Source organism: Pinus tabuliformis, chromosome 6 (assembly GCF_031772625.1).
Source record: "Pinus tabuliformis cultivar Carrire ecotype Pingquan chromosome 6, CPIR1, whole genome shotgun sequence".
In the NCBI taxonomy this organism is placed as follows: Eukaryota; Viridiplantae; Streptophyta; class Pinopsida; order Pinales; family Pinaceae; genus Pinus; species Pinus tabuliformis.
In genome coordinates, this window is record NC_142292.1 from 428898568 (window position 1) to 428970656 (window position 72089).

General features: G+C 35.3%; 1 protein-coding gene across 1 annotated transcript; it reads right to left on the bottom strand.

Moving 5' to 3' along the window:
* Positions 1–21992: 21992 nt before the first annotated feature.
* LOC149259141 (uncharacterized) lies at positions 21993–23283 on the bottom strand. The gene is made up of 3 exons (XM_089453397.1): positions 23079–23283; positions 22881–22991; positions 21993–22802 (listed from the first exon to the last, which is right to left on the bottom strand). Exons 1-3 carry the CDS (start codon positions 23172–23174, stop codon positions 21993–21995), a joined length of 1017 nt encoding a protein of 338 aa, XP_089309523.1. The 5' UTR covers positions 23175–23283.
* Positions 23284–72089: the final 48806 nt, after the last annotated feature.

Sequence of the window (72089 nt, forward strand, 5' to 3'; positions counted from 1 at the left end):
TAATACAGGAAAGGTCAACTCTAAAATTCTAGAAACAACGAAAAATTGACTTTCCAACATATGTCCTACAATATGGAATTCACTAAATGTTATAATTGTTAGACAAGAGCTAAGTACAACAACAGTTACATCTCTAAGGTATCCAGCAAAGACATTTAGTAAAAAGTCTTGACTTCAAGATCCCGAGTTAGCAATTCAAAAAATCTTTAAAACATAAATTTCTTACATATAGGATGGGCATCTTTTCAAAGTCCATTGTCAAAGGTAGAAATAGTGAGTCACCATCAAACCTGTATGCCATATGTTATTATGCAATCCATGACACTACCACATTTATCCTCCTCATATAGGTTATTTTTAGTTCATCCTTGGATATCTTATGTGAATCTTACTTTGCAAAATTCTCTATGCAATGAAATGAATGCACATTTGCTATAAAAAATAGGCAAATACAGAAAAAAAGAAGTAGAAGTAGAGATACAATGCACCACAATTTATGCCATTGCCTCATGGGCCACCCAATATCAGTAGAAACAGAGATGAAAGTTTGCTACATTCGTTCTTAGCAATCACATCATATAAACATAAAATCAAGACTTTGTGAACAATCTAAAGTGTCCAAACTTGCCTTGATTTATGTACCGTATAAGTTAGAGAAATAAAATGTGTCCTACCAATAAAATTGTAGAGGAGAGAAAATAAAGCTTTCTCCATACCTTCAAAAGGAAAACAATGAAAATGCACTTTTAGAACCTAGAATAATCTTAAACAATGAGAAATGGCTTAGGCTCTTCTTTTTAGTATGCTCTTCTCCCATCGCCTTTGGTTATAATATCTTTAAAAGCTCCACCACTGGGTATCATAGGCAAGACATGCTCCTGGTGTGGCACAATGGCATCCAATAAATATGGCTCGGGGTATCGAGCATTTGTAAAATGGCCTCCTTGACATCTGCTTTCTTTGTTACCTTAGCTGCTGGTATATTGCATGCATCTTCCATCTTCAAAAGATTGAGGAAAATCTCAGATTCAACAGATGGATCCCCGAGGTAAGTATGTGCTCTGTTTGCTTTGTAAAAGTGATCTTCCCATTGGACCACCATGCCCAAGTGTTGATTGTTCAATATCATCATCTTAACAGGCAGGTTTTCTACCCTGATGGTGGCCAATTCTTGCACATCCATCATAAAACTGACATCTCCATCTATATCAACAACAATAGCCCCTGGATTGGCCACGGCAGCTCCCAAGTGCTGCAGGCAAACCAAATCCCATAACCATGAGACCCCCTGATGTCAGCCACAGTCGAGGTCTCTCATATTGGAACCATTGGGCTGCCCACATCTGGTGTTGGCCCACTCCAGTACTGATTATAGCATTACCATCAGTTAATTCACATAGCAGTTGAATGGAAAACTGGGGAGGAATGGCATCCTCAAAATCTTGGAAACTCAAAGGCCATCTTCTTTTATGTTCTCGTAAGTCCCCATTCCACTCGGAAAACTCCAGCCTATCATATCATTCTTGCAATTGTAAATCACGAAAGAAAAAACGTAATATATTTTCCTGTGTAATCCCAAGGTTGTTCCGTAAATCATGAAAGCTACGTTGGAAGTTAAATTTAATGAAATTTGTAAATCACGAAAGCTGCGTTGGATATTAAATTTTATATACAATATATGAAAATTAAAATTACATACTTTACTGGGATGTTCATGAAAATGTAAGTTTGTTACATGTACATATTTCCATTGTAGCCCATCCTCAAGTAGAACAAAAGAAGATTTGCAATGCCATTTAATTCTAAAAACATCCATGAAACAAGGAAATTTACTCCGGATAAGATAATTTTCACATTAAAATCAATAATAATAAGGTTTATGATTATTCTTTATAATCAGTCGAGATATTTAATTCACTTTTTTACAACAGATAGCCTAATTATTAACCTTTCTACTTCTGAAAGCAGTAATAATAAGGTTTATGATTATTCTTCATAATCACCCGAGATATTTAATTAACTTTTTTACAACATACAGCCTAATTATTATCCTTTCTGCTTCTAATCATCACCATTTAGCGAAACAACTCAAATATCAATTTTCCACTCACTGCCCTGCACTCTTTATAATTGGCCACATTTGTGATGAGGAGTATGAGGGTTATTTCAGTTTAGCTTACAGGTTGAATAATCGGTTAATGTGGTTGCTGCAATTTAATCAAACCAAAATATGCACCTCCTTTGGCTTTGCTCAGTAGAGAAGCGTTATTTCCTTGTTCAACAACCTTTCCATTCTCAATGACTACTATACTGTCAGCATTCTGAATTGTGCTCAAACGATGAGGTACAACCATGCTGGTTCTTCCTACCATGACTCCATCCAGTGCTTCTTGAACAACTTTCTCTGAATGACTATCCAAAGCACTCGTTGCCTCGTCCAACAGCAAGACGCTTGGATTCTTTATAATTACCCTTGCTATTGCTATTCTCTGTTTCTGCCCCCCCAGACAACTGAGTTCCCCTGTTGCCGGTGTAGGTCTCATATCCATCCCTCATGCCACTGAAACATTAACAATGCATGGAATTTAACAAGAAGTCTGGCAAGTTGTTCATATAGGACTTATTTATTTATAACTTAAAAGAAAAAGATAACCTGCATTGAATTCAGTAAGAATATTTATAATAACCACTAATTTTTAGGTTTAAGAAACTTGGTTAATAAAACATGAAGTTTAAGATAGGATTCATGAAGTGTCCCATGGAAATTATGTTTTGTAAGTTCAAAAAAGTTTGTGAAACAACTTAAACATCATGAAAAAAGAAACAACCTATACATCATGCAAAAATAAAACATCGTGGTTGGAAAACAAATTTTGCAATGGCTGAAAAACAAATTGAATAGTGGTCAGGGGATTTATTTCAGTCTACTTACGAAATGAAATCGTGGGCATTGGCAGCCTTTGCAGCCTCTACTATCTCAGTTTTTGTTGCACTCTCTTTAATGTAAGCAAAGTTCCCTCTGATGCTGCCTGCAAATAGAGTGGGCCCTTGTGAGCTTAACTTGGCAAATGAGAAGAAAACCCAAAACCTAGAGCTTGGAATAACATGCCCAATTTGACATACACTAAGCCCTAATTTAAGTATAAGTCGACAAAGTGATCATTCGTCAAACCTGGGATCTATTCAGATGAAAATTCCACAAAACAAATGTGGTCAGACAAAATCTACAACTTGATATAACAAAATCTTTCCCAGTTGAAAATAACAAGAGCATTGTACATACATTAAACCTTAAATTGACGACATCATTCAACACATTGTCACCTTACCCAGATCAAAATTTCACTTAAGTAACCTAGAGAGAGTTTTCTCAGGCAAAAACTGCAACTTAATATAACAAAAGCATGGGCAACAAACCTTAAAACCCTAGTTTAGCAATGAAATTCAGGGACTGATCATTCGTCAAATTCGTTTTTACCCAGATGAAAACAAGTGTGCTCAGAAAAAAAAATAATAATAATAATAATAATAATAATAATAATAATAAAAATAATAATAATAAATAAATAAATAAATAAATAAAATAAAATAAAATAAAATAAAATAGAATAAATAAATAAATAAAATTGCACTTCATACAACACAAGCGTGGCGAGATGAAAGCAACAAGGAACAAGCCTAAACCCTGATGAAAAAAGCAATTGAAGAGAACTATTATTCGTTAAATTCAGATTTTTCCAGATGAAAAATTCACAGAAAAAAGTGTACCTGGTCAAATTTGACAAACTAAAACTTTGGTATTCAATTAATTGACGAGAATTGAGGATCGATTAATTTGCTGCCTTGTAATAGAGGGCTTTCCAGGCATTAGAGTTTGCTCAGACAAAAAATGCAATGTAATATGACAAAAGCATGGGCAATTGAAAAATTGAAGGGCATTTAAACAAACCATAAAACCCTAGTTTAGAAAAATAATTCAGGTTCTGGTCATTCGTCGAATAAGTTTTTACCCAGATGAAAATTCCAAGAAACAAGTCTGCTCAGAAAAAAAAATTGCACCTTCATATAACCAAAGTGTGGCGAGGTGAAAGGAACAAGGGCATTTAAACAAGCCCCACACCATGATGAAAAGCGCAATTGAACAGAACTATTATTCGTTAAATTGGGCTTTGCCAGATAAAAAATTCACAGAAAAACTGTACTCGGTCAAATATGAAAAACTAAATCTTTGGGATTCAATTAATTAACAAAAATTGAGGATCGACTAATTTTCTACCTTGTGATCGAGGGCTTTCCAGGCATTATCGTCGTTGGCCGCCCGGCGCATGGAAGAATTCGTCATGGAGAGACGGCACAAGCTCGGATAATCCAAATAACTGAGAGCATGCGTTGTTATTTCGGGAACCAATTGCTCCATCATCGACGCTCCTGGAGGGTGTTGTGATAACCTCTCAACCCGCTCGTCGTTAACCAAATTGGTGGTCCAAGCATTAAACGAATCAAATGCCTTGCAAAAGCACAAACAGCTGCAGGCTAATAACATTTTTTAAGGTTTTTTAATGTTTTAAAACATTTTTTATTAAATTAGACGGTTGATTTTTGTTCAATCGTCTAAAAAAATATCTAACGACTACGATTAGGACAGAAAAGCATTTGGGGGAGTTCATTTCAGAGGGAAACGCCTTACGGCGTAATTATTATACAGAATGTAATGTAAATTATAAAATTACTAATATATTCACGCAACCACCCATATTCCAATGTTAACCTAACCATTCATATCGCTTTGAAATTAAAAAAATTGTCATCGATCCATATACCCTTTGACATTAAAAAATATTGTGATCGGTCCATATACCCTTTGACAATAAAAAGCATTGTTATCACTCTATATACCCACTCATAATTAAAAAAGAAATTAAAAAAAGTGTCATTGGTCCATATACCTTTTGACAATAAAAAGCATTGTTATCACTCTATATACCCACTCATAATTAAAAAAAATGGTTATTTATTTATTTATATATATATTTCTTTTCACTGGTGTATATTTTTGTTTCATTTTATTTATTTTTTCATTAATTATTTTTAATTTAGTTTATTTTATTTCGATTAATTATTGTATTTATCAAATGATTTTGTTTTGATTAGGGTCTTGACTTATTTTTATAATTTTTTTTTTTTTTTTTTTTAAGTTTAACTTTAATGTTTTTTTTATTTTATTTTATTTTTTTAATATTATTTCTCAAAAACTAGTTGTTTAATATAGCGGTTACTTATTAATATTTGTTTTTAATAAATTAATAAACTAATATCATAATTTAAATATTATTTTTCAAAAACTAGTAATATTTGGTTTTAATAAATTAATTTAAATATTATTTTTCAAAAAGTAGCTATTTAATATGGTCGTTACTTATTAATATTTTTTAATAAATTAATAAACTAATATCATTATTTAAATATTATTTTTCAAAAACTAGCCATTTAATATAGCGGTTACCTATTGATATTTTTAATAAATTATTAAAATGATATCATTATTTAAATATTTTTTTTTTGAAAACTAGTCGTTTAATATATCTGTTACTTAATAATATGTGTTTTTAATATATTAATAAATTAATATCATAATTTAAATATTATTGTTCAAATATAGTCATTACTTGAAATTATGTCTCTACATTGCTCTCCATTTAAGCCTTTGTCATGGTTTGCCTCTTCATTTGGTCATGACGATGAACCACACTTGTTGGTTTGAAACGCGTCGGCCAAAAATTTCTCTTATGTGATTTCTACCGAAAAACTTTGCTTAATAAAAGAAATTGTTATTGGTCCATGAATGAGGTGTATGGAGTAAAGGTAAACAAGTATATATAATATATTTGATAATGAAAACAAATACCTAACATTGGAAATTAAAACTATTTTACTAGTATTTGTTTAAATCAAATATTTTTCATGCATAGGAGTTCATTCGATGGAGGTTATATACACAAAGGCACTTCAGTTTTTTCCGACCACTACTGTTTCATTTTAGGGTGGTTCCTTCTCTATCAAAGTATCAAAATTCCCAGACAAACGTCAAATATATATGTAATACACTTAATAAAATAAGAAAAAACAAAAACACTCAATCATCAATGTTGCCAACATTATAGAAACATTTTTATATTTCACGATCCACGCCAACAATTTAAAACATATTTTATTATTCAACATTTCCAGCCTGTCATACTCTATCTTTTCGAACCCACTCCACTTCCATGTACTTTGCTCAAAGTCGACGTAGTCCATCCTCTTTTCCACCACTTCCCATTGATTTTGTGATTCTTTCTGCTCTCCTTTAAAAATTTCTCTTAACCCGAAAATGTTTTTTTAAATGCCAATTTTTTGCCCAAAGTTGCTGATTTTGGTCTGGCCAAAATATAGGACAGAGAGGAAAGTATTAGAGAACAAAAAATGCAGAACTGAACACAAAACACACACACAAATTGAATTTAAAAGTTCTCAATTATGGTTGTCGATGGCTTCTTCATGACACTACTTGAAGTCTCCAGAAGACTTGAGATCATCTCTCGAACTATTGAGAAGACTCCCTACCTAACATAGTTAATGCAAAAGGTTGGTGGTTGGAATTAATCTTTATCGAACACCCCCCTTAATTCCAACACACAAAGTATCTTATAACACAATACATAAGACACAAAAATACTCTTAATTGACATGTTTGTTGGTCTAAGTCTCAGCTAGCCTTACAACATAATCTCGGTTTTCTACAACATATGACTTACTTCTACAAAACTCAAATTTTTCCTTTCCAAGAGATTTAGTGAATATGTCAGCTACATTCTCATTTGTATTACAATATATTAGGGCAATTTCTTATGATTGGACCTTTTCTCTTTCAAAATGATATTGTGTGTCTATATGATTTGACCTTGCATGACATACGGGATTGTTCCCCAGTTTGATGGTTCTTTGATTATCACATCTAATCACTGTAGGTTCTTGTTGACCTTCACCAACATCATAAAGTATTCTTCTAAGCCATATAGCTTCACAGGTGGCACTACATAATGCTTTATACTCTGCTTCAACTGATGAAAAGGAAATTGTTCCTTGTTTCTTATTGCTCCATGATACAACTCCTGATCCTATATTAAAGACATATCGATTGGTCGATTTCCTGTCATCTAGATTTCTGGCCTAGTCACAATCAGAATGACATATCAATTCAACATTACAATCATTAGTATATTCAATACCAAAATATATAGTTCCCTTTAAATATCGAATGGCTTTGATGAGGCTTAGCCATGAATTGACTAAGTATGCTTACTGCATAAGCAATGTATGGTCTAGTGGTAATGAGATAATTCAGACTTCCCACTAATTGTTGATACAATGTTCCATTCACATCTTTTGTTCCATCATCACTTATCAATTCGATAATTTGTTCCAATGGAGTACTTATCGCTTTACATCCATTCATACGAAATCTATTTAGTACTTCATTTGTATATTTTGTGTGATTAAATTTCTTCCATCATCTCTCCATACTTCAAGACCTAGACAATAGTGCATCTGACCAATATCCTTAACACAAATTCCTGTGATAACTTCGTTTGTATATCTTTAATCAATTTATCAGCACTCCCTGTTATTATTATATCATCAACATATATAGAGAGTATTACTATATCTCCATTTCTATATGTCTTGATATATAAATTAGGATCATTTTTTCTTTTGTTAAATCCTTGCTGAAAGAATAATTTGTCGATTTTCTCATACTAAGATATGCCTTGTTTTAGTCCATATAAGGCCTTTTTTAACTTGCACACAAGAAGTTCTGGTCCCTTCTTTACAAATCCTTCTGATTGAACAAGATAAATCTCCTCCTTTAAGTCCCCATTTAGAAAAGATAACTTCACATCTAATTGATGTAGCTTCCAATCATATTTACTATCCAATGCTATCATTATTCTGATTGTATTCATTTTTGCAACTGGAGCAAAGATACCTTCATAATCTATACCTTCTTTTTTTGAATAACCTTTTGCAACCAATATTTCCTTATAGTTGTCTATGTTACCATCTGCATTAATTTTTTTCCTGTACAACCTTTTTCATCCTATAGGAACTTTATTTTTAGGTAGTTCTGTTAAAAATTGTTTGTCCAATGCTACTTTATCAGCAGAAACTGATGACAACAATGGTTGGTTTACACATTTTGGTGCATCAACACACATGTCATGCAAAAGAGATAGGTTGGATACTTATCATGAGGTTAATAATGGTGGACACATCTATTTAGGAGATAATAGATCACATGAAATTAAAGGATATGATGATATAAGAGTTTTGATGCCTAATGGACAAGAAAATAAATTCAAAATGTAGTGTATGTTATAAGATTAAATAAGAACTTAATTTCAATCTCTACTATTATTGATCAGCATTTAAAAGTTGAATTTTTGAAATCACATTGTTTGGTAAAGGATGTGCAGGACAACTACAAGGTTGTTGCAAAAGGAATGAGAGTTGGAGGATTATACAAGTTGGATGTAATGAAGAATGGGTATCAAGCTTTGGCATCAACAGGCATGTCAAATATAGAGCTTTGGCATCAGAGGTATGGACACTTAAATAATAATGACCTAATGTTACTACAAAAGAAATTGATGGTAGAAGGTCTTCCAAATATTAAGGGTGAACAATTTGAATGTGAAGGTTGTGCACTAGGAAAACCGCATAGGGAAGAATTTCTTGTGCATGAAAATATAATAAAACATGAAATACTTGAACTAGTGCATACTAACGTATGTCGTCCAATGCAAACTAAGTCACTTGGTGGAGCATATTACTTTCCTATATTTGTTGATGATAGCACTAGATACACCTTGGTGTACTTTATAAAAAACAAAAGTGATGTGTTTGAATACTTTAAAGAATTCAAGAGTATGGCTTAAAAGGAAAAAAAATAGCATTAAAATTTTTCGATCAAATAAAGGTGGTGGGTACACTTCAGGATATTTTATCAAATATTGCAAACAAAATGCAATTATGCAACAATTTACAGTATAACATACACCTCAACAAAACGGAGTAGCTGAGAAATATAATAGAACTTTAGTTGAATATGCTCGTAGTATGTTAAAAAGTAAATGACATTCCATTATTTTTTTGTTGAAGCCATTAATACAGTTGTATATCTTAAAAATAGAAGCCCTACTAAGTATTTTGAGCACAAAACACAATTTGAAGCATTTTATGGGTTTAAACCTAAATTTAGTCATTTAAGGATATTTGGATGCAAGGCCTTTGCTCATATCCCTAAAGAGGATGGGAGAAAGTTGGATGTGAAAGCCATCAAATGCATTTTTTTGTATATTGTATTGATCAAAAAGCATATAAAATGTATGATCCAAGTACTCACAAGGTCTTTGCAAGTAGATATGTTATATTTCATGAGCATGCAGATAAACAAATAGAAGAAGATGAACATAATGTATGATAGCTTTAAGGAAGAAGAAGAAGTTTTGGAATCAAATCAAGCTCAAGAAAGTATGGACATTCCAAAAGACATGTCAATGAGTCAAAGTCCACAAATATGTGATGAAGGCACTCCACGGAGAAGAAGAAGAGGAGAAGGTACTCCACAGTGTAATGAACCTCTACGAAGGTCAACATGACAGATTCAAACCCCTATCAGGTATAAAGAGTATGCTCTAGTGTCTCAAGTAATGACTGTTTTTTAGCCTTTAAATTATGAACTATCTAAAAATCATAAAGATTGGATGGAAGCTATGAAAGAAGAATATGACTCTATAATGAAAAATGAAACTTGGGAAAGTCATGACTAATTGCTTCATCTCTATCAACATAATTTCCTGAATGCCTTCTTTGTTTAAATTGATCAGACCTTCTTTTCATGCAATTCTTAGCAAAATGACTAGGTTTTCCATAGTAATAACACACATCATCCCTACATTATTTGGAATTTGTCCTTGGTAAAGGTGTACCTTGAAATGATTTTACCTGTGGGTCTTTTCCTTTATTTTTCTCCCACTATTTTCCTTTAAATAACTGAGCTTCCTTTTAGCCATCAATGCTAAATATCAATTTGGAGATTTATGTTTCAGACTCCTTCTCCACTCTTCTTCCTGCATAAATACACCTGCCAACTCATCAAAAGTAGGAGCCTTTTGTCTAGCTAAAAGACCAGTGATAAACATTTGATATTCATCAAGCATTCCATTTAATGTCATAGTAACCAAGTCTGTACTAGATATTGTTTCACCAATGTCACCTAATTTATCCTTTAGATCCTTAATTCTAGAAACAAAATCATTGACACTTTCATTTTCTTCCATCTTAATTGAAAGAAGCTTAATATTTAAATACAATATTCGATTTTTATTCTTCGGCTCATGCAAACTTTTGAGAGTGTCCCATGTCTCCTTCGATCTTTTGCACTCTCTAATGTGAGGAATAAAATTGTCGTTAACGGATATCCACAAAAGCACCTTCACTTTGCTTTCTCATCGCTCTCAATCTTGAATTGTAGCATCTATGGCTTTAGGGGACACTGGCTTGACTTCAGCTCTAGACACAATCGTCCATATGTTGTAGCCTTCCATTAAAGTATGCAACTTAAATTTCCAATCTACATAATTTTCACCATCTAGCTTGTTAGAGTCAGATAAATAAGATTTCTCCAATGATTTAGCCATTGTCAATAAGATTATGAATCATCAAGTACCAACCACAAAGTTATTAATTTTTCACAACTTCAATAATTAATTTTCGCACTCGTTAATCACAAATAATAACACCTCAAGCACAAGCCATAGAATTTTATTAAGCTTCACAACTCAAATATCATTAGACAATATGACTTCCTCTTTCCTTCTTCTTCTTTTTTAACTTCTTTTTTTCTTTATTTCAATTCTCCCTTCTTCTTTTTTTAATTTGTTTATTTTTAAGCACAAAAAATAAAACTCGAAATTCACCACTCCACAATCTTGATGACTACACTACTCAACTATCATTTGAAAACTTCATAAAAAAATATAATGTTGATTAAAATAAACCCACTCACTCACATACAACCACCACAAATTACTTTAATTCAGACTTGGAGCTCTTAATTCCACATGTATCACTTAACTTGAGCCACCACAAATTACATTAAATCAAAATTGCAAATTTTAACTATTTTTTTTCACTTACTCAATGTGTTTATATTCATAAAAAAAAACTATAGGGAGCAGCAAGTCATATTCAACCACAAAGTGAGGAAAAAAAAATTATTTTGTTCACCACTCTAGAAATACTACCCCAACTACAAAGTTAGAAAAATGTTTTGTTCACCACGCAACAGATAAAAAAAAATCTTATACCAAACGCTCACCCCACTAGCTTGTCCTGGGGCTACGACATCTCCTTAGAAATCTTCCACTCAGTTTCTCTAGTAGGAGACGGCTCCCTCCAATGAGCCTCACAGCCAGTCCTCTGCACCAACACACTCTTACGCACATACAGAGGGACTGCAAGTTCACAACAACAAAAAATCACGCACAGAATCACACAGAGAGATGCAGTTACCTTAGTCTTTCACCTGCTTCACTCTTACGCACATACAGAGGGACTGCAAGTTCACAACAACAAAAAACCATGCACAGAATCACACAGAGGGATGCAATTACCTTAGTCTTTCACCTACTTCAAATAGATTGCTTTTGTCCTGCAACACGGAAATAACAGGAAAAAATATCTGGAACAAATTTCTCACGTTTTCACTTTTGTTGCACATAGGAAAGAACTCACATGCTCACACTCAACTTCTGGCCAATACACCCTCCACTAGAAGTGTAATGTGTTGCACACACACTCTGCAACACTTCGCAATAGCACACTCTCAATTCTCAACACAACAGTCTCTCACAAGCTGACACAGAGACCTCACTCTCTCAGTGCTAAACGAGGCTCCCATACCATATCAGATAACACAAAATGCAAAAACAAAAACAAAAAAAAAAACACACACACAGCTTGAATTTCACATTGCCAATGTATGATTTTATACAAGGTGATGAAGGTTCTCAATTCTAGTTGTCGGTGGCTTCTTTCAGGACGCTATATGATGTCTCTAGAAAACTCGAGACCATCTCCTCAACTATCGAGAAGACTCCCTACCTAACGTAGTTAATGCGGAAGGTTGGTGGTTGGAATTACTCTTTATCCAAAAGAAAGTCATGTCTCTATCGGTAATAGAGGAACAATAGGTTACTCTGCTCCATAATTATGGCCAAGAATGTATGGAGTTGTCACTGATAGATCTGGCGTGTATAAATATGGTATGTTAATTATGGATATGGTGAGCAGAAGGAAGAAAATAGACTGTGTATCATGATACTAGCTAAGGCCAATTCTTCTATTCAAATTGGGCTTTTAATCAAGTGGAAAAGGGTGAATTTGGATATTTAAGAAAAGGGAACATATCAGATGAAGACCTAGGCATAGCCAAAAGTTTAAGTTTAGTTGGACTCTGGTGCATTCATTTCATGGCTTCTCAGCATCCTTCAATGAACAAACTTGTCAAAAATTTGTCAAAATGTTAGAAGGAGATGTTGACATTACAACTCCTCCATTCTCATTTCCTATTGACACGCATTTGCAACGACCTTCTTCTCACCAATCTTCTTCATCTTTTGTTGTTGCTTCATCTTGTGCTTCTTCATCTTATGTTTCTTCTTCATCTTGTTCTTTGGAGATTCAAATGATGGATCCAACCAATAGTCAGACCGTTAAAACCTCCAGGTAATTTAATATACAACATAGCAGAGCAGAAAAAAATATAGCCGAAGACAAAGTCCAGTGAAGTTTTCAACTGATTCTATTAAGCATGGTGTTATGATCTTGGTTAATTAGATTCAAACATTTTTTTAAATGTGTATAAGATTAAATAGTTTTATTCTTTAATTGTTTCTCAATAATTTAGTGATGGGAATATCCCTCCACTAGATTTTAATAACTGTTGGCGTAACCCTTCACAAGCTTTTAACAACATCACAATCCTCTTCGCGTATTTTATAAACTCGCCTTTCAATTCAAATTGGCTGCTATACTCAGGTGGTTGGCATATTTTATTATTTGTAACCCATGTCTATAAATATCCAACATGTTCTAATAAGCTTGATTGAAATGTATACATTTTATGCTTATATATATTAGTGTTTAATTATTTTTTTCTAGGAAAGGCTTCAATTTTTTGGATTTATATATTTGAAAATTGATTTCGTATAAAAAATAATACCTTTTCAAATCCTCATCATTCTATTTGTAAAAACTTCATATTTTTGTGTATGTTTTTATGAAAGTCTCGTATAAATTTTTATATGATTTTAGTTTAATTTTCTCGATTATTTCATTTTTATATTAAATATATATATATATATATATATTTTAAGTACTTGGTGTGAATTTTGTCAAATATTCAAAGAATCAATCTTTATTAAACAACTGAGCAACTTACAGGTGTAAAATGCCACCTGTAAGACTGTCTCTGCAATACATGCTATGTCCCTCATACATTGCATGCGAAATATATATAACAATCACACATTTAGGGAAGTTGAACTGAATCCTATAAATCATGAAAAAAATCCTAATCTAGGGTTTAGTTTGAACAATTTCTACATTAATCTCAACACTCCCCCTTAATGGAGAAAATGATTCACAGATATACCTAACACTTCCCTAAACAAATCAAATTTGATTCGACCAAGAGGTTTGGCAAAAATATCAGCAGCATTGTCACAACTATTACAATACTCAATATGGATTTCTTTTGACTGAACTTTCTCCCTGACAAAATGAAACTGTGTATCAATAAGATTTTTGTTCTTATGAAATACTGGATTATTTGCAAGTTCGATGGAGCTTTGGTTGTCGCATTTGATCACTGTTGCAACCTTTTGTTCTTCTCCAGCATCAAGGAGAAGTCTCCTCAACCAAACTGCTTCACATGTCGCTGCACACATAGCTTGATATTCAGCATCCGCAGAAGACAAGGATATTGTGTTCTGCTTTTTTCTACTCCATGTAATGACCCCGGATCCAATGTTGAATGCATATCTTGTTATGGATCGTCTGCCATCTACATTTCCAGCCCAATCAGAGTCTGAAAACCCTATCAATCTAACATCACACGAATCAGTATAAACAATACCAAAATCTAAGTTCCCTAGAGATACCTTAAAAGACCTTTAGCTACAACCCGATGGCTCTCAAGAGGCTTTGACATAAATTGGCTCAATGCACTGACTACATAAGCCAAATCAGGCCTAGTTGTAGTCAAGTAGATTAGACTCCCAACCAGTTGTCTATACAACGTCACATCTGCCTCCTTAGATCCATCATCATTCTGAAGTTTTAAGTTCTGTTGTAAAGGTACTATTGCAGCTTTTCACTGATCCATTCTGAACTTTTCCAGTAAGCTCCTTACATACTTACTTTGTGACAAAAAAGTTTGTCCAAAATTCCTCCAGACTTCCAAACCCAAACAATAGTGTAGTTCTCCAAGGTCTTTCATCTCAAAAACTTGTGACATCTACTCTTTGATTTCTTTAATGAGATCATCAGCATTCCCTGTAATGATTAGATCATCTACATATAAAGAAATCAAAACAATCCTCCCCTCTTTATCAAACACGGTATAAAGATTAGGGTCATTTTTTCTTCTTTTATAACCATGCTACAAGAAAAATGAATCAATTTTGTCATACCATGACTTGAGTGCCTGTTTTAATCCATACATTGCTTTCTTCAACCTACAAACTATATGTTCTTCCCCCTATTTGACAAACCCCTTCAGGTTGCACTAAGTAGACTTCTTCTTTTAAGTCCCCATTTAAAAATGCAGATTTAACATCTAACTGGTGAATCATCCAATGGTGTTTGGTAGGTAAAGCAATTATCATTCTGAGTGTGTTAATTTTAGCTACAGGAGAAAATGTTTCATCATAATCTATGCCTTCTTGTTGTAAATACCCCTTTACAACCAGCCTTCTTTATACTTATCTATGCTCCCATCTGCTTTAAATTTAGGTTTATACAACCATTTGCCTCCTATGGATTGTTTGCCGTTAGTATTTTAACTAAATCCCAAGTTTTTTTATGATAATTGATTCATATTCCTCTTCCATAGCAGCCCTCCATTCACTATATTGACTAGCTTCTTTATAACTAGAGGGTTCAACAACATTCATCATACTAGTTATAAAAGCATTTTCCCTATATCTTGTTGGCAACTGAGCTTTCCTACCTGATCTCCTGAGTGGTGGGGTAGCTTCAAACCTTGTCTGATCATCATTTTCTGGACTTGGCTTGACAGCTACATCATCTTCTTTCCCTTCCTACTGCTGCTGCATCTGCTGCTGCTCATTGTTGTCACCTGATTCATCACCTCCTTCTTCCACCAACAAGGACACGTGCCATTCTTCCTTGGCACTATCATGGCTTCCATCATTAACCTACTCATGAAACACTACATCTCTTCTCTCAAACACTGTATGAGTAGAGGGATTAAAAAATTTTGTACAATACCCAACAAAATATATTTGATGGCTTTTGAGTCAAGTTTCTTTCTATCGTCCTTTGGGATATGAGCAAAGGCTTTGTTTCCAAAAACCCTCAAATTCTTAACTGCGGGCTTATAACCAAATAAAGCTTCAAAATGAGTTTCAAAATCTAAACTTCTTGTTGGAGTCCTATTCTTTAGATATATTACAGTATTAATCGCTTCACCCCAGAAGATGTTAGAAAGATTCTTACCTTTCAACATACTGCAAGCACACTCCATAAGGGTTTTGTTCTTCCTCTCTACAACCCCGTTTTGTTGAGGAGTGTGGGGTACTATAAACTGTTGTTGTATCACAAAAATATATAAAAGAAATATAAACGTGTTATAATTCAGCCTATTTGAGGGGGGAACCTCCTATACATTACACAAATTAATAATTTTTGGATGATACAAATGACAATACCTCCTTTTTATATATAGGAGTCTCACAGACGACATAACAATAATAATGTAAGGGCACAATAATAACAATAATGGGCTTCTATGGGGCACAATAATAACAATATGGGGACTACATGGGCACAACAATATAATAAGGGGGTTGTAGTAATAACAATAAGGGGTTACACTAGTAGTATATGGACCTAACATGCCCCTCTCCTTCAAAAAGTGTTGTCCTCAACACTTGAGTAGTTCTTGATGCTTCTGTATAAAATTATTGTCCTCCCATGTGGAATCTTCAGGGGCTAAGTTCTTCCACTTTATGAGATACTCTGAGATTGATCGATTTCGTAGTTGTCGGGTTCTTATTTCTATGACTGCTCTAGGCTCCAATATGATTTTTCCTTCCTCGTCAAGTTTTGGCAATATTGTTTGAACTGGGATCTTCTGCAACTTTTGAATGAGTGGCCACACTTCTTCATCCTTATTCCATTCATCCCTTGCTTCATTTATCCAATCTGGTTGGATAATATAAATAGCACAAAACAATTCTTCAACATCCTCATCCTTTCTCGAGAGAGCATGTGCAACAACATTTTGCTTCCATTTTTTGTAGATGATTTCAAAGTCATAACCCAACATAGTTGTGACCCATTTTTTCTGTTCTTCTAAAGATAATATTTGTTCTAAAAAGTATTCAAGACTATCATGATCTATTTTTACCTTCAAGTGTCTTCCCATTATGTAAGGTCTCCATTTCTTAAGTGCATGTAGTATTGCCAACATTTCCTTCTCATAAATAGCTTGCTTGAGATGTAGCCACAAAAATACCCAATCACCTACATCAAAACTTCTTTCATTGCAATGTTGATCTACCCATTGTTTCATTCGATTCTGCACCAAAGTGGCGTTATCCTTTAAAAGTTGGAGAACTTGTTGTTGTCCTTTAAAAGTTGGAGAACTTGCTGTTGATGCTCGATGTCATCTTTCACTGCCTCAATCTTTTTCTTCTTGATATGTACTTCTATATTGATAGTTTGAGGAGTCGTAATTTAAGAAAGATTCTTCGGCGAAAATCACATGGAATATCATTTGTCGACGCGTTTCGAACCAACCAGTGTGGTTCATCGTCAGGACAAGATATGGTTGAATTCATTTCTTGATGCTCGATGTGATCTTTCACTTCTTGAACATTTTTCTTCTTGATATGTCCTTCTATCTTGATAATTTGAGGAGTGGTAATTCCAGCCAATACATTACAAGATATGGTCAGATTCATTTCTTCTTTCTCGATGTGATCTTTCACTTCTTGAACCTTTTTCTTCTTGATATGTCCTTTTATCTTGCGAGTTTGAGGAGTGGTAATTCTTGGCAATGCTTTACAAGATATGGTCAGATTCATTCTTCTTTCTATGGGGTTTGTTCCTAGTGTATAACCTCTTCTTTTGATGTTTCTTGACCTTTTTCTTCCTCTTCTTCATAATCTATGTAAAATAATTTCTTCTCAGTACACTTGTGACCTTTAGTGTATTTGCTATCACAATTGTAACAAATCCCTTTTTCTCTTTTTTCTTCCAATTTTTTTCGTGTAAACCTTGTAGGGTGTGGAAGGCTAGGAGAAAAAACACTTCCATAATTATAGTCATGAGTGGTGGGATTCCTTGTTTCCATAATTTCACTTTCAATTGTTCTTGCAAACCTGAATGCCTTCTCCAATGAATCAGGTTCCCAAAGACGAACCTCATGTTGAATGTTATCCTTTAAAGTCCCTATGAAGAAATCAATCCTTTTCTTCTCTGGAATATCATTTACCCTTATATTCAATTTTTGAAATTCCTCAATGTTCTCTTCCATTGAACCCTTTTGTTTGAGATTTAACAATTGGCTAAATAAGGTGTTACTCTTTGTATCCTCATAATGTGCTATCATTTCTTCCATGAAAGTTGACCAAGTGAGAAGTGCTTTGCGAGAACAAAGCCCTTTATACCACAAAAATTGATTTGGTTCTAAATATAAAGATGCAATATGTACCCTTTGTAACAGTTGAACCTCATGTAGGTCAAAATATTGCTCCATCTCTAGTATCCAATTTACCAGATCCTGACCATCAAACTTCCTCATATCGCCTTTACTTGATTTTAGGAACTTGATATTGAAACGACTGTAACTCGGTAATTTCAGATCTCTAAGTTCTGAAATTGTATCATGCAATAGCCCTCTGAGTCCTATTTCTAACCCTGCAAGTCTAATCAGAATTTGATTCTCCAGGAAAGACTTACCCCCAATCTCCTAAGATGACCTGATTTTATAATGTTTCAATAAAGAAAACTTGTACGACATGCAACGTGTCACTGTTTTAACCTTTGGACCTGAAAAATATACACAGAAAACTACAGTCTGTACTCTTTTTGTAGCTTCTTACAAAATTTCAATTTGTTTCTCAGAGAGAAAGTTATGATGATTTTCCCAAGGTGACCTGTTTGGAATGTAATTCGCGGGTCTGCAAAAACCCTAACTTCCTCAGATTATATCTCCGAAAATATAGCAAGACAGGCTCTGAAATTTGGAGCCGAGATTCAAAATGATTTCTTCTAAAATGGGTTTTGTTGTTAACTTAAGCTTCGCAGAAAAAACGTTATAGCGAGAATTCCACGATGACCTATTTGGAGCAGCGAAACCTTAGATCCAAAGCTCGGATACTAAATGTTATGAAACCATCTCACAAAAAGATAGAAAAGAAAGATCAACACCTTATAATTTAGCCTCTTCGAGGGGGAAGCCTCCTATACATTACACAAAATGAACAATTCTTGGATGATACAAATGACAAGACATCCTTTCTATATATAGGAGTCTAAGGGATCATAATATAATCAGAGCCGACATAACAATAATAATGTAAGGGCACAATAATAAAAATAGTGGGCTTCTATGAGGCACAATAATAACAATATGGGGACTACATGGGCACAACAATATAATAAGGGGGTTGTACTAATAATAATAAGGGGTTACAATAGTAGTATAGGGACCTAACAATTTGAGTACAGAAGCTTTCTTGTATTGTCCCCTTTGATCCGAGTGGAGAATCCTGATGCATTTACCTGTTTGTTTTTCAACCATACTTCTGAACTCCTTCAAGTATTCAAAAGTGTTGCTCTTCTTCCTAAGGAAATACACCCAAGTAAATCTAGTACACTCATCAATAAATAATAAAAAATAGTATGCACCGCCTAACGATCTTATTTGCATAGGCCTGAATATATCTGTGCGTACCAACTCCAGTATATCTCTCTTCTTTCTATTAGGATTCACAGGAAATTCATCTCTGTGCAACTTTCCTAGTGCACATGCATCACAATCAATATGAGCAGATTTTAAAACAGGAAGACCTTCGACCATACCTCTTTTCTGTAAAAGCAACAAATCATTGAAGTTAATATGGCCGAACCTCTAGTGCCATAAGTCCACTGTAGTCATGGCAGATGATGCCAATGCCTGATGTGGTGTGCTTTTGACATTTAACTTGTACAATCCTCCCACATGAATACCTGATGCAATAGGCTTCATAGAATCCAACAGGTCTTTAATGACACAATATGATTTATAAAACTCTACCTTGAGATTCTGATCAGTCATAGTAGAAACAAAGATCATATTCTTTTTTATCCCAGGTACATACATAACATTATGGATATGTCTAATATTTCCATCAGGCAAAACAACAGGAATATTACCATAACCTTTGATTTGGTACCCTCTATCATCGCCAAGATAGATGTTTGCTCCACTATTGGTCTCTTTGAAGTCTTCAAACCACTATCTGTTCCATGTCATGTGGATGGATGCACCTGAGTCAACAAACCAGGTATCTGTTTCATCCTTCGTAGTTGAAAGTGCAAAGTCAAATATGAACAGTCTGATGTTTTGACTGTGTTCCTCATCAACAAAATGACCTGCATGCTACTTATGTCTCTTCCGACTTTCACTAAACTTCTTTTTCATACAATATCTGGCTATATGGCCGGTTCTACCACAATAAAAACATTTGGTTGCAGAGTCATTTCTATTGAAATACGTACCTTGAGGTGAGGGCATCATTATCTGTCGGGCTATGCTCCTCTTTTGTGCTGCATTTGGCTTTCCTCTGAAGGGCTTCTTCGCCATTAAGGCCAGATCTGAACTCTGGGGTTTATGAGTTAATCGTCTTTCCTCCACTTGCATGAGGATTCCTACCAATTCTTCAAATACAGACCCTTTTTCTCTTGCATTCAAGCTAGTGATGAACATCTGATACTCGTCAGTCATACCATTCATGGTAATCGTGACCAGATCTGTATCTGACATAACTTCACCGATATCACCTAGCTTGTTCTTAAGCTCCTTGATCCACGAAATGAATGCTACAACTGTCTCATTCTCCTCCATCTTGATGGAGAGAATCTTTCTCTTCAAGAACAACATTCGATTGGTGTTTTTGACCTCGTAGAGATCCTTGAGCATTTCCCAGATCTCTGATGCAGTCTTGCAATCACGGATATGGGGGATAATGCAATATTTGACTAACAATTTCAAGAGCATTCTCGCCTTAGTCTCCCGCTTGTCCTAGTCTTGGATTGTTGTTGTTGTTCCTCCTGCAATGAGGTTTGGCTTCACCTCATCATTGTTCACAATCGTCTATGCATTGTGTCCCTCAAGTAGGGTTTGCAGCTTGAATTTCCAACCAAAGTAATTGGATCCATCCTGCTTCCTTTTTTCATTGAGGTAAGCTTCTGCGACTTGATTATTCATTTTGAATGAATAAAAAACTTCAACTCCAAAAAAACAACCCTGATCTTCTTAAAAATAAACTGTCTAAAATACCTAATAAAAAACGAAAATCCAAAACAAAAAAAGCCCAAAATGAAGAACCCCTCCTTTTCTTGAATTAAAGAATTAAAAGAACTTGAATACTTTAATAAAAAATTTAAATAAAACACATTAAATAAAAACCCCATATTCTTTCATTAAAAACAATGGCCCCTTTTCTTTTTCCTTTTTAAAAGGATTACTTAATTCTTTCCTTTTAAAAACTCACTCCTTTTAATAAAGAGGCCCTCATTAATTAAAAAAACTTAAAAAAATTTCCACCATACGCAATGTATTTCCACCTCATAATTAATCAAACATAAAAAAGGAGTACCAGTGTGACTTGCAATTAATATCACCGTGACTTAAAATAGCATGGAGGCTCAGAGGTGTAAAACCAAAGCTTCGCGCCGTTAGCCTTTTCGAAGGCAATTCCCCCGTCGAGCAGGCACACATTGAAATGGTGCCACGAAGCCACGACTCTCTTTCTTTTTTTCCTATTAGCTGCGGCTCCCTCCACGCGAGGTGTTTGTTCCACGCAGTGCTGGCCTCGACCACGGATTCAAATCCAACATGCTGCCTGTTATCGATGCACACCTCCAGGCATCCAACGTGCCTCCTCCACGCAGCTTCAATTTCACGCAGAGATCTACTCTGGCGCTTCTCAGACAGCAGCACACCACACAAAAACACACGTAGCATGCCAAGACAGGAAAACGCAGCCTTTTCCCCTCACGCAAAGTCAGCGCGATTTTCCTCCAAGCACTCGCACAGATCCAGGGGTTAAATTTGACGGGTGACCCTATCCGTCAAGGAATTTTTTTATGACGTTTTTATTTTTAAACTGCCCATCATATGACTTTTAAAATTTATTTGTACAAGTTTCATCTAATTTCAAATTGTACTCATAATTGTTCAAATTTTTCATTTTTTGTTGTACAATTGGGATCAAATTATTCTGCAAATTTTCCAAATTGTTCAAATGTTCTGAGTTTTTTTGTTTAAAATAGAAATACTGATAAAATAGATGGGAAATATATATAGAAACAACAAAAAATAATATTATGAAATGAAAAAATATATATTCATAATTATATTTATGCATACACTACTAGCCAAAATTCAATTCAAGAAAATAGTAATGCACGTTAACAGAAACAAGGTAATTTACAGTACCATTTTGGTCCGAACTAGGTTCTGGGCAGACGTTGACAGCAGTAATTGGAACCACATTCATCACCGGAAAGGGAAATGTGCATCCATCCCGCTCAATTTCGGGCTTTTTCAGCTCACCGCTTGTCTGGCAATCATCAAGCCCCTTACTACTCTCATCGATCTCTTCAACAATGGGAGTACCGAAACAACCACCATAATTATATTTTTCCAAATCTTCAGTGACCTCAATTTTCGGCTTTTTCAAAACACTGGTGGCCGGAGGCAGGACGAAAGGTGGTGGCTCGCAGGCAACTCTCTTCCCTCTCCCTTCAATCTCATTTTCGCAGGTAATTCTCTTCCCTCTCCCTTCAATCTCAATCTCGTTTTCGCAGGCAATTCGCTTCCCTCTCCCTTCAATCTCATTTTCGTTTTGAAGCCGTGAACTAACTCGTTGGCCGCTGGCAGAGGCAGAGGCAGACACAGAGGAAGCGAAAGAGCCAATTCTGTGCCTGGAACTTCTACGGGGAGGGGAAGAGGGAGCCTCTGCTGCTTCCTCCTCAATGGACACACCATTTCCACCATGGAAACCCTCCTCTACGTCTACGATTTCCTCATTTTTGGGTTTATTAACCAAAGCACTGCGAGCTCGAGTCAAGGGAGGCACAAATTCATATTCACATTCATGCTCACTCTCAGTATCACCGTAATCATCATCAAATTCTTCAACTGTCCGTTTACCCCGCCTCTTTCCTTCTTTTCTCTTGTGCTGAAACAAAAAGCCCAATTACTTACATGCAAGTAAAGAAACTATCTATATATACATAAAGACAGCACATACTTCTACCTCCAGCTCTTCTTCCCGCGACTTGAACTGTTCTTCCCGCGATTCGAACACAACATCTGCCAAAACTCTGTAGCTTTCGGCCTCTATGAGAGGCCACTCATTGTCATATACCTGTACCAGAACGCCCAAAATCAAAAAAAAAATCAAAATGCAATAACTATCATACATGGAATTATACAGCTGAAAATGCAAGTATACCTTCAGCAAACGCTTCAGGACTGGAGATACATCATTACTCGTAAGGCCTAGAGGCTTCATGGCCTTCAGAGCTCTCACGAATTTCTCGTTCCCCATTTTTTCCCAGCTCAAATATGTTAGCTTTCTCAACCTCTATGCAGAGACGGGTAAAATTCAAAGCGAAAAACAGACATACACGTGCCGCGCGGCCGGAAGATCGATGCCTCTGTGAAGTCCATTTCTTGTGGTCCGCCTAAAAGGTCATGCATGTGTTCACTGACGAATCATCCAGGTTCTTTCCGTTGTAGTCTCCATAGAAATAGTAATAAATCCTCCTCTTCTACTATGATGGCGCTGCAGACACAGGCCAACACCAACACAAACCTGAAACTTTGGATGAAAGAGAGCATGCCGTCCGATAACAAGGCGCAACAAGATATTTCAAAACAAAGCGGGAAATCAAATTTGAAATTCGAATGAGTGCGGACTCCGGAGTGCCATCACTGCAGTATGCGGTGTATATATAAAATAATATATATATAAAAGTTAAAACTTGTTAATTTTCGACATACCCTGTGTATATATAAAATAATATATATATAAAAGTTAAAACCTGTTAATTTTCGATATACTCGGTATATAAAATAATATATATAAAAGTTAAAACTTGTTAATTTTCGATATACCCGTCAATATGAATTTTTCAAATATAATTGGCCAGTGAGCGATTACGTGCAGATTTGGAAACCAATCGTATTTAACGTGTAAAAACTCAAAAAACGGGCATATGGGCGTCAAATTTAACCACTGTACAGATCGATCGCATAAGTGTAGAAGTGAAATCGGCGCGATTTTATCGCCAAAATCTGTGCTAATTTCGGTTCAATCGCACTATCCTCTCTCCACTTAAGTACAGGGTTCCTCATACCTCTAGCTCTGATACCGTGTAGCTTACAGGTGTGAAACACCCCTGTAAGATTGCCTCTACAATACATGCTCTGTCTCTCATATATTATATAGAGAATATATATAACAATCACATATTTAGGGAAATTGAACTGAATATTATAAACCAGGAACAAAATCCTAATCTAAGATTCGGTTTGAACAATTTCTACATTAATCTCAACAAATTTAGGCAAATTACTTGCATCTTATATCTGAAGCGTATCAATCATTTCTTTGTTGTTTCCTCTGGTTTTTGGAGGCAGGGTATTTGGTTTAAATTATCTTGCCTTTTTTGTTTCATTGTGGTCTTTGGCTCTCAATTGTAAGGCATTTGATTTAAATTATGTTGTTCTCTCTTGTCTCGGTTTTTTGGAATATTGTATATTGCTTATGGCTGTTGTGAGGAATCTAGTTTTCTTGATGTTATGAAGAAATCTCTATTATTGTCTTTGACTTTTGCTATCAATACTTTATGGTGATGGATGTAATCTTTTTTCAATTTCTATAGTTCAAAAATAAGAGTGTAAAAAAAATGAGAAACAATAAAAATAAAAAGTTAGTTCAACCAATATAAAATTAAAGTTACTATATTAGATGAGAATAATTTTACCACAGAAATTCGGGAGGGAGACTTGTTCTTCTATGTTTGTATAATTGGAAATGGATTTTGTATCATCAACTAATTAAAATCCAGGATGGATTTTGTATATCAAGTATCTAAAATTTGTATATCAAGTATCTAAAATTTAAAGTGACAACTGTAACTTATATTTCCAAATTTTTGTCATATTTTATCAAAATTAAATCATGTAAAAATTTCTATTATTTTCCCAGTAAAAACATCTCCTTAGACCACACACATTAAATAATTAAATAATGGCTTTCACAGTAATGGTGCAGAAACCCATGCCACTCACTGTCCCCTTGCTTCTCACAGCACCACCAACCGTTCACCTTGCATGATCACCAACTCAACGCAACAACCTGTTCTTCCTTACAAAATTCTAACGTCGAATAATTCACCCCTCCTCTCCCCGGTTGAGGGAGGTATAACTGTACGAGAAGGGATCAAAAGGCTATGAGCGGGCCACAGCACTGAATCAGTAAAAATTGAATTTGATTTCCTACCTATATCTACCGAACTGATTCGGAGATGAACTCCTACCGACAAAAGCGATTGAATCTGGAAAGGTCAAAACTGCACTCGATATCGTTTTAAATCATAGTGTCTAGCAGCAGTTTAATAATAAGAAGGGAGAAGGCTAAACGAAGAAGGAATCCTTAGCTGACCATTGAATGGTGAAGGCAATAAACTCATAAAAGGTAAGTTCGCTCAGTAAACACTAAATTGTGGGCTCATCATGCATAACTATTGACACTATGATGGCCTAATTGCCAACAGTTCTGGAGAAGGTGGTTGTGTCCTGTGTATCTCTAAAAGTCTAGAAAGCATCATATTTGTTAGCATGCTCTTGCTCTTCATTTGAACTAGTAACGTATCGTGAATGGCAGTGGAAACAAAAGTAGTGCTTTGCAAAATATGGATGCCTATACATACGTCTTTCTCTATCCTTGTTGAGCTGATACACCTCCCTTATCGAAAAGTAGTGATTTGCAAAAGATGGATGCCTACACATACATCTCTCTATCCTTGTTGAGCTGATACATCTCCCTTATCGAAAAGTAGTGATTTGCAAAAGATGGATGCCTATACATACATCTTTCTCTGTCATACATCTTTCTCTGTCCTTGTTGAGCTAATACATCTCCCTTATCGATCAAATCCGTAGGGGGGGATTTAGGGGCTCGGATATAGCTGCAAGGTATATATCTCTGAATATTTTCGTTCTAAGCCTAGCTACAACCTTTGATGCCCCATAGAGAGATCACCTTCTAGCCCAGCAGGATAACAGGGAGCTACATCCCAGAAAGTGGCAACTGCCCTTTAGCATATCGATTAGCAATACTGAAAATAACTGCGAGGTGATTGGGCTATTAATCGCATAGCGCACGGCACGGGCCTTTAGTTTAAGTGTTTGAACAGCGATAACCTTCCATTTTGGGAGTCCGTTGGTGACCACCAACCCCTAACTATACAATGAGGCCATCCATGAAAATCTTTGCCTTAGTCTAAAAATTAATGGAAATTTCCATTATATTTTGAAAAATTTTGTAAATTCAAGTAAAAACGGTTAAAATTTATATTTTTTAAGTGTTTTAAAGGTTTTTGATGGTGTTGAATCTATTTCTACCATCAAAAATATGATTCAAACAGTCCATCTACGAAATTGATTTTTTAAAATTTTTTTACTGAGATTCCAGCCACTTTTAACTATCCAAACCATTCCTCCACATCAAAAATAGAAACTCTCCTCCGATTACGTTCTTGGGAAGCACTATTCATAAAATACAGGCCATGGCAGCTGGCTATCATACCGTTGTAAGCCATGAGGTTGTTATTAATTACTGCTATATACTACAACTAAAATCAAAGATTCAAAACACTTTAGTCGATGCAACTTTGAATGCCATAGAAGAATGCATATGAATTCAATGAAGTTTATCCCCAGCAAAATTGAACTTTATGCAATTCTTAATTATTGGCAAGCTCTTAATTATTGGCAAGCTCTTGCTCATGTGTCTATGAAATGTGTTATTATTATTTTTGTTTTATGTATATTAACTTTTAACTAGCCCCACACCTTATATGTTTTCGAATCACGAAAATTGGTTTCGATTTGAGTGATACGTCTTTTGTTACTCGAGCATAAACCGTGGTAATGGCTTTACAACTTATCTCTGGGACTCAATATTGTTATGTGGAAATCTAGGTTTGTCCACATTGTCTGCGCTTTTCAATTTTAATTAATAGAATGTTGTAACATGCTCCCTTCCTCATTACCTTTTCTATATGGTTGATGGTAATTATGGTTGAGTATGGCCAAGTTAGGATTGATTATGGTTGACACGGGTTAAGATAGTTGACTATGGTTAATAAGTATTGATTAAAGTTGTTGACTGTTGATTATGGTTCACTATCATTAACCATGGTTGATTGTGGTTGATATGGTTGATCACGGTGAATGAGGGTCAACTTTGGTTGCGAATGATTGGCCATGGTTGAAAACGTTTATGAGGATTGGACATTGTTAGGTAAAGGTAAATGAGGATTGACCATTTTGTGACTATGGTTGACCTTTCATGACAAGGGTTGACTATGGTCAACTATGGTTAAATATGGTTGACCATAGATGACCATGGTAACCATGGTTGACTATTGTTGAACATGGTTCACTATGGTTGAACTTCTGTCATATTTGACTATGTTTGACCATGTTGAACATAAATAATCTTGTTTGAGCATTGTTAATTGTGGTCAATTATGGTTGACCATCATTGTTGTCAAATGTTTAAATGAAGATGAAAAAGGTTGACAATATAGACTATTGTTGACCATATTAACCATGGGTGTCCATGAATGACCATAGTAAACATGGTTGACCATGGAGACCATGATTCACTATTATTGACTATGGTTAGACCATGGTTGAATATTGTTGACTCCATCCTCTTAACTATTTGGATTTTTCAATGGCAGAATCTGGTTCACCTTCCGTATTCATAACTATCTGATACAAGCCTTTGCCTCTGAGGTAAAGCAAAATATCTGGCTTCCATTGGAAGTAGTTATACCAAGTAAGAATAGCTGAAAATGAGAACTTCATTATTTCACCTTGTAGGTGTAGCAATAATTGTGATAGTTCCCCAATATTTTGATCTGCAATCAAATCTTCAAACAATTTCCAATTCTTTGATCTTCAAGCCTGCAAAATATTGTTCATGCACCTTCCCCAAGCCCCTCTAGCTTTTGATACCATGTAAAATTATTAGAGAAAAAATACGGATCTAGCTGAAGAATAATTGCACAAACTTGTAAGAAATTGAAAAAGAAAATTGGAATCCAGAATGAATTTGATTACACAATATTGGTTTGAGAATAAATACATAAAGCAACTAAGTTAAACTTAGTTGTACATGCAATAACTATGTATAATTAACGCTAACTGAAGTTAAGTGTGTTTTATGTTCTGTTAATGTGTACATGCACCACATGCAAACAGTAGAGTTAACTAACTAAAGCCAAGTGCACACCATATGTAATCACTAGAGTTAACTAACTAAATCCAAGTGCATACCACATATAAGCACTAGAGTTAACTAACTAAAATACGTCACATGTAATAACTAGAGTTGAATTAAAGCTAAATAAAACTAACTAGGTATATATACACCAACAAAATTTAATGTTTAAGCCCACAATACATTGACTAACCAAAACCGTTTAATTTCGAGATAAATAATTTTAATACCAATAATATTATACGCGCATATATAAATTTTTTTGGTGATCCTCGCATATAAATTCTCTTCACACGGTGATCTATATAAACTGGTTTGTACAGGGTTTCTGAGGCTCGCATATGATTTTAATATACATACGGTGCTCGCATATAAATTCTCTTCACGCGATGAAATTTTTTGGTGATCCTCGCATATAAATTCTCTTCACACGGTGATCTATATAAACTGGGTTTCTGAGGCTCGCATATGATTTTAATATACACACGGTGCTCGCATATAAATTCTCTTCACGCGGTGAAATTTTTTGGTGATCCTCGCATATAAATTCTCTTCACACGGTGATCTATATAAACTGGGTTTCTGAGGCTCGCATATGATTTTAATATACACACGGTGCTCGCATATAAATTATCTTCACGCGGTGAAATTTTTTGGTGATCCTCGCATATAAATTCTCTTCACACGGTGATCTATATAAACCGGTTTGTACAGGGTTTCTGAGACGCGCATATATAAAAAAATTTTTGGTGATCCTCGCATATAAATTCTCTTCACACAGTGATCTATATAAACTGGTTTGTACAGGGTTTCTGAGGCTCGCATATGATTTTAATATACACACGGTGCTCGCATGTAAATTCTCTTCACGCGGTGAAATTTTTTGGTGATCCTCGCATATAAATTCTCTTCACACGGTGATCTATATAAACTGGGTTTCTGAGGCTCGCATATGATTTTAATATACACACGGTGCTCGCATATAAATTCTCTTCACGCGGTGAAATTTTTTGGTTATCCTCGCATATAAATTATCTTCACACGGTGATCTATATAAATTGGTCTGTACAGGGTTTCTGACACTCGCATATGATTTTAATATACACACGGTGCTCGCATATAAATTCTCTTCAGGCGGTGAAATTTTTTGGTGATCCTCGCATATAAATTCTCTTCACACGGTGATCTATATAAACCGGGTTTCTGAGGCTCGCATATGATTTTAATATACACAAGGTGCTCGCATATAAATTCTCTTCACGCTGTGAAATTTTTTGGTGATCCTCGCATATAAATTCTCTTCACACAGTGATCTATATAAACTGGGTTTCTGGGGCTCGCATACGATTTTAATATACACACGGTGCTCGCATATAAATTCTCTTCACGCGGTGAAATTTTTTGGTGATCCTCGCATATAAATTCTCTTCACACGGTGATCTATATAAACCGGTTTGTACAGGGTTTCTGAGGCTCGCATATGATTTTAATATACACACGGTGCTCGCATATAAATTCTCTTCACACGGTGAAATTTTTTGGTGATCCTCGCATATAAATTCTCTTCACACGGTGATCTATATAAACTGGTTTGTACAGGGTTTCTGAGGCGCGCATATATAAATTTTTTGGTGATCCTCGCATATAAATTCTCTTCACATGGTGATCTATATAAACCAGTTTCTGAGGCTCGCATATACACACGGTGCTCGCATATAAACCGGTTTCTGAGGCTAGTATATATAAATTTTTTGGTGATCCTTGCATATAAATTTTCTTCACACGGTGATCTATATAAACCGGTTTCTGAGGCTCGCATATACACACGGTGCTCGCATATAAACCGATGATCTATATCCTCGCTCTGGTTTCTGAGGCTCGCATATACACACGGTGATCTATATACACGCTCTGGTTCTGAGGCTCCGGTTCTGAGGTTGCGTTTTATACGCTCTGGATCTATATACACGCTCTGGTCCTGAGGCTGCGTTTATAAATCCTCGCATATATAAACGCACGGTGATCTATACACACAGTGATCTATATACACGCTCGATGCTCTATATAAACGCTCGGTGATCTATATCCTCGCTCCGGTTTTTGAAATACATATAAATCCTCGCATCCGGTGATTTTGGCATATATAAATCCAAAGCTCGGTGATCTATATCCTCGCTCCGGTTCTAAGGCTCTGGTTTTTGAAATATATATAAACCCTCGCATTCGGTGATCTTGGCTCGCATATATAATCCTAGCATTCGGTGATCTTGGTTCTGGGGCTCGCATATATAAACGCATTCGGTGATCTTGGTTTTGAAGCTCGCATATATAAATCCAAAGCTTGGTGATCTTGGCTCGCACGGGCGATCTGCAGTCAGGTTCGCTGATATCAGGTGCACACATTCCTTATCTTTTTCTTTTTCTAATACATATTTGCTCATATAATTTTAAGTATGAATATTTCACCACAGTTACCAAAGATTACCAAGGGCAGACCTAGCACAGTTACTCTACAAGGCCTTTATGAGTATATAGAGTCTTTAGAGAAACGTAGAGAAGAAAGAGAAGCCAAGTTACAAAAAGAGTTAGAAGCCATGCTGGAAAATAAATTTGCATCTCTTGAAGACACGATCCAAAAACAAATAGAAAATAAAATAGAACTACTGGAGAATAAAATGGAGGCAATGGAGACTAGATTGCAGGTTATAGAAAAACAAAACCAAGATACTAACCAACCATTCCAGCAAGGAGACGCTGATACTTTAGAGGGTCTTAAAATGAAAGACATGATTAAAGAATTAGAAGAAAAAGTTAATAGCCGCCTCACCCTAAATAATGTGGTAGATAAGTTAGATATTAAACCAATTAAAGATGAAATGAAAAAATTAATAGAATTAGACCACGAACGTAACAAAAGGGCCTTGAACCTTATAATCTTCGGTTTAAAAGAGGAAGAAGATGAGGATACTTTAGCCTTAGTCCAAACAGAATTACATAATAGATTACAAATTGAAACAGTGTGTCTCACAGAAGCAACAAGGTTGGGGAAGTTAACCGAGAATAAAGGAAGACTAATCCGCATAAAGGTGAGCTCTACTGATCATAAGCACAACATACTTAGTAAAACCTCAAGTCTAAAAGGAACGGGAATATTCATAAATGAAGATCTCATTCCAGAAGATCAAGTAGAATTAAGAAAGGAGGTTCAAAAGGTAAAAGAAGCTAGAAAGGAAGGAAAATGGGCAATAATCAGAAATAGAAAAGCCTTTATTCGAGATAGAAACCAAAAAGATAGTAATCAATAGCAATTAAACATGCTTCGGATCCTTTCTTGGAACTGTCGGGGCTTCCCATGGAACAAAGGCCCCAAGCTAAGTTGGATCTCAAATGATGTTGATATTTTTTTGCTTGTTGAAACTTGGGAGCACGAAGAATCTAAGGTCCCTAACATAGATGGCTTTACGCTATGGTCTACGTGGAACAAGCGATCCTCCCGTAGAGGCATTGGGGGAATAGCTTGTTACATTAAGAAGAACATCTCCCCCCATGTTAGGATTTATAAAAACGACCCTTACAACCAATATAGTTGGATAGAGATCAGAGACATTAATAATAAAAAGTCCTACATAGCAATATGTTATTTCCCCCCCATCAATTCTAACTTCTATAAAAAGAAGAATCTAGATAAAACTAACCCTTACAATGGTTTAGAGAATGATATTTCTAGCCTAAGGAATGACGGTAATATCCTTTTAATAGGTGACTTTAATGCTCGAACTTCAAACAACCAAGCTATTATTCTAAGAAATCATTCCAACCCTAATCCTCTTTGGTTAGACGAAGACCCTACCCTGGCTAGTAGGTACAAAAGGAGCTCTGAAGACCTCGGGGAAAATTTGTTTGGGTCAGAACTAGTCAAGCTCTGTAGTGCTCAGGATCTCATAATTTGGAACAGTCTAAAGAAGTGGCCCAATTCTAGCAAGATGACATGCATCCATGGACTTGGTAGCAGCATGGTAGACTACGTTATTTCCGATCTCCCATTATACAACGAAATGGTAAATTTTGACATCTTAAACGACCACAAACCTGACTCTGATCATAGGCCTTTACTTATAACTCTCAATTTTGTCATGCATAGAATTCTCATAGGAAATAATACTTACAGCCAAAAGAACTTAATATTTGATAGAAATAAAAAGGATCTCTTTCTAAATGAATTAAAAACTAATTTGCTTCCTTTATCTAGTATAGACAACATAGAAGTCCTCTATCATAATTTTACTACAACCCTCTCATATTCTATTAACAAGTTCTCAATTGAAGTCTCAAATAATAAAAGAAATAGCAAAACCAATCCATGGTATGACAAAGATTGTAAAAGTGTGAGGAGAGCAATTAGGGAAGCTGTTGATGATTCTCTTAAAATGGACAAGATAAAAATATACAAAGCCCTAACTAAAAGGAAAAAGAGGCAGTACATTTGTCAAAGACACGAGAACCTCTTACACCTCTCTAAGGTAGCTCCTAAGAAATTTTGGAGGCAGATTCTGACTAGGAAGACTAAGGATAATAATAAAATTGCTCTTCACGATTGGAATTCTTATCTTAATAAGCTTTATGAATCTCCAAATGTCATGGATAATTTGGAAACCCTACTCACAACGAAAGAAGTTTTCTCTTTAGAAGACATTAAGTTTGGGGTTAATCGCCTCGCTAATGGGAAAGCTAAGGACATTGAAGGTTACCAGGTGGAAATCTTAAAAATTGGAGGTCCTGTCCTCATCCCCCACATCCACAAGCTTTTCAATCAAGCAGTCAAGCAAGGGTTCCCTAAACCTTGGACTGAGAGCCTCATTATCCCTATTTTTAAAAGTGGGGATACAAATAACCCCTCTAATTATCGGACAATTATGATCAGCCCTCTCTTAGCCAAGTTGTATGGTAGTATTCTGGAAAAGAAGTTAAGCATATGGCTTGAGAGTGAAGGTAAGCGGGCTAAAGGCCAAGCAGGTTTCAGAAGGCATCACTCAACAACAGACCACCTTGTTACACTTAGGATCATTGCGGAGGAATGTCGTAATGATAAATCCAATTTATTTTGTTGCTTTGTGGACTTTAGAAAGGCTTTCGATACGGTTCCTAGATACAACCTTTGGAATAGGTTAGAAGAGCTAAAGGTTCCTCTTGAGTTGAGAGCTGCTGCTATAAGGTTATACGAGAATGTAATTGCCAAGCTAAAGAGCAATGAGGGGTGCAAGGTTGTCCCCTCTCCCCTACCCTATTTGGCATTTACATCGATAAGCTCGAAGGCTATTTAGAGGAAGCAGGATGTGATGGCACGATCTTAGCTGGGATAGTTGTTATCCTTCTTCTCTATGCTGACGATATTGTTCTTTTGGCAAGGTGCCCTTCTGATCTTGATAAGCAACTCAAGCTTCTTAAGGATTTCTGCTCTACCATGGGTATGACTGTTAACACTGACAAAACAAAAGTTATGATTATCAAATCCAAGAAGGACACTTATGCTAATTTTATGTATGACAATAATAACTTGGAGGAAGTGTATTCTTACAAGTACCTAGGAATTGATATCCATCACAAGCTTAACTGGAACCATAGCATTGAGAAAAGGATTAATGGGGGGTGGAAAGCTTATTTTGGTCTTGAAAATAATTGTAAAACAGCAAACCTCGTAATGTGGGATAAAAAGAAGTTCCTCTTTGAAACTTTAGTCACTCCTGTTATCTTATATCGCTGTGAGGTTTGGGGTTGCAGCATCTCCAGAGAATCATGGAGAAAGATTGAGCAAATCCAGAAGCATTTTATAACTTATAACCTGAAAATTAAAAGTAATACACCCTATCCTATTCTCCTTATAGAAGCAGGTCTTTCCCCTATTGAGAGCCTAGCTATGCTTAGGTTTCTGTTGTACAAGCACAAGCTCAACAACATAGATGATCATAGACTTCCTAAGCTAGCTTTAAATTCCAGCCAAAACCACCTAAGGCTCAATCGAGGATGGCATAAAGACACAAGGGCCTGGTTAAACTATTGGGAGATCAACAAGAATGATGCATTGCAAAACATAAGTAACATTAAAGATATTGTTACTTCTAAGTTCAAAGAAAAATTGTGGTGTGAGAAAGATTTAGCGTCCAAAAGAAAATTAAGTTATTATAAGAAGGTCATCAACTCCACCCTTGAAGATCAAAAGTATCTCTCTATTTTAACTAGCTCAAAGAAGAAAATTAATATAGCAAAGATTAGAACGAATTCTCATGAGCTCCATAGTGAAACAGGTCGTTGGGCAGTTCCTAAAACGCCATGGATGGAAAGGATCTGCCATATTTGTGAGAATAGGAGCATCGAGGATGAAAACCACTTCCTCTTAGAGTGCCCTGCGTACAACCACATTAGATCTCAATTTCACAATCTTTGTTACAATACTGACCTTCCTAGCCTTTTACAATGTCAAAATTATAGTGAGCTCGGGAGGCTTCTCTCCAAGCTTTTTGAGCATAGGAATAAAATCTTAAATCAAAATAAATAATTTGTTTATTTAGGTCCGATAAATCATTATTTGGTCTCAGCGGACGTTAACCACCATCATCATCATCATAAAAACATCGTTCGTTATATTTTACCATTATTGGCTTTTTTTTTATTAATTGTGTTTTTATATATTTAAAAACCATGCATTGTTTAATGTATTCCAAAAATATTTTAATTTACATTGAGAATATTAACATTGTGTTTTTCATTTAATATAAATAATAATTATTTATGGAAATGGCTACTAATTTTTTTAATGACGTTTGAAATATAAGTGTGAATTTCTCCATCGCTTTAATTATAGCGATCACCCTATTAAAAAAATACCAAATTTTAGAGTTTTTTTCTTATTACAGAGTAAAGTGCTCATGCAACGCTGATCTTTGTCCTCGAAGTTAGAGCCCCTTCCTTTTTATCAGAATGATATGGGTCATGGGTGGCTTTGAGGTGATTAACTCTCTCGTTACTTCGTGAGCCGATGTGTTTGTGCACCGTTGATATTGGCATACTACTCTTATTCATCGGTCCATCAGCGCTATGGTCTTTGCAAGTAGCTACATCACTCCATATTCAAACCTATTTCGCTATCTAAAACTCCTACATCCTTCCCAGTTGTATGAAACTCCTCTTTATATTAATGAAGGATATTATGTTGTTTTCCTCCTCAAAAAACTCCATGGTCCGTTGGTTCATGACTATGACGCCAATAACCCCACCCCTGATGTTGGACGGGGACCGCACTCTGACAATAGATAAACTTTAGAATTAACAAACAATTTAAGGAGCTGAGCATAAAATTTGGAAATTTGCAGGAAACCCATGACAAAATATTTCATGAAAAGGAAGAACTGAGGATGGAGTTCGAATCAATCCATGCTGATTTCCAAGATCAAGTTTTATCACTTGCTGCTGCAGCAAAATTTGGAAAGAAAAAAAGAAATTTTTACAAACTGAAGCTTCATCACTTGCTGATGCAAAAATGTCTATGGATGCATAATATGGAATTGGAAATGCTCCTTCAACAAAGGGTGACATTTGTAGAGGGACTAAATTCCTTACAATGTAAAGTTTCATGACTCTGGAAAAGCAAACGGACTCCCTAACTATGTGTCTGGAAGACACAAGATTATTGGTTCAGAAAAGAAAATGTAAATCTTAAGGGCATAGTGATAGGAACGAACATCAAAGTAGGTGGTTGCAAATCACTCACTGAATTCTGGGCCTGAAATACAACGGCGACGAAGACGACTATGTTTTCAGAGTTACAATTTTTGTGATGGTAACGTCGATTTATTTTGCTGATCATTGTAATTCATCTAAATCTAAAAGTCAAAGAGAAATTAGAAGTCTCGTTGACGTGAAGTTTAGTTGAAACATAATATTATTAATTTTTTATTATAATAGTAAAATGTGGAATTTAAATTTTTGAAAATATAAATTTTAAAAATCAAATTTGTGTTTCATTAATGATTGAGTTTAGAGTTTCATTTTACGGTTCAGTATAATGTGTAATGTTGTTGGTTAATCATCAAAATTGAATTGAAATTTTGCTCATGTCCACCAAAATAAAAATTATGAAAAAATTAAAATAAAAAAGTTTAAATAATTATACAAAATATTTAAATAATATCAGCACATAAAATAATTTACATGTGAAGAAATAAGATCCCTCTAGATTTATGTTGCATCCATATTTAAAATAAATCTATGCTGGTTATATCAATCTACTTGAATTTTAAGCTTCTCTTGTATAATCAATCTACTCGAATTTTACTCTTCTCTTAGATTCAATCTTTCTAGCAATTACGATTGATTGGTTATCAAAAATGGACTCCTCAATCTTTCTCATGCATACATGGCCGGAACCATTCTTATCTATAAACAACTTGCTCACATATCTTAAAAAAACCTTTTTCCCTTTCTAATATCTCATTTTAATGAGAGAAGCCACGTCAAGAGTTAAATTCTCTTCGTCTTCCTCTTTTCCCTATGGTTAGGGTCAAAACCACAACAGAGCATAGACAAAATCTATTCACTCCAATCAATAACGAAAAAAAAAAAACTTTACTAACTTCCATTTAAGGATAGATGAGTTACCCCGAAAATCAAATGTTGTTGAAGGTTGACTAAGCAAATCCCCTTCCTTTAAATTTTTCCTAAAGGACTTACATTCACAAAGTAAACTAAATGTGGACAACAATATATATATAAAAAAAACTTGGATGTGTTAAATGAAATTAATCAATAAAATAGTTCATGATTATAAACAAAATTATGAAAGCACTAAATTGGAACAAAAGGGAATGAGTTATTTACTATAAAAATTGATAGCAATATAAGGCTTTGAGGACATATGGTTCTATTTGAAAGTCATACTCAAACTTGTTTTCTAGGTCCCTTGGCTCTAGGCCACTAAAGCTCTGAACAACAATGCCTTCTTCTTCTAGAAAAAAGAGAGAAGGAGAAGCAACCTCTTTCTAAAGACTATGGAACAATGAGAAGACAAGGAAGCAAGGGTTTTAAATCTAAGGGAGTATCTTAAAAGATCAATGGGATTGCAAAAGAAAGGGTTAGGAGTAAAATTACCAACATAAGGGTACTTTTGAATACTGCCACTATATCTCTCCTTCACCCATGACATCATTAAATACTCTTAAAAAGTGGTTTATATGATTAGGTGATGGGCTCCAAGGGGTTAACTCTGTGTAAAGCATGTAAACCCCACCCCAAATGAACAATTATGCCCACATTTAATTTATTTTAGTACAAAATGAGGGCATATGCTAGATGCTTTAGGAGACTAGTGTATATATGCATTTTTCTTTCATAAGGGTGATGTATGTACACATTAGATAAGTTTAAAAGGTGTGTATATTAACTCACAAGTTCTTTTTTAAAGAGCACACTTGAGGGAGAATATTTGTAAAAAGGAAAAGGAATGTTAAATTAAGGCAAAAACACGCATCTAATGATAATCATAGAAAAATATACTATGAGAGATCCCCCCTAATGCATTATGTTAGAGGGGTATATCATGGCCAAAATATATTATAAAAGATCAAGAGAACATTGTCAAGTGGGCCCAATAAGTATTCTCCAAAGAAGAAACCCAAACAACACCTGCATAAATAAACTAGGTCAAGATAACTCATTTCCTAAGGTGGGTATACCCATGCTAAGATACGGTAAAACATGGCCACCAAATCAAGTGCACTAGATAGATTCATGAAATATGCATAAAAGAGGGACAAACAAGGCCACAAAAAGAATACAAAGTGAACCCATTTCAAAATATCATAATCATGATAACTACATAGTAGTGTTATTTCTTTGTATATAATGTAGAAAGATATCTAGACAAATGGAATGAAAAAATTGATCCTCCCTAAAGTACGAAAATCATGTGAATAGGAGTGAAGTTGTACTTTCTAATAGCTTAGATAATGAAATAAAAGATGCTATTGAAATAAATAGCAAGGGTGTCACTGGTATAAACTAATGATGTTGCGAATTGATCAAGACACTATCACAAACCCAAGGTCTTCAAACCAACCACTAAAGGTACAAATATTCACCATGTGAATAGATGATTCAAAGTTGAACACGGGAGAGAAATCATTTGTTTACTGTTCATTCATATGTACTCATTAGCAAACATGAAATAATCCACCATTGATGATAATGGGAGTTAAGGTACATAGTACATTCTAACAAGTTGAAATAAATAAGTTGAGGTTGAGCACTTGTAGAAGGGGCACTAATGTATTCCCATTGTTAATAGTGAGGGAATCTACAACTAATTACTATATATCCCAAGCTACTAAATTACACTCTATACCTTATTCCTAGATCAAATGACTTGAATTTTATGGGAAAAGATGTGATGGAATGAAGACATTGAGGCATCCCCCATTAGCTAAAAATGTGTAACAAGAAGGTCAATGATTTCGAAGGAATCATATGAAGAATTATGAGGATCAAAACTAAGTATCTCTCTTGCATGCATTAAATGAAATGGTACACTCAAGAGACCCTCTAAGCAATGACCAATAATGAAAAACATTTACAGATATTAGGAATTCAACCAATTATGAAAAATGGAATCCAAGCTACTACATCAGTCCTAATGTGTGAATAAGGGTGTTGCTAGAAAACACAAGGGAAACCACTCAATCAATAACCATGATTAATGTCATTGTTGAGCACAAGGTTACCTATCAATCATGAAAATAGTGTCAAGGTATTACTCTATGTCAATATAAAAACAATTTATTGTAGTCGATGAGAGAAGACCCCTCAATAAGGAGTCAATGAAGACTTGTCATATTAACACAAGTATATGACAAAGATACTTCTTGATACTAAAAGTGACTTGAAAACTAGGAAGGCTAACATAATCATGAGTCAAGAGGAAACTATAGAATGGCCAACATAGAGCTAACTCCCTTACACATAGGCACGACAAAACAATGACTTTGGTAGCATATTCTCAAGAATTAATCATGATTAAATCCTATGACATAGGAGGCATCAATAGAATATCCATATGATTAGAAGGCTAACCAAGCAGAAGAGTAAAAAACCAAAAACAAGGTTCAACTTCTTAAGTTCAAACTAGGGAACCAATTTGATGAGAAAAAAAAACTATAACCTGGTGCTTTGATCAAGGTTGACATGATGCTTGAGATTATTTCGAATATAAAACTGAGAATTCACTCTCTTTGGACTGATAATTTTTTTATCATATGTAATTTTTTTTCTTTTCATATTATAAAAAGCCTAAAAATGAATAACTTTGATATAATGGAGGAAAACAGTGCCACAAACAATAAAATAATTTCAAGTTCTTGGACACATGCCTATGTTGAATGCAAAATAGGCATGCAAGATATGGACTCAAGGAATGTTTCTTCCAAGAATAAATGGTGTTGAGTCACAAAGGCAATAGATGCAAGGCTACTAATTAAAGAGAATGCATGAAATATTGGATATAAGAAAGCAAGTTGCAGTTGATATTAGGCTCAAGAGTGTAATCTATACAATACTATAATACAACTCAACATTGGGATCCCATTGAGATATGGGAAAAACAATATTTAAGCGGAAGTATGCAACTTCATTAAGTCTCACAACATACTTAAGAGGGCTCTTGAGCCTAGGAATTTTTAATAGCATAGACAGAAAATGGATAGCAATGTACTAACTAGGGATCCCATCTAAAGGTAGGATCTATCACCAAATTATGACACATAAAATGGTGAGTGATATTGGCATCACAAAATAATGGGATTGAACCAATGGTAAAGAAGTAAACAACATCAATGCAAAATGAAAAGTGAGGGAGTCTCTACCCTATATGTAATATATTGAGATCATTATCTGCCACATTACATATCATGTGGAAAAAGTGTTAGAAATATTAAAAAGCAACAAATTCTTGTATTATAACTAGAAAATTAAAACACCACTTAAAAGTAAATGTTACTGAAGAGTCCATTAATTGAAAATTGAAAAGAGGATCCTCAACTATATACAAGTGGGTCAAGATTTGTCACAAAATGTGTAAAAACTTCCTTTTTACGATTCAATTTGACTTCTTACCGAGCCATAGTGCATTCTAATTAAAAACCCTTGATATTTGACTAATGATATCAATAGATTTAGCTAACAAAATCACACACGAAATGGAGATTGTAAATATTCATCATTTTCTCTTTCATTTGATCATTATCATTTAGTTTTTAATCTAAATTTGAGGGTGATAAATTGGTTTCAAAAGGGGGTTTATGCATATGTGACTCATCTTATCATATGCAGCATATGCCTGATCCTATATGATATTTATCTTAATAATAATTATGTAAATATGCAAATATCTATAAGAAAATTGTGTATGTGCACACCCTCTTTGTTAAACAAAGAATCTAAACAAAAATTATTGATTGAATGTAGAATGGATATCAATTGGAGAGAGTTGGAACATGAGGAAATGGACAATGATGTATTAGATGATTTAGGGACCATGAATTCCCTCTAAAATTTTGGCCTTCTCAAGTTTTTATTAATGCCTATTAAGCATGTGCAAAGCTGCTTTCTACAAGTATTGATTAATTACTAGAGACTTGACCATGATTGCTTTATGATAGATGATAAGTCACTAATAATTGAAGTGAACAATATATATTTCATCATTGGCCTATCTCATTGAAAAGCAACAATAAATTTGAATATTCATAGTGGGTTGGATTAACCATTAATGGTTATATCGATGTATATTTCATTAATGGTACCTAGAAATTAGGGGCTCAAATTCACATTAGGAACATATAAAGTGTGGGGCTTAATATTACACTCTTCATTATAGCTTGTCTAGCATGCACAACCTCACCAAATTAGTGTTGTTTATGCTAAAAAAACGCTCCAAAAGCTTGTGTACACTCGAATTTTTGAGCCTATTGTGGATCTTCTAACTAGTCGTTCCATAGTCACCTCTTGGTCAGCGGATGATTTTACGCTCCCTACTTGGATTAGCAGTGTCGAAGTCACTTTCTCAAACATGCTTAATCCGCAACAAGTCCATGAGTGCATCCTTTTATGCAAGATTAGACAAGCATAACACGTTCCATAATGATTGTTCTTGTATGATGCCCAATCCATGTCAATAGTCAGTGCACACTGACAACAACAATTTCTCACATTCTAACTGCATTTGTACTTCCATTTCGGTAAGTTTTGCAAACTGTCATTTTCACACACCTTTATTTTCGCAAGTGTCATTTTCATGTTTTCTCTTGTCATTTTCACTTGATTTCACTCTTACTAGTGTTATTTTCATGTTATATTTTCTCTGACACGTGTTACTTTCACAACTGTCCATTTATCGCAAGAGTCATTCACACTTTAGTAATTGGTGTCTTTTTTCATGTTGATTGTCGCGTGATGTATGTATGATTGTTCTGGTGGTTTCAAGGAGGTTAACTTTGTGTGAATGAGTTTTTCTAGCCTTTTAAACATCAATCACACTCATTCCCAAAGTTTTAAGGACTCTCACACAAGTGTCATCATGGTCATCGCAAGTGTACCTTTAGTGTCCCACTTGTCGTAAAGTCATCAAAAAGTTGTCATATTGAGGGAAATATGTAGTTAACATGCTCTAGATGATATATTTTATTGTTTCATCAAAGTGTTTCAAGTGTGTGATCACAGTCAAGTCATATCGCTTTTCACAACAGTCTCTTCGATCTCACACTTAGCCAAATTTCGAGAAATTCCTGACAACCTAGCCTCATCTAGCCCTTCAGAACTACGCATTTCACAACTTTAGTGCTAAGCCAATAACTACGCATTTCACAACATCATTTCTCAATCCCAAAACTGTGCATTCTGTAACTTCAATGCTCAAGATGAGAACTATTAATTTCACAACTTCAGTGCTCAATCCCGACCTTGCCTCCGAGAATTGTGTAGTTCATCCTCCCAACCTAGCCTTAACTGCACATTGCACAGTCTATAGCTTCAATCTCATCCCTGAGCTCTTAAAATGTGCAACTACACAATGGCCCAGACTCCTCTGCCTCCCAGAATTGTGTAGTTTTCCTAAGCAGTGCAAAACCCCACAAATAATCCTACTGAGTTAAGAAACTACGTAGTTTCTCTCCCCAATCCTGTGTGAATTACGCACTGCACAATATCAAGGCTCAAAGGTTATACATATCCCTTGAACTGCACAATCACTTGGGCACCTCTCTCCTCCTAAACTGCACAATAGGCTGATCGAGTGCCCATTCTCTTAGCCCGTCACCCTAACCTCCAAGATTGAACAATTTTCTATTCTACTTTGTAGGAAAGGAAATTCCCATATTACTCTTGCATGAAGGAAATCATTCAGAATATGTCAATGATTTCATGGTATTTTATTCATTTATTGGTCCATCATGTGGCATCTTGTGGTAGGGAGAAAGTCCCTAAATTCTCTCATTTTACAGATCTTTAGAATTTACTCAATATTCTATAAAATAAATAATATTAGGAACATAATATGAAATTGTCTCTAAACGCTCCTAATGAACACATTATATCTCAAAAAGATGTCATAAAATGTAAAAAGAGCGGTTAAATGTGCTAAAGGATAGTCAAATGGGCCTTCAATTTTACCTATTTGGGAGGCCCATCACATGTCACTCACTCTAAACCAAAATACCATATCTTCATTAACCAAGCTATTATGTAATGGAAAGGTGGTTACAACCATAAAATTCCACATCTACCATGGTTAAGATGTTAATCAATGAAGGGTTTAAGCCTCACAAACCTATGGCCAATAGAATTAACAATGCAGTGAATGCAACCCAATGTTAAATAATGGCCCACATGAAACAAATTCAAACTATAGTAAATTACGATGCATTGAGTATGTAGGATAAGGAACAATCCTCTTATGCAAAGTGGGCATAGAACAATTAATCCCAATGCATTCCATCCTTGTAGGTGCAATGATTTTATATTCAACTTGGAGCATGAACTCCTCATTGGGTTACAAACTAGATAATGATCCATTCAATTATCATGTACTAACAAAAGTAAAACCACCTCGCACCTATTTATGCACCTTGCTAGTGGTGGATGTCATGAGGTGAATGCTTCACACTTGAAACCCTCAATCTAAATCAAATCAAGCATCTCTCATCCAAAACATATATCAAAATATATCACAGAAAAATTATTTCCTTGTACAAATAGGATTAATACAATGGAACAAAATCTATAGGCATCTCGAAGGCATACAAATTCACCCCACTACTCTCTCAACCCCTTAAATCCACTCAATGTAAAATTTCCACTCTTGTAATTTCCCCAAAATACTTAAATCCAATCCTTTTTATAACAATAATTTAAAAAATGAGATATTTTTCTTCACAAATAAAAATTCATTTGAATTTAGACTTGAAAATTAGCTTAAGTAGTCATGAGATAGATGTCAAACCTCTTATTTATCTCGAGAATATAGTGAGGTCACAAGTTCAACTCTCTTGATGTAATGGTGCCCTCCCATCCCCTAGCTCCTTCTAGGGAAAATTGGAGGTGCTATTTTGTTCTAACCCGAGCCCGATGGTCTCCTTATGGAAATGGGGTTGCATAATTCCTCCTTTCCCAAGGTTAGCATAATTAACTTTGGACTACACCATCGTGTTCATCTCATTGAGAGCTTTCTGATGATATAAATTTCATTGAAATATTATACTCAGATCAAAATTTATGAGTGTTCCATGTTTTCCACATTAACAAAACCTACCACATGTCACCCAAGTGGTTCTAACATGACACCCCCTCCTCACCCAAGTAGTTCACATCACTCTCAGGTTCCAGTGCATCCATTTCTACACCCATGTGGCCAATGCCACATCACCTTATCCATGTGGGTCCCCTAGTCTAGCCCATAGTGTGTCATGCAAAAAATTCTCATTACAACTAATCTTCAGGAATCTAGCATGAACAATGAATTAACAATTGAACCATGTCCCACACTCTAGACCCTTGGAATAACTACTTTCCATGCACTAATATGGGTTTGGCCTAGATTAAGACCTCCAAAATAGAGAGCTTGTACGCATTCTACTAAATGTCTTGGACCTCTACACCAAATCATGTTGTTGAACACCTTCAAACTATCCCACATTTGACCTCTAGCCTGTTTCCCATCGAGCCCTTTCTGCTATGCAATTGATTATAAAAACCCTGAGTTCCCACACCTTCGGTCTGGTCTGGCCCTACCATCCAGGTCCACCCACCAGTTGCATAAAGTGAAGTTTGACCCTTTTACGGTATAGCTCAACTGTGATGTAGCCTTCTCCATTCATTCAAAATGCCCAGTCCTCCAGACCTTCCCGGACCAAGCCTAGTCCAACCTTAATTACAAGCCCTTTTCTGACTTATAAAACAATAATTAGTTTCTAGGTTTTCTCAAGCTTTTTTAGGGCATTGACCAAGCATTCAATAAGAATCTGGTCATGCCCAAACTTGCATAATTACATGAATTCGTGTTCATTCATCAATACAATGAATTAAAAGCACTAAACATGAAATACAGACATTCATGAAAAGATAAACATGCTTATTATTCAGGAATTTCAATGAAGCCAAATTCATGGCTACTATACCGTATAGATTTACTACAGCAACACCAAACTTGTCCATGCAAGCCATGAAAATTTTCTCATGCCCCCTGGCATTCTCATGCATAAATGCATTATTTCAAGCATTAGTACAAAACCAAGAAATAATAGGCAGTTACATGGCAAGTATCCATGTTAACTTAGAATAAGCAACATATGGCCCTTAGAATATCCATACTCTACCATGCTCGAGCACAAAGTTCCTCTAGTGTATATATATATATATATATATATATATATATATATATATATATATATATATATATATATATATATATATATATATACATATATATATATATACATATATATATATCTATACATATATATATATCTATATCTATATATATATATATATATATATATATAGATATATATCTATATAAATATATATATATATATATATATATATATATATATATATATATATATATATATATATATATATATATATATATATATATATATATATATATATATATATAAACACACACACACATGGACTTTGAAGCACCATAATAGTTTAGTTTAAATTCTTAGGAGTCAACAGTAGTTGTGAAAATAACTCTACAATCAGAGAGTATATCAGCATACACAGGAACTTCAAGCACTTCGTATTCTTGAGAACAATCCTACAATACATACCATTGTAAATACACATAGGAACAAATATTCCTTCATTAACAATGTTGATACACACTCAATGTTATGTGATAATAGCATTCAACATTCAAGTGCAACAAGTATACAAGTAAAAATTTATATTATTATCTCTGAATGATCGAAAACTAAGGAAGGGACTTCAACTCTCCACCCAACCATATACCAATGACACTACAATATTTCTTGTAGTTGACCAACCCTCAGCTAGATTGAAAGTCTGGGGAGGAAATTTGTTCAAGAGTTCTCTCACCAACAACCAATCAACAAAGGGTAAGAAGTAAAGTCCATTTCTTAGGTAATTTCTCAATAGCTCTTAGCTATAACACCACAAGGACTCAAATATCAATAAAACGAAAACCACATGGGTTTAACCAAAGCAAATAAAGTTTCATCTTAGTTCTTGGAGAAGGATTATGCATGTATAGTGGGAGGCTTATCAAGTAGATTAGCTATTGTAGGAGCAAGAGTCCACTTCTCTAGAAAGTATATCAGTGGGTGCTAGCACTATTGTTATCATCCCTAAGGCTACACTTGGTGTTTTATGAATATCAGCTAGTACTTGTGTGTCTTGGCTTTACCAGTAGTTTGTCAACCCAACAAATTACCAGTGGTTTATCAACTTTAAGGGAAGTCGTTGCTCAAGTGTTTATCAATGAGCAAGCCATTATAGGTTTATCAGCCCAGCTAATACCTGAGTATCACAACTCCATTACAATCTCTCTCGTACACCCACATGCATAGGCCTTAGTAGAACATTGGAAATCGATCCTACACAAGAAAACAAAACCTTAGAGAAAGTCAAATCTTCCATGTAGATCCACAACCACTTCAAAATTTAACTATATGTTCTCTTTCTCTCCCACACTCTATTGTGTAGGAATTCCATTTGAATGGAGAAATCCCATTCAGAAATCTTCACATCAAGAATTCTCTCCTAGACATCCTCTTGTGTGTTGACCCTGTCAACACTATCCACCAGAACAAGTTTGTAGACTCATCCTCTACTCAGAAGGCCCATTCCCTGACCTGAAAATGAGTTCTTAAATCAATATTAAGGTATTACAAACTCATGTGCAGGAATGCCTATATTATTTAGTGTGATAGATCGAAAAGATTGCGAATAATATAGATAATGAACAGTTATAAAACATAATAAACACACACATCAACACAACAAATAATCAAGGAGTTCACCAAACTTCCTGGCTATATCTCCTACTCTAGCTTTCAATGTCAACCTCTATATTATGTCTTCAAGAGAAGATTATTACAAGTGTGAGCTCAAACCGAGTCTCAACACAACAGTGAGAAAACAATAAGGATTTACTTGAAATCCTCAAGTCTATAAGAGTACACAGGCTCTCCCTCTTGCTCTCTGTCTTCTACTTTCTCTTGCTTTCTCTCTATCTCAGTAACTGCTTCTCCCTTGTTCTATTATGGGATGGCTTTTTAAGCCTATCGGCACTTGTCTATTTGTCTCCTTTTTCGGGCTTTCTAGCTCCCAGCCATTGTCCGTTCAAATCCTTGTTGAGCGTTAAACAATCATTGCAAAACGCTCTAAGGTAGGGTGCCCACCTGATTTCTAATGGAAAGGATTAGGTGCGGATGGAAATCCCAGAAAACACTCTTCTCTTTTTACATAGAGAAATACACAGAATACACTGAAAACAGTGGAAAATTTGCCAAGGTTAGACTTCAAAAGATATTGAATCCAACCTATAATGCTATCGGATCCGTTGTTGCATCGCTATCGCAAGTTGCAAGTCGCAGCGCCCATATGCCACGGTTTCCATTGTATTTCGGTTTATAACAGAAATACAAAGAAATACATTGAAAAACTTGACAAAAACATTTTATCGGAACTCAAATTATATCAAGCTACGTCTATAATTCCTTTCGGGTCCACCCTGATCGCAGTCACTTATCGCATGTCAACAGCCCTTTGTATTACCCGATCGTCGATCGCCAATCGCTCCAATCGGCCTTATCGGCTATTGGCCCATCGCATTAGCGTATCGCATGACCCATGGTCCATTGGCATCACCCCATGTGTTGTTGTGATGTGATATTGCGATGCGATAAATCGCAATCGCATATCGCTTAAGCCTCAAGCCTTCAGTAAGTCCTCCTTTGTGTTATAGCGATCCAATATTGCGATTTGATTTGGACCGTTGATCTATGCGCTTGATCAATGGTCCTCATTAAATTGCATTGATCTCTATCGCGATTTCCATAAGGCTGCCTCCAATATACTCCGCTGGCCTCTCCCGATTGCGATATCCTGATTCAATCTGGACCGTTGATCTGTCCGATCCAACGGCTCTGGTGCAGCAGCATTTGAACCTATCATAGCTTTATTTTCCACCATTCCTTCACTATTTTCCTTTGCAATAGTGTTTCTGATAGTTAATATACATGAAGACATAGAGGTTTTAGGATCCATTTTGGATCACCCCTTCCCACTGAAAAGCTTTTGGACCACCAAAAGTTGGCGTTTTTAGGCATCAATCAAGTGAGGATACAACTCCCTCACTTGTTTAACTTCTACTCATCATGGTTTTCTTGGATTTGAACCTTTGAGCCCTACTCTGAGGTACTCAACTTCCCCTCGACGCATAGTTCTCACCTTCCTATCCAAAACTGTGTCTTCCTGTAACTCATTGAGATATTCAGGCAATAAATCCTCAATAGAGGCAACTGACTTTGCTCTTCAGGATCTTCAATCATTGATGGTTCATACAATCTCAAGTTTTCTTCATTAACGACTGAATAGATCTGCATATAAGATGGAAAATCAAGGCGAAAAGCATTTTCATCAATTTTATCAATTATCTTCAAAGGTCCATACCTTATTAGTTTTAGCTTCTTACCTTCACCTTGCATTCTGTCTTTGTTGATGTACAGCCAGACTTGATCACCAACTTGAAAACTATGCTCAACTCGATGCTTGTCATGTCTTGCCCTGTACTTGGCTTGACTTCTCTCCAACTGTTCTTGTACTACCTGGTGAATTTCTTAGATTTGTTCAATGAACTTTGTTGCTTTGTCCACATCACTATGTCCATCAACTACTATGTCTTTACCAAAGACAAAATCCAAGGGAGACTTTGGTATAAAACCAAAACAAGTCTCAAAAGGAGATCTTTGAGTAGAAGAGTGTTTGGCACGGTTGTAAGCATGCTGCACATAACACAAATGCTCATCCCAAAGCTTGGGATGTTTGCTGCAATAGCCTCTAAGCAACTGGATCTTTTTTCTGTTGACCACTTCTGTCTGACCATCTGTTTGTGGATGAATTGATGTGCTCTTCTTCAATCTGGTGTCCATCAACTCCCATAAACCTAACCAAAACTTCCCAACAAATCGAGAATCTCGATTAGATACAATAGAAGTGGGTAACCCAAAATGAACCCATACATTCTGAAAGAACAACTTTGTTGTTTGTTTAGTTGTAACCTGCTTATTACAAGGTATCAAAATACACATTTTACTGAACCTATCCACAACAACATACAAATAATCATGGCCCTTTCTAGATTTTGGTAATCCCCCAACAAATTCCATGGAAACACTTTCCCAAGGACGAGAAGGAATTGGAAGTGGAGTGTACAAGCCTAATTTTCTATTATCGGGCTTGCTTGTAGCACACATAGTACACCATTTGATATATCTAGAAACTATCTCATGCATTCTTGGCCAATAACAGAACCTTTGCAATTGTGCAACTCTTTTACTTACACCAAAATGACCTAATATAAGAGAAGTATGTGCTTCTTGAATTATGTTAACTCTTTCAGTTTGTGGAATGCATAACTTTCCCAAATGATATAAGAGTTGGTCCTTTACATAATAATCCAATTCTTCTACTTGTTTTCCATGACTTAAAGTTGTATATACATCTTTAAAATCTACATCTTGAGCATATTGTTCAATGTAACATTCATGCATTATTGAGTTATGCTTAAGTATAGTAGATGCATTTATTATTGGTCTTGATAAGATGTCTACAACCTTATTATGTATGCCCTTCTTATATCTAATGACAAGATGAAATTGTTGTAGAAAACCCATCCACCTATAATGTCTTGATTGCTGCAATTTAGTTTGTGAGTGCAAATATTGAAGTGGTTGATGATCTGTATGTATGATTGTTTCTTTACCCATTAGGTAATGTTTCCACTTTTTCACACTTTGTACTAATGCATACAATTCTTTATCATATGTGGGATAATTAACTACTGCAGAAGTAAATGTCTCAGAATGATAGCATATGGGTTTTCCGTGTTGCATCAACACTGCTCCCATGGCATAGTCACTGGCATCTGTCTCAATCTCAAATGGATGTTGAAGATCTGGCAGTGCTAGTACTGGTGTTGTACTAATTTTCTCTTTTAAGGTGTCGAAGGCTTTCTGTTGTTTGCCTCCCCACTGAAACACTTGTTTCAATCTTGTTAAAGCATGTAATGGAGTTGCAATCAAAGAAAAGTTAGCAATAAACTTTCTCTAGTATTGTGCTGCCCCTAGGAAACTCCTAACCTCTGTAGCAGATTTTAGTTTAGGCCAGTTCACAATGACTTCAACCTTAGAGGGATATATCTTCAATTCACCACCCCCTACAATATGACACAAATAGTTTAAAGATGTTCTGCCAAATTCACATTTTGACAGTTTTACATAGAGATTTTCTCTTTTTAAAAAATCTAAAGTTTACTTTACGTGCTTTACATGGTCTTCCCATGTCTTACTAAAAACAAGAATGTCATGTAAATAAACAATTACAAAGTCATCAGTAAAAGGTCTGAGCACATCATTCATAACTCTCATAAATGTAGCGGAGCATTAGTCAAGCCAAAAGGCATAACCAACCATTTATAAAGTCCTTGCTTTGTCTTGAAAGTAGTCTTGCATGCATCTTGTTCTACAACTCTAAACTGATGATAACCACTTCGCAAGTCTAACTTAGAAAAGTAAATTTCTTCTTTCAATTGATCTAATAAATCATCAATACGAGGAAGAGAATAAAGATTCTTGATTGTTATTTTATTTAGTGCTCTATAATCAATGCACATTCTCCACGAACCATCTTTGTTTCCCACCAGCACGATTGGAGATCCACATGGGGATGTGCTTAGTCATATAAACCCTTTATCGAGCAACTCCTATACCTGCTTCTTTATCTCTGCATTCTCTAAAGCTGTCAACCTGTACATTCCAATGTTAAGTAATGGAGCATCTTGCTGCAAACAAATATCATGTACTATTTCTTGCTTGGGTGGCAGACCTTTATGTTCTTGAAATAGGACATCATACTCTAAAACAAATTTAACTAAATCAACTTTCTGTTTAGAATCACAGCCTTCAAATGCATTGGTTTTATCAAGATCCTTTTCCTTTACAACCATTAGTAAAAATTGCTTACTTGAATTCACAATTCTTTTCATCTGTCCTAAGTTTATGAGAAAATAGTTATTTTTGAGTTTATGAGCTCTTACAATATATTCCATTCCATCTTTAGTGAGTTGATACTTATTTTCAGCTCTATAGAAAATGGTTATCCTATCATACAAGTATGGACTTCCCAAAACAATACCACATATATCCACTGGAACCATATCTAACTCAACCTCAGCTAAAAATGTTGATCCAATAGCAAACCTAAGTTTACATTGTCTTGTTACTTGTAGCTTTGTTTTATCACACACCCAACCTAATGGATATGGCTTCTCATGAGGTTTTGTTTGTAATCCCAATCTCTTTACAATTGTTTCAAAAATCAAATTTACTTGTGATCCACTATAAAACAAAGTATCAATCTTATTGTGCTTGGAAATTACTCTAATATGAAAAAGTTCATTTCTTTCTCTCTCATTATTTTCATTATCAACAGATTGTGCAAAATTACTTGTGGATGCTTCAGAATACCTTTAATACTTGCGGCTGTAACTATTGTTTCATCGCCTGAACCTAATCCCAATTCCTGCTGAATAGTTGCAGCATTCTTTTTCTTCCTTCCATCGAACTTCTTAAGTCTTTGTTCTAGATGCAAAAGCCAGCAATGTGCCTCATCATGTTCTTATATCTTGCAATGAGTGCATGAAGGTTTATCCTTCTATACATTGCTTGCTTTCCTCTCCTTCCATTTCATTTTCTTCTTTTCCTTACTCTTGCTTACAGAATATTTAGATGATCCCCCAACCCCTAGGTTTCAATTCTTACCTCTAGCCTCTAGATGTGTTTCTTGAACTAATACATCATCTAGGGTACTGGGATTAAACATGAGTATAGTATGCTTTAAATAACCATGCAGAACACTTATATACTTCAATAAAGTCTCAGGTGAGTCTAAGGATATACCTAGAGTTAAAGCTCTCTTTCTGAATTCCTGAGTATAACTTTGTACACTTTGACCCTTCAACTGACGAAGAGTTTGACAACTCATCATTGCCTACTGCATGTAAGCTAAAGGATAGAATTGATTTTTAATAGAAGAAACAAATTCATTCCAGGTAGAAATGATTTTACCATGTTTTTGAAGGCTAGCCAACTGAATCTTCCTCCTTTTTGAATCAATGTTCTGCACCCTGCAATATACATCAATCTGTCTTATCCAATTATCTAGCTTCTCTACATTTAATTCTCCATCATAAATTGGAAAATCAAACTTCACATCTAATTTAATCAAAGAAATTTTCTTCTTTTTCTTATCAGGGCTAGTTTTATGCAAAGAAGATGATGAGGATGATGAAGGTGATGATGGAGGAGATGGTGGAGAAGGCATTTCTCCTTTTCCTTTGCCTTCTGGAGGGGCAACTAGAAAAGGTTCCTCTGCTCCTTTGTCTAGTTTGGGTGTTGAAGTGCTTTCACCTCGACCCTTCTTAAACTCCAAATACATTTCTTCCACCATGGCTCACATGGTCATAAAGTTGTCCATGAACTGAGATTTTAATCCCAGTGGGGCTTCTTTTTCCATTCTCCTCTAAGAATAGACTCTTCCAATCTCTGGATTAGCCTCAACAAGTTCTCCTTCTCCTAGTCTGAGCTTTAATCTAGTTATCATTCAAAATCTAGCACAAGCTTGTCTAACCTTAACAAAACCTTAAGCTATGATACCACTTGATCTGAAAATGAGTTCTTAAAACAATATTAAGGTATTACAGACTCAAGTGTAGGAATTCCTATATTATTTAGTGCAACGGATCGAAAAGATTGCGAATAATATACACAATGAACAATTATAAAACACAATAAACGCACACATCAACACAACAAATAATCAAGGAGTTCACCAAACTTCCTGGCTATGTCTCCTAGTCCAGCTTTCAGTGTCGACCTCTATATTATGTCTTCAAGAGCAGATTATTACAAGTGGGAGCTCGAACTGAGTCTCAACACAACAGTGACAAAACAATAGGGATTTAGTTGAAATCCTCAAGTCTACAAGAGTACACAGACTCTCCCTCTTGCTCTCTGTCTTTTGCTTTCTCTTGCTCTCTCTCTGTCTAAGCAACTACTTCTCCCTTGTTCTGTTATGGGATGGCTTTTTAAGCCTATCGGCACTTGTCTATTCATGTCCTTTTTCGGGCTTTCTAGCTCCTGGGTGTTGTCCATTCAAATCCTTGTTGAGGATTAAACAATCATTGCAAAATGCTCTAAGGTAAGGTGGCCACCTGTTTCCAACGAAAAGGACCAGGCGCGGGTTAAACTCCTAGAAAACACTATTCTCTGTTTACACAGAGAAATACACAGAATACACTAAAACATAGTGGAAAATCCACCAAGGTTAGACTTCAAAAGATATTGAATCTTACCTATAATCCTATCAGGTCCGTTGTTGCATCGCTATTGCAAGTCGCAAGTCGCAGCCACAGTTTCCTTTGTATTTCGATTTATAATGGAAATATAAATAAATACATTGAAAAACCTAAGAAAAACATTTTATTGGAACTCAAATTATATCAAGCCGCATCTATAATTCCTTTTGGGTCCGCCCTAATCGCAATCGCATATCGCATGTCAACAGCCCTTTGTATTACCCGATCGTCAATTTCCGATCGCTTTGATCGACCTTATCGGCTATCGGCGCATCGCATCGGCATATCGCATGACCCGCGGTCCATTGGAATCACCCCTTGTGTTGTTACGATGCGATATTGTGATGCGATAAATCGCAATCCAGGGAAAATTTTAAAAACCACCCTAAATTTATATGTATAATAAATGGGCTAATCCCCATGATACATAGGAAAAATGGGAGGCAATTTTATCAATAATATAATATGTATATATAATTTTTTTGGCGAATCTCTCACCAAATTATATTATCTTGTACAGTGATGGAGAATCTTTCACTGAATTATAAAATCTTGTAAGATCTTGGCAAATATTTTATTGAATAATAAAACATTGTGAAGTCTTGGCGAATGTTTTGTTAATGTATGAAACCATATATGATAATAAGAAAACATATTCATTAAACTGTAATATACTAACATACATGTTTGGAAAAAAAGAAACATAATTTTCTCTTCCTACAAACAATGTTCCAAGTTTCAGTGGTCGTGTTTTTCAAGGTTCTTACAATACACTCTTTCATATCCTTCTATTAGTTTTGATAATATTCCACAACAAAGTTCTTGTAGGTGTTGATATTGACAACGAGTTCTGCCAAGGTAGGAGAGATTAATCTTTTCTCTACAACTTTTGTCAAGCTACCACTTTTTTCAAGTTATCAAATTTCTTTCTTATTCCATAGATTCCAACTGCGAGATAAAAAAAACACATCAAGTTTGTTTACCCCAACATGCCAACAAGTAGCAAGCCCCAACTATATTATATAAGAAATTATTAGGTATCCCAAAGGCTTGAAGGGGATCTAATTGAAAGAAGTGACCATTGTGAGAATCCTTCCAATCAATATATGAATATATAAATGTAGATTTATTATTATTTTAATTGGAAATCTTCAATTAAATAATAAAATTTAATTACATCTCTCCCAATCTAAATTGCTTATTAGCATAATTCACTACCCTCATAAGTCTCGCATTTTTTAACAATGTTGTAACATGTAGATTAATTTCCTTTTTGGTGAACAATCTCCACCTTTTAGGAAAATATGATGCAGTGGCTCCAACCCCTACAGATCATTAGGACAAACTAAGAACAAGGCAGAAGATGAAAGGTTGTACAAACCAGATTATTTTTCAAACAACTAATCCAACATCAGTACCTAAACTTTTTCATTAAGATATCATATTGAGAATGCTTGAAAAATGGTGAGAAATCTTCTGCTAGGGTGATGCGGAAAGAGTGATAAGGTTTCATTGTTTTGAATTTTTTTTTGTTAAATCAGAAAAAGTTAAAAACCAATATTAATGGAGATATTCGTATTTTTTACTAAATTTTGTGAAGTGACTAAATGTAGCTTTAACCATTCACCTTAAGATGTTTTTACAATATAATTTTCTAAGTCTATTTAATATCTTCATTATCATAAAAACCAACCTATATCCATCTTAACTCCACATCTACCACTCTTAGGGGGATGAAATCTATTTATCCCTCTGAGCACTTGGTAGACCCAGAATTAAGATGGATCTAAGATGAAATAATTTCACCTTTAAATAGTCTATGCTCACATGAATACCATGGTATTACCATGGGTCAATACCATGGGTTATCATAAACTTGGAGCTTGAAAATTACTATTAGTAATTTATAAAAATTAATAAAATTAATAATTGATTTTTATTTCATTTTTTATTTTAACCAAGTTAAAATGTTTAACATACATTAAATTAAAACATCCATTTTTACTCTTGATCCACCAAGCCCCAAGAGGGATCAAATATTTTTTCACTCCATGCTAGTTTGCATATCACGATATTTGATCCCTCTTGGGGCTTAGTAGATCCAGAGTAAAGATGGATCTATGCTGGTTTAATTCCCCCATTTAAATAGGCTACATTCCACGTGAATACCATGGGTCAATACCATGTGCCATTTTTATTTTTATTAATACTAATATTAGGGTTAATAATGTTTGTTTGCATGGTATTAATAATAATCTAGCCCATGGTATTTGGCCCATAGTATTTTGCCCATAGATTTCACCTAAATATAACACATTTTTTGAGTGTTCTTAAATATAAGCTGACTTATGGAGTAAATATTAAAAATGTTTTATTTGTTTACCATACCTCTTGTTTATTTATATTTTTATTAATTTACCATACCTCTTTTACAAATATGGTATTTGGCCCATAGGATTCAGTTAAATAAAACCTATTTTTTGAGCCTTCATAAATAGAAAGAGGGTTATGGACTAAATATAAAAAGAGTTTTTATTTATTTACTATACATCTAGTTTATTTATATTTTTATTTATTTACCATACCTTTTAAGTATAAAAAGAGGCTTTATTTATTTACCATACCTCCACTTTATTGACACCCTTGCATGTATATAAGGTGACTTATGGAGTAAATATAAAAAAATGTTTTATTTATTTACCATACCTCTCATTTATTTATATTTTTATTAATTTACCATACCTCTTTTATAAATATGGTATTTAGCTGATAGGATTCACTTAAATAAAACCTATTCTTGAAAATTAGGGCGAATGGAAGGTTGTAACTCCTAATTTCAAGGGCTAAATTTACCTTTTTTACCCTCTCCCTTTAAATAAGGTGGGCTATTTGAGGCGATTTGTAAAAATGTACTATCATACAAAATATTTGCCCACTAAAAATTTAAAACCCCTTAATCTCGACTAAGGGCAAACATTCGCCCCTAAAATTTTCCATGTCGCAATCGCATATCGCTTAAGCCTCAAGCCCTCAGTAAGTCCTCCTTTGTGTTATAGCGATGCGATATTGTGAGTTGATCTGGACTGTTGATCTGCGCACTCAATCAATGGTCCTCGTTAAATCACGCTGATCGCTATCGCGATTTCCATAAGGCCGCCTCTGATATACTCTACTGGCCTCTCTCGATTGTGATATCCTGATTCAACCTGGACCGTTAATATGTCCGATCCAACGGCTCTGGTGCAGTGGCATTTAAACCTCTGATATCTCTGTTTTCCGCCATTCTTTCACTGTTTTCCCTTGCGATAATGTTTCCGATAGTTAATATACATGAAGACTTAGAGGTTTTAGGATCCATTTTGGATCACATCTTCCCACTGAAAAGCTTTTGGACCACCAAAAGTTGGCATTTTTAGGCATCGATCAAGTGAGGATACAACTCCCTCATTTATTTAACTTCTATCCATCGTGCTTTGCTTGGATTTGAACCTTTTAGCCCTACTCTCAGGTACTCAACATCCCCTCAACGCATAGTTCTCACCTTCCTGTCCAGAACTATGTCTTCCTGTAACTCATTGAGATATTTAGGCCACAGATCTTCAATAGAAGGAAATTGACTTTGCTCTTCAAGATCTTCAATTATTGATGGTTCATACAATCTCAAGTTTTCTTCATTAACGACTGAATAGATCTGCATATAAGTTGGCAAATCAAGGCGAAAAGCATTTTCACCAATGTTATCAAGTATCTTGAAAGGTCCATACCTTATTGGTTTTAGCTTTTTACCTTCACCTTGCATTCTGTCTTTGCTAATGTACAGCCAGACTTGGTCACCAACTTGAAAACTATGCTCAACTCGATGCTTTTCATGTCTTGCCTTGTACTTGGCTTGACTTTTTTCGAGCTGTTCCTGTAGTGCCTAGTGAATTTCTTAGATTTGTTCAATGAACTTGGTTGCTTTGTCCACATCACTGTGTCCATCAACTGCTATGTATTTACCAAAGACAAAATCCAAGGGAGACTTTGGTATAAAACCAAAAACAAGTCTCAAAAGGAGATCTCTGAGTAGAAGAGTTATTTGCACGGTTGTAAGCATGCTGCACATAACACAAATGCTCATCCTAAAGCTTGGGATGCTTGTTGCGATAGCCTCTGAGCAACTGGATCACTACCCTGTTGACCACTTATGTCTGACCATTTGTTCATGGATGAAATGATGTGCTCTTCTTCAATCTGGTGTCCATCAACTTCCATAAACTTGACTAAAACTTCCCAACAAATCGATAATCTCGATCAGAAACAATAGAAGTGGGTAACCCAAAATGAACCCATACATTTTGAAAGAACAACTTTGTTGTTTGTTCAGCTATAGCCTGCCTGTTACAAGGTATCAAAATACACATTTTATTGTACCTATCCACAACAACATACAAATAATCATGACCCTTTCTATACTTTGGCAATCCCCCAACAAATTCCATGGAAACAATTTCCCAAGGATGAGAAGGAATTGGGAGTGGAGTGTACAAGCCTAATTTTCTATTACTGGGCTTGCTTGTAGCTCACATAGTACACCCTTTGATATATCTAGAAATTGTCTCATGCATTCCTAGCCAATAATAGAACCTTTGCAATTGTGCAATTGTTTTACTTAAACCAAAATAACTTGATATAAGAGAATTATGTGCTTCTTGAATTATGTTAACTCTTCCAATTTGTGGAATGCATTACTTTCCCAAATGATATAAGAGTTGGTCCTTTACATAATAATCCAATTCTTCTACCTATTTGCCATGACTTAAAGTTGCATATACATCTTTAAAATCTACATCTTGAGCATATTGTTCAATGTAACTTTCATGCATTATTGAGTTATGCTTAAGTATAGTAGATTCATTTATGATTGGTCTTGATAACATGTTTGCAACCTTATTGTGTATTCCCTTCTTATATCTGATGACAAGATGAAATTTTTGTAGAAAACCATCCACTTATAATATCTTGATTGTTTCAATTTAGTTTGTGAGTACAAATATTGAAGTGGTTGATGATCTGTATGTATGATTGTTTCTTTACCCATTAGGTAATGTTTCCGATTTTTCACACTTTGTACTAATGCATACAATTATTTATCATATGTGGGATAATTAACTATTACAGAAGTAAATGTCTCAGATATAGCATACGGGTTTTCCGTGTTGCATTAACACTGCTCCCATGGCATAGTCATTGGCATCTATCTCAATCTAAAATGGATGTTGAAGATATGGCAGTGCTAGTACTGGTGCTGTACTAATTTTCTCTTTTAAGGTGTCAAAGACTTTCTACTATTTTCCTCCCCACTGAAACACTTGTTTCAATCTCGTTAAAGCATGTAATGGAGCTACAATCAAAGAAAAGTTAGCAATAAACTTTCTCCAGTATTGTGCTACCCCTAGGAAACTCCTAACCTCTGTAGCAGATTTCGGTTTAGGCCAGTTCACAATGACTTCAACTTTAGAGGGATCTATCTTCAATTCACCACCCCCTACAATATGACCCAAATAATTTAAAGATATTCTACCAAATTCACATTTTGACAGTTTTACATAGAGATTTTCTCTTTTTAAAACATCTAAAGTCTGCTTTACATGCTTTACATGGTCTTCCCATGTCTTACTGAAAACAAGAATGTCATATAAATAAACAATTACAAAGTCATCAATAAAAGGTCTGAGTACATCATTCATAACTCTCATAAATGTAGCAGGAGCATTAGTCAAGCCAAAAGGTATAACCAACCATTCATAAAGTCCTTGCTTTGTCTTGAAAGTAGTCTTCCATGCATCTTGTTCTGCAACTCTGACCTGATGATAACCGCTTCGCAAGTCTAACTTAGAAAAGTAAACTGCTTCTTTCAATTGATCTAATAAATCATCAATACAAGGAAGAGAATAACGATTGTTGATCGTTATTTTATTTAGTTCCCTATAATCAATGCACATTCTCCATGAACCATCTTTCTTTCTCACCAACACGTTTGGAGATCCATATGGGGATGTGCTTAGTCATATAAAACCTTTATCAAGAAACTCCTGTACCTGCTTCTTTATCTCTGCATTCTATAAAGCTGACAACCTGTACATTCCAATGTTAGGTAATGGAGCATCTTGCTACAAACAAATATCATGTACTATTTCTCTCTTGGGTGGCAGAATTTTAGGTTCTTGAAATAGGACATCATACTCTAAAACAAATTTAACTAAATCAGCGTTTTATTTAGAATCACAGCCTTCAAATGCATTGGTTTTATCAGGATGGTTTTCCTTTACAACCATTAGTAAAAATTGCTTACTTGAATTCACAATTCTATTCATCTGTCCTGAGTTTATGAGACAATAGTTATTTTGAGTTTATGAGCTCTTACAATATATTCCATTCCATCTTTAGTGAGTTGATACTTATTTTCAACTCTATAGAAAATGGCTTTCCTATCATACAAGTATGGACTTCCCAAAACAATACCACATATATCCAATGGAACTATATCTAACTCAACCTCATCTACAAATGTTGATATAATAGCAAACCTAAGTTTACATTGTCTCGTTACTTGTAGCTTTGTTTTATCACACACCCAACCTAATGGATATGGCTTCTCATGAGGTTTTGTTTGTAATCCAAACTTCTTTACAATTGTTTCAGAAATCAAATTTACTTGTGATCCACTATCAAACAAAGTATCAATCTTATTGTGCTTGGAAATTACTCTAATACGAAAAAGCTCATTTCTTTCTCTCTCATTATTTTCATTATCAACAGATTGTGCATAATTACTTGTGGATGCTTCAGAATCTTTACCTTTAATACCTGTGGCTATAACTGTTGTTTCATCACCTGAATCTGATCCCAAGTCCTGTTGAATAGCTGCAACATTCTTTTTCTTCCTTCCACTGAACTTCTTAGGTCTCCATTCTGGATGCAAAAGCTAGTAGTGTGCCTCATCGTGTCCTTCTTTCTTGCAATGAGTGCATGAAGGTTTATCCTTCTGTACAGTGTTTGCTTTCCTCTCCTTCTATTTCAGTTTCTTCTTTTCCTTACTCTTGCTTACAGAATATTTAGATGATCCCCCAACCTTTGGGTTTACATTCTTACCTCTAGCCTCTAGATTTTTTGCTTGAACTGATACACCATCTAGGCTAGTGGGATTAAACATGAGTATAGTATGCTTTAAATAACCATGCAGACCACCTATATACTTCAATAAAGTCTCAGGTGAGTCCAAGGATATACCTAGAGTTAAAGATCTCTTTCTGAATTCCTGAGTATAACTATGTACACTTTGACCCTTCAATTGACGAAGAGTTTGCTAACTCATCATTGCCTATTGCATGTAAGCTAAAGGATAGAATTGGTTTTTGATAGCAGAAACAAATTCATTCCAGGTAGAAATGATTTTACCATGTTTTTGCAAATCAGCTTGTGTCTTGCCTTCCCACCATACTAGTGCAGTTCCTCCAAGTCGAAGGCTAGCTAGTTGAATCTTCCTCCTTTTTGAATCAATGTTCTACACCCTACAATATACATCAATCTGTCTTATCTAATTATCTAGCTTCTCTGCATTTAGTTCTCCATCATAAATTGGCAAATCAAACTTCACATCTAATTGCATCAAAGAAGTTTTCTTCTTTTTCTTATCAGTGCTAGTTTTATGCAAATAAGATGATGAGGATGATGAAGGTGATGATGGAGGAGATGGTGGAGAAGTCATTTCTCCCTTTCCTTTGCCTTCTGGAGGGGAAACTAGAAAAGGTTCCTCTACTCCTTTATCTGGTTTAGGTGTTGAAGTGCTTTCACCTTGACCCTTCTTAAACTCTAGATACATCTCTTCCACCATGGCTCACATGGCCATAAAGTTGTCCATGAACTAAGATTTTGATCCTAGTGGGGGCTTCTTCTGCCATTCTCCTCTGAGAATAGACTCTTCCAATCTCTGGATTAGCCTTAGCAAGTTCTCATTCTCCTAGTCTGAGCTTTAATCTAGTTAGCATTCAAAATCCAGCACAAGCTTGTCTAACCTTAACAAAACCTTAAGCTCTAATACCACTTGATATGAAAATGAGTTCTTAAATCAATATTAAGGTATTACAAACTCATGTGAAGGAATGCCTATATTATTTATTGCAACAGATCGAAAAGACTGCGAATAATATAGACAATGAACAGTTATAAAACATAATAAACACACACATCAACACAACAAATAATCAAGGAGTTCACCAGACTTCCTGGCTATGTCTCTTGGTCCAGCTTTCAGTGTTGACCTCTATATTATGTCTTCAAGAGCAGATTATTACAAGTGTGAGCTCAAACCGAGTCTCAACACAACAGTGACAAAACAATAGGGATTTACTTGAAATCCTCAAGTCTACAAGAGTACACAGACTCTCCCTCTTGCTCTCTGTCTTCTGCTTTCTCTTGCTCTCTCTCTGTCTGAGCAACTGCTTCTCCCTTGTTCTGTTATGGGATGGCTTTTTAAGCCTATCGACGCTTGTCTGTTCGTCTCCCTTTTTGGGCTCTCTGGCTCCCGACCGCTGTCCGTTCAAATCCTTGTTGAGCGTTAAACAATCATTGCAAAACGCTCTAAGGTAGGGTGGCCACTTGTTTTCCAACGGAAAGGACCGGGTGCAGGTGAAAATCCCATAAAACACTCTTCTCTGTTTACACAAAGAAATACACAGAATACACTGAAAAACAGTGGAAAATCCGCCAAGGCCGGACTTCAAAAGATATTGAATCCAACCTATAATCCTATCGGGTCCGTTGTTGCATCGCTATCACAAGTCGCAAGTCGCAACGCCCATATGCCACGGTTTCCTTTGTATTTCGGTTTATAATGGAAATACAAAGAAATACATTGAAAAACCCGACAAAAACATTTTATCGGAACTCAAATTATATCAAGCCGTGTCTATAATTCCTTTTGGGTCTGCCCTGATTGCAATCGCATATCGCATATCAACAGCCTTTTGTATTACCACCGATCATCGATCGCTCCGATTGGCCTTATCGGCTATCGGCGCATCGCTATCGGCCCATCGCATCGGCGTATCGCATGACCCACGGTCGATTGGCATCACCCCTTGTGTTGTTGCGATGCGATAAATCGCAATCACATATCGCTTAAGTCTCAAGCCTTTGGTAAGTCCTCCTTTGTGTTATAGCGATGTGATATTGCAAGTTGATTTGGACTGTTGATCTGCGTGCTCGATCAACGGTCCTCATTAAATCATGCTGATCGCTATCCCGATTTCCATAAGGTCGCCTCCAATATACTCCGCTGGCCTCTCCCTATTGTGATATCCCGATTCAATCTGGACCGTTGATCTGTCCGATCCAACGGTTTTCCGCCATTCTTTCACTGTTTTCCCTTGCGATGGTGTTTCCGATAGTTAATATACATGAAAACTTAGAGGTTTTAAGATCCATTTTGGATCATTCCCTCCCATAAATGTCTTCACAACATTGTCATTAAACCAACAAGGATATAGGTGAAGAAATAAATGCAATAGCTTGGGTTTATAAGAAACTCCTCATTGTCAAGCCTCTCAATCCATGTGCACTTCCTCAACTAGTCAATATGTTACATTTCCACATTATTCACATGAATTACAATTCATAATCAAAGAAATTATCCTTACAAAATTATTCTCTATAATCAAAATTAACAATTTACTCTATAAAAAATTATAAATCTCATTTAAATTTAAATTATAAAAACATTTTCTTTCCTCTACTCATCCAAAAATATATATAATTTAAAAAACACTTTCTTCCGACTACCAAATTTTATATATATATATAGTAAAAGATGTGAAAATGAGCCCCTTCTAATCAAGATCAATTTAAAGCGCATTAGCTCCTCTCCATCGTGCGTGGTAGGCTACTTTCACATGTCATACCAATGGTTCAAAGAAACAACAGTTGACGTACTGTTATGGTTCCACTTTTTCATGGTAAGACAAAGCTATTTTCTCTTTCGGAATTGAAATCGTAATAAAGAGAAGGACAAATTTAAATATTTGAATTCATATAGTCAAGTGATTAAAGTAGACACGACATATCAAAAACATAAGAATTTGCACTGGGCGTTGATGTCTTTAGTCGTCCATTTTGGTCCATTCAAATACAATCATCGTTTGTTCCACCACGTGAATCCCGAGTCCGGGGTGTAGGTGAAACGCCACAATCAATCTATCTTCTACTGCCGCGTTGATTTTATTATCCGTTGACTTTGGTGTATTCAAACACACTCGTTGTCTCTGCCACCGCTTCCTCCTCGGCGTTAGTCAACACGATTTGCAGCCTTCTCCTTATTTCGCGTTCGCGTCGTTTTTTTCAATTTATTCGTGTGCGTGCTCACAAATTCTGTCTCTGTGGACTGATAAAATGAGTTTTCACTTGTTGCCTGATTTTTACTCATTATTTTTTATTGTTTTTTTTAATTTTTTAATCACATAGTGAATCGGTAACTTTCAGGTCTAATCTATGGGAGACCTAGGGTCAAACCTCATAACTGCCACTATAATACCAAAAGCATAACCAACCACCTCCAGGCCTAATCTATGGGAGACCCAGGATCAAACCTCATAGCTGTCACTCTAACACCAAGAGCATAACCAACGACCTGCAAATCAAATCGTCTTTTTTGATCCATTCAAATACAATCATCGTTTGTTCCACCACGTGAATCCCGAGTCCGGGGTGTAGGTGAAACGCCACATTCAATCTATCTTCTACTGCCGCGTTGATTTTATTATTCGTTGACTTTGGTGTATTCAAACACACTCGTTATCTCTGCCACCGCTTCCTCCTCGGCGTTAGTCAACACGATTTGCAGCCTTCTCCTTATTTCGCGTTCGCGTCGTTCTTTTCAATCTATTCGTGTGCGTGCTCACAAATTCTGTCTCCGTGGACCGATAAAAATGAGTTTTCACTTGCTGCCTGATTTTTACTCGTTCTTTTTCCATTTTTTAAAAAAAATTTTAACCACATAGTGAACTGGTAACTTCGAGGCGTTCTTTTTCCATTTTTTAAAAAAAATTTTAACCACATAGTGAACTGGTAACTTCGAGGCTAATCTATGGGAGACCCAGGGTCAAACCTCATCGCTGCCACTATAACACCAAAAGCATAACCAACCACCTGCATGGTGAACCGGTAACTTCCAGGCCTAATCTATGGGAGACCCAGGATCAAACTGTCACTATAACACCAAGAGCATAACCTGTCACTATAACACCAAGAGCATAGCAGGTCATTGTACTCAATAAGATTTGAACTTCGGTCTCCTCGGGCTTCGCCCATGTGACTTACTGTCAAACCACACATCACTATACTTAAAAAGACTCTTCCATTATTTAATAAATTTTTAAATTTTCAAGTTCATCCAAAGATTTTGATATTTAAATCCCCTGAGTTACAAAAAGTCATTCAAAAAAAACTGCTAAATTATAAATATTATTTAAAAATTACAAAATTACATCAAAACCAATCTAAACATTTTTAAATTACATCAAAACTAATCTAAGCTAAACCAATCTTTAAAAGACTGGATTTTAAGTGTTTCCTCAACACAAGGAAAAATGGATTTTAAGTATTTCCTCAACCCTAGTATGGGAAAATGGATTTTAAGTATTTCCTTAACCCTACTATAGAAAACTTTCAATTACAAGTTAAAAAAAGTCTTTCAAAACCATAGCATAATGGTATTGACCAAAAAAACAAATTCTATTTTTTAAATATTTATATTTTATTAATTGTATTAAAAATTATTATTTTTAAATATTTATATTTTATTAGTTGTATTAAAAATTATTAATTTACATTGTGATTATTTTCTAAATTTTATTTTTTAAATATTTATATTTTATTGGTTATATTAAAAAATATTAATTTACATTATGGTTTTTCTCATTATTAATTTAAAAATATTGTAATTTTAGATTTCAAATATTTAAAAAATGTAATGATAACATATTCTTTGATTTACAGGTTGATTTGAAGTTTTAATTCATAATAATATAGGTTTTCAAAATATGTTTTTAATTTTTTTGAAATTGTTTTCTTGTATAAAGACACCAGGCCTGGTTAAACCATTGGAGATCGACGAGAATGTTTCATTGCAAAACATTAATAACATTAAAAATATTGTTACTTCTAAGTTCAAAGAAAAAATGTGGTATGAAAAAGATTTAGCAACTAAAAGAAAATTAAGATATTATAAGGAGGTCATCAAGCCCACCCTAGAAGATCAAAAGTATCTCTTTGTTTTAACTAGCTCAAAGAAAAAAATTAATATAGCCAAGATTAGAACAAACTGTCATGAGCTCCATAGTGAAACATGTCGTTGGGCAGTTCCTAAAACACCATGGATGGAAAGGTTCTACCATCTCTCTGAGAATCAGTTCCTAAAACACCATGGATGGAAAGGTTCTACCATCTCTCTGAGAATACGCGCATCGAGGATGAAAATCACTTCCTTTTAGAGTGCACCGAGTGCAACCACATTAAATCTCAATTTCAAAATCTTTGCTACAATACTGACCTTCCTAGCCTTTTACGTTGTCAAAATTACAATGTTACGTTGTCAAAATTACAATGAGCTCGAGAGGCTTCTCACCAAGCTTTTTGAGCATAGGAATAAAATCTTGAGCTCGGGAGGCTTCTCACCAAGCTTTTTGAGCATAGGAATAAAATCTTAAATCAAACTAAATAATTCGTTTCCTTAGGTCCGATAGACCAAAGTTTGGTCTTAGTGGATGTGGACATTAACCACCATCATCATCATCATCATTTTTCAATTCAGAGATTTATTATTTTAAAATAATTTTATAGAAATAATTGTTTTTAATATAAAATTAAAATATCAAAAAAATAAAAACATCAAAAAGTAAAAATAATAACTATTTAATCAACCAAATTTACAAAATATATAACTATACAAAATTATGATTTATTTCCATTTAAGTTAAATTATATTATTTTAAATATGTTTTATCTTTATTTAATTTAAACAATAAATATATATATTTAATTATAGAAATATTAGTATGAGAAAGATTTAGGAGCTAAAAAAAATTAAGATATTATAAGGAGGTCATCAATCCCACTCTAAAAAATCAAAATTATTTCTCTGTTTTAACTAGCTCAAAGAAGAAAATTAATATAGCCAATATTAGAAGAAACTCTCATGAGCTCCATAGTGAAACGCTTCATTGGCAGTTCATAAAAGACCATGGATGGAAAGGTTCATGAAAATCAAATCACTTCCTCTTAGAGTGCCCTACATATGACCACATTAGATCTCAGTTTCAAAATCTTTGTTGTAGTACTAACCTTCCTCAATTATAGTGAGATGGAAGGCTTCTCTCCAAACTTTTTGAGCATAGGAATAAAATCTTAAATCAAATTAAATAATTTGTTTCTTTAAGTCCGACAGGCCAAAATTTTACACCACCACTACCTCCTTTAAACTTTATAATAAATAATACTATTACTTTATATTTTATATTATTATTTTACAAATAATTAAATTAATTAAATATAAATAAATTTCACATCCATTAAATCATTAGTAACATGGTCATCTTTGTCCTTTCAAGTTTAATGTGTTACAGTGAGATGGCTTAGTAAATGAAGTCAAATCAATCACATACATTTATTTCATTGTTGTTATTTAAAATCATGGATAATATGATTGTTTATGTCCTTTAGGTTTTGTATTTCATATGTTATAATGAAATGATTTAATGAATGAAGTTAAGTTGATAATATGTATATTAAAAAATATAAATATGTTATTAAAAAAAATATTTTTGTTATTTTAAAATTTTATTTAAATTATAAAAAAATTATTTAAATTATAAAAAAATTATTTTATAAAATTTGACATATATATTATTATTAAATATTTAATATTTTAGATATATATTATTATTAAATGTTTTATGGAAAACAAAACATTAAAATAGTAATATTATATTATGTAAGTTGGAATATAATATTAACAAAACCTGATTGATTTTTATTTAATGAGTTTGAAGCAATTTGTTAGAGTGTTATTGATTTTATTATTTATTTTTCAGAAATAATTTGATATTGATAAAATGTTATGGTTGATTTTTATTTAAACAAAATTTTATTTAAATTTAATTGAGGTGATTGAGATTAATATTTTTTCAAATTGATGATTTAATAATTTTGTAATGGAAATAGAAAAAACCTTTTATTACATACACCTATATTTTATAAAATAAAAATCATAATTGTTATTGTTTTCACATCAATAAAATATATTCATGTTGATTCTTTTTAATTTTTGTTTTTTCAAGTTTATATATACAAATTAATATATGTTATATAAATAATTTATGAGATGAATAACTTAATCATTTACATTTCTAGATAAGAGAATAATATTTTTGAAGTGAAGCTATATCAATAATCTATTTCTTCTTGGTTGAATATTGAATATTTATCTCAATAATAGAAAGATTTATTATTTTTTATAAGTTTAGAGAGATTATATCTTCATGATATCCTATATATCACTTTGTTAAGAAAAAGGAATTGAACATGAAATCAAAAATTGTCTTAACAAAATACCCGATTACTGTCTATTCAAAACCCCTTAACAAATTTATTAAAATTTAAATTTAAACTGTTAAATTATTTTAATAATTTTTAAATATTAAATTTATTTATATATTTAAAAACACAATTTAAATAATAAAAAATTACAATTTCACTAATAATTATATTACCCAAAATTAAAACATAAAATAATTACAATCACAATAACCACTGAGTTTCGTAAAATCAAACCTAATATAATATTAAAAATTATAAATATTTTATTATATTTATTTAAATCAAATTCTTTTTATAACTAACCGATCAAATGCATTGTCATATACAAAGAGGTTCATTTTAGAATGTGACCATATACACCACGACACTTCAATTGTCCTTCTCTCCTACTCCTAATCTAATAAAGACGGAGATCGTTCAAATTCCCAAACAATATATATATAACGTATGGAAAACAAATTCAATTGTGACGCTGACCAACCTTCCTTCTAGTTACTTTTATACGTTGAACAATGTGCAACTTTGACAATCCAAGTGCCAACCATTTATAGGTTGAACCAACCCAACAATTTAAAGCATGCTCTATTATTCAGCGTTCTTGCGTACGGTCTATTATTCATCCTCTTTTCGACCTTATTCTACTTCCGTGTACTCTGCTCAAACTCGACGCAATCCATCCTCCTTTTCACTTCCCCGTTGATTTTGTAATCATTTCTGTTTTCCTTGGCCGATTGCTCTTTAAATTCTCTTTGCAATTCTTTTCTTTCGCTCCAACATTCATTTGTTTCTTTATCTTCATCTTTACCATCTCTCGGTTTGCGCGTGGCAAAATGACCTACTTTGTAAGGACCCGCTATCCGTGTGACGGGCAGGACACACATCTGTGCGAAGATAAGCGAGCTGCGGCTAAGGCAAACAAGCGAGCATGTGTAAAATGTGCGTGGAGAGGCTTAGTCGGGCGAGTTTATACCGTGGGGACGAGTTGGCGAGTCACCCACGGGCTGACCTTGAAGAGTTGCGTTATGGGTGAAGGTTGGTGGGCGGTCCCATGTGATGGGCGGGCCGACCAACAAAACTGAACGAGTTTGCAAGTATGGAGGGCGTCGGCTAAACGAGTTGGACGAGTCGGCCAGGTAGCACGACTCGCCCACCCGCCATATATATGGATGGACGAGTTGGGAGGATGGAGCATCGAACTCACAACGATCAAAGCATTCGGACGAGCCAAGGGACGAGCTCTAGGAGTGCGAGGCACAAGTCTAACCTTGGAGGAGAAGGCATAAGGCACAGGTCGAACATAGGTGGATGCGCTCGCCTGCCGGGCAGACTCGCACAGGTTGCACAAAAGTCTGAGTGACATAGGTTGACAGGGCGCACGAAGGCGCGCTTGCCCGTCAGTTGTAACACAAGTGGAGGGCCACACGAAGGCGTGCCCGCCTGTCGATTGGTGATACGGGTGGAGGGTGCACAAAGGCGCTCGCCCGTCGGTTAAACGTGTGGGTGGAGGGCTGCACGAAGGCGCCTGCCCGTAGGTCGGCGAACTCGGGTGGACGGTGAACAAAGGCACCCGCCCGATAGTGCGAAGGCGAAATGGTGAACTCGGGTAGGGGTGAAACGAAGGCACCTGCCTGCGGTTGGAGCTTCATGTGAGGCTGCACGAAGGTGTTGCCAGGTGAAAATTTGGCTAAGTGTGGAAAGCAAGGGTGACCACCGTGCAAGGCGTGCACGAGGTGGGCAGCTCGTTGGCAAGACACGAAGTCAGAATTTTGGGGGTGACAATCGTGCAAGGCGTGCACGAGGTGGGCAGCTCGTTGGCAAGACACGAAGTCAGAATTTTGGGGGTGACCACCATGCAAGGCGTGCACGAGGTGGGTAGCTCGTTGGCAAGACACGAAGTCAGAATTTTGGGTAAGTATAAAACTTGGGGTTTCCAAGGTATACTTATATTTTATGAAAGTTGAAATATATATTGAAATCGGGCAAGACTCATATTCAGGGAGTTACCCCTCCCTTTATATTGTTGCAATTGTGTTCTTTATGTATAATTGCTGTGGATAATGAATGTGTATGGGTGTTCATTAGTATAAAGGCTAATAATAATACTTGGTGAAGAAAAATAAAACTAAGTATCGAATGTTAAGGCGTAGTCCATGAACATAAGTATTGGTGAAAGAAAGTGTTCGGTGGTGCCACATCTCACTATAGTTAGTTGAAAGACTACCGCAAGTGTAGGGGCGTGACAGGTGGTATCGGAGTTGATATCCGGGTTGATGAAGAAGTGTTGATCCCACTACACTATCTTGAGGTGGTATCAGAGCAAATCAGGAAGCTGATTGGGTTGATGGTGAAAAGCTGATACACACCTTGACAGGTGCTGATCAGAGCAGATTTAGGGTGTTGAAGCTGCTGAACAAAGCTCACGGTTGGAGCTAGTGCGTGACGAAGTGACAGTGGAAACAGATACTTGCAGGTGAAGGAAGTTGGTTTCACATACAAGTGAAACAAGAACTGGTTCGATTTGCAGGGAACTGGTGAAGCTGGTGGATGGTCTATACTAGATCATAAAGAAGGAAAGAGGAAGCAGAGATGGCACGTGAAACTCATGTTGTATCAGGTGAATCTAGCCACAATGCGACTGAAGCTTTCATAGAAAAGATATTAGAGAGAATGGAGGAAGTGGAATCTTACTGGACTACGAAGATGACTCTGGTGATGAAAGAACTAGAGGCTAATGTGCAAATGAGGGAAGAATTCGATGAACTCTGGACTCGGCATGAGTACACTAATCTTAAGTGTACACAACTTGAAGATGAAGTCAAGGAGATTAGAGAAGCGAGGGATCGAGGTCTGACAGAGAGCTTGAACTTGCAGAAATCTCTTGACGATGCAAGAGATGAGATTGCGGTGTTAAAGAAAGCCATGAGACATAACTCAGGTGGAGGAATGTCTCATGTGAAGGTCGAGGAATCAGAATCTTATGATGGTACAAGAAGTGCGAAGACTCTTGGTAACTTTCTCTGGGATATGGAGCAATACTTGGAACGCTTGGGTCTATCCGATGATGAGACAAAGGTGAAAGTGGCTGCTCAATTCTTGACGAAAGATGCTAAGATGTGGTGGAGAAGGAGAATGGATCAGATTGCTAATGGTAGTGCCGATGACATTACTTCATGCGATGATATTAAGAAAGCTTTGCAGGCTCATTTCCGTCCTCAGGATGAAACGTGGGAGGCAAGGATGAAGATTAAATTTATTAAGTAGACGGGGAACCTACAGACATATCAGCAGGAGTTTGCAAGTGCGGTTCTAGAACTTCCTGACATGGCAGAGAGGGACAAGGTGTCCAACTTCATTATTGGATTGAAACCTTGGGCACGCAATCAAGTGAAGAAGTAGAAGATAAAGACACTTGAAGAAGCTTTTGCTGCTGTGGATTGATTGGTGGAGCATTATGATGAAACTTCTTATGAGAAAAACAAGAAGTTCGATAAGCCGAAAGAGAAGAAGAAAGATGATGCTTCGAAATCGGATGAGAAGACGAAAACGAAGAAGCCATTGAAGTGTTGGAATTGTGCTAAACCACATACGGTGAAGAATTGTCCTTCTAGACCGAAAGTGGCCGCTATTGCACAATCTAATACAAAGAAAGAAGAACCTTCTGTGGGGATGATGCAAATTCTTGGAGCTGCTGTTGCTACAGAAGTGGTCTCTCGGAGAGATCCTGAAAGGAACAACTTGGAATATGTTCGGATGAAGATTGGAGGTATGGAGGTACTCACTATGATAGATAGTGGAGCTACTGATAACTTCATGAGTGAAGATGTTGCGAGAAGGATTGGGCTGAAATTTGTACTGGTGAAGGCACAAATGAAGACGGTGAATTCTCCTCCTAATTCTGTAGTTGGTGTAGCTGAAAGGGTGGACACAACACTAGGTGAGTGGATCAGGAAAGTCGACTTCACTATAGTGTGGATTGATGACTATGAGGCTGTGCTGGGGATGGAATTCTTGAAACAATATGATGCTATGATGGTTCCACATTTGATGAAGCTGTACATTTACGATGGAAGGGAAGATGAACCCATTGGTGTTCCAACCATTTGTGTGACAAG

Bases quoted from the DNA above. Each gene is read 5' to 3' on its own strand.
- LOC149259141 (XM_089453397.1), bottom strand. From the start codon at position 23,174: ATGGGGAACGAGAAATTCGTGAGAGCTCTGAAGGCCATGAAGCCTCTA. The intron at 22,992-23,078 runs GTATACTTGCAT...GTTCTGGTACAG, and splicing joins TCCTGAAGCGTTTGCTGAAG to GTATATGACAATGAGTGGCC. The intron at 22,803-22,880 runs GTAGAAGTATGT...TTTTTGTTTCAG, and splicing joins CGCGGGAAGAAGAGCTGGAG to CACAAGAGAAAAGAAGGAAA.